Raw genomic sequence first — 70194 nt, 5'->3', positions numbered from 1 at the left:
ATACATCCAATTGACCTATATGGTAAAAATTCATCTTATGTCAAAAAAAATATTTGAGCTCATCTATAGAATCAGGAGACCAAGAGGAGCACATAGGAACTTGTTTCATCCAATTCTGAGGTCTCTAGGTCGGTCAAACGGGTTTTTAAGACATTGCATACTTTGCAACGAATCTGGAATTCGTTGGAAATTTCCAACGAACTGACAGATTCGTTGGAAATTTCCAACGAACTGACAGATTCGTTGGAAATGTTTCCAACGAACCGGCAGATTCGTTGGAAATGTTTCCAACGAATCTGCCAATTCGTTGGAAATTTCCAACGAATTCAAAATTCGTTGCAAACTCTACATTTCCCTAAAATCACGGTTGACCGACATAGAGACCTCCAAATTGGATGAAACCAGTTCCTATGTGCTCCTCTATTTATCCTGATTTTATATATGTTTTCAAATATTTTTTTTCCCTCATATATTTTTTTTCTTTATTTTTTCAATCCCCATTGTGTTAGGAAAATTAAATTCAGGTTTAAAAATTCACAGATCAAAATAAATTAGCTCCATAATTATTTTTAATTCATGGATATAATCGCGAGAACCTTACGAATGCAAACAAACTAATTTCGCCTCGTTCTAAGCACTCGAACATTATTTTGTAACTCTAACAAGTTCAACTATAATTCAATTTGATTTAAAACTCTAACACTTTCATGCTCAAATTCAAATTCATCGAATTGACCTAGATGTTAAAAATTCATCTTATGTCAAAAAAATATTTGAGCTCATCTATAGAATCAGGAGACCAAGAGGAGCACATAGGAACTTATTTCATCCGATTTCGAGGTCTCCAGGTCGGTCAAACGGGTTTTTATGACATTGCATACTTTGCAACGAATCTGGAATTCGTTGGAAATTTCCAACGAATTCCAGATTCGTTACAAACTCTACATTTCCCTAAAATCACGGTTGACCAACCTAGAAACCTCCAAATTGGATGAAACCAGTTCCTATGTGCTCCTCTATTTATCCTGATTTTATATATGTTCTCAAATATTTTTTTTTCCCTCATATATTTTTTTCTTTATTTTTTCAATCCCCATTGTGTTAGGAAAATTAAATTCAGGTTTAAAAATTCACAGATCAAAATAAATTAGCTCCACAATTATTTTTAATTCATGGATATAATCGCGAGAAACTTACGAACGCAAACAAACTGATTTCGCCTCATTCTGAGCACTCGAACATTATTTTGTAAATCTAACAAGTTCAGCTATACTTAAATTTGATTTAAAACTCTAACACTTTTATGCTCAAATTCAAATTCATCCAATTGACCTAGATGGTAAAAATTCATCTTAAGTCAAAAAAAATATTTGAGCTCATCTATAGAATCAAAAGACCAAGAGAAGCACATAGGAACTTGTTTCATCCGATTCCGAGGTCTCTAGGTCGGTCAAACGAGCTTTTAAGACATTGCATACTTTGCAATGAATCTGGAATTCGTTGGAAATTTCCAACGAATTCTAGATTCGTTGCAAACTCTATATTTCCCTAAAATCACGATTGACCGACCTAGATACCTCTGAATTGGATGAAACCAGTTCCTATGTGCTCCTCTATTTATCCTGATTTTATATATGTTTTCAAATTTTTTTTCCCTCATATATTTTTTTCTTTATTTTTTCAATCCCCATTGTGTTAGGAAAATTAAATTCAGGTTTAAAAATTCATAAATCAAAATAAATTAGCTCTAAAATTATTTTTAATTCATGGATATAATCGCGAGAACCTTACGAACGCAAACAAACTGATTTCGCCTCGTTCTGAGCACTCGAACATTATTTTGTAAATCTAACAAGTTCAACTATACTTCAATTTGATTTAAAACTCTAACACTTTCATGCTCAAATTCAAATTCATCCAATTGACCTAGATGTTAAAAATTCATCTTATGCCAAAAAAAATATTTGATCTCATCTATAGAATCAGGAGACCAAGAGGAGCACATAGGAACTTGTTTCATCCGATTCCGAGGTCTCTAGGTTCGTCAAACGAGTTTTTAAGACATTGCATACTTTGTAAATCTGGAATTCGTTGGAAATGATTCCAATGAATCTGCCAATTTGTTGGAAATTTCCAATGAATTCCAGATTCGTTGGAAATGTTTCCAACGAATTTGCCAATTTGTTGGAAATTTCCAAAAATTTCATAGATTCATTGTATTTTTGCCCGCAAATTATTTGCTGTAAAATTGTGACATATTATGTATTCGTTGGGAAATTCCAACAAATACTATTTTAGTTGCAATTTTTGCGACGAAAATACTATTCGTTGCAAAATTTGCAACGAACAAATTATTCGTTGCAAAATTTGAAATGAAAATAGTATTCGTTGCAAAATTTCCAACAAATTTTTTTGTTGCAAAATTTGCAACAATATTATCGACAAAATATCTTTTGTTGCTAATTTGCAATAAATTTATTTTGTTGCTAAATTTGTTTCTAATTTGGAACAGTTTATTATTTTGTTGCAAATTTTGTTGGAAAGTTTGGAACAAAATTTAAATTCGTTGCAAACATTCGTCCATAATAGACTGTTTTTTTGTAGTGAATGGCGGGTTTAAAATTTTTTTAAAAAAGATAAATATTAATTTAAAAGTAAATTTTTATGTAAAATTTAGTTTTCTAGCTTTTTGAGATGCAAAATTATTAATTAAATTTTTATATTCAAGTTTTGATAATAAATTTTTTTCAATTGATGAAATTGCTAGATTATTTAATCTTTCTTGAGACATTGTTGAACGTAAATAAGATTTTATTAATTTTAATTTTGAAAAACTTCTTTCTGCCGAAGCTACACTAACAGATATAGTTAATAATATTCTATAAGCTATCAATTTCTATAAGCTATCCATGCATTAGGAAAAGAATTTAATTTTTTTATAAGGTTCAATACCTCAAGTGCGGTTTTTAATTCTGGATTTATTATTTCTTTTAAAACTTTTAATTCTAAAAATAAATCTAAACTATCAATATCAGATAGCATGTCATGTGTTAAAAAAAATTCAAGATTTAAACATTTTATTTTTAAAAAATTATCATCAAGCAATTTTAAATTTTCTATGTCATATAAAAAATTAAAATTATCTTCATATATTTTAAATTGTTCAAATCTCTTTGAAGTGAAGAAATAGCATGGTCCATAATATAATTAAAATAATTAATTTTAAAAGATTCTTCAGGTGAAAGCTTCACCTCATTAATTTTATTCTCATCAAATCGTTTATTTCTTCTAATTACACGTTTTTCATGAAATTTTGGTTCTATATTCATTTCATTCTCAATCTCTTTAGCAGAAATCACAGCAGATATGAATCCATTTTCTCTATAATCTTTAAACAAAGAAACAAGACCTTTTAACTGATCTAATGCAATAGCAATATTCATATCTTTATACTGTAAAGATTTATTGACAGTATTAACTGCAAATAATATATCATACCAAATAACCATACCTAATAAAAATTCAAAATTTTCAAACTCATATGTTGCTAAAGAATTTACTTCACTTTTTGTTTTAGGATCATCACTAGTTTCTGCAAGTTTATATAAAGCTTCTCTTATTTGTGGAGTTTGATATTTTATTGCTTTAACACTTTCAAGATGACTTTCCCAACGTGTTTGTGATAATAGTTTAAGAGTTAAATTAAAAACATGGTCTTGTAAAATTTTCCATCTTTTTGTAGAAGAAGAAAATAATGAGTAAATACGTTGTATCACACCAAAAAATGTTATATCACTAGGACAAGAATTAGCCATATCACATAGTACTAAATTAAGACTATGACAACCACATGGTGTATAAAAAGCTCTAGAATTTATATCTAACAATCTCTTTTGTATGCCATGTTGTTTACCTTTCATATTAGCCCCATTATCATATCCTTGTCCTCTTATGTCATTTACATCTAGTTCAATTTTCTTTATTATATTAATAAGCGTATCAAAAAGACCTTTTTTTGATGTATCATCTACTTTTAAAAATTCTATAAAATATTCTTCTATTTTGATTGGACTTGTTGAAATATCTACACATCTTAATATAAGAGACATTTGTTCTTGATGACTTACATCAGGAGTACAATCAAGTATAATTGAAAAATATTTTGCTTCTTTTATTTTTTTAATTATAATATTGTTTACTTTTTTCCTAATATATTTATTAACTCATTTTGTATATTATACCCCAGATAATGATTATGAATTTTACCATTTTGTGTTCTTGCATTATAGGATCAAATTCTGCAATCATTTCAATTAAACCTAAAAAATCTCCATTGTTATCTTGATAAATTTTCTCATTTGTACCACGAAATGCCAAATTATTTTTTGCAAGATTTTTAACTATAGCAATAATTCTTATTAATACATTATTCCAATGTTCTTTTTCCTTATTTATTTTTTCTTGTAAATTTTGATCAATTGTTTTATTTTTAACCAATCTCATTTCAATATCAAACCAAATATTCATATTTATAATATGTTCACTGCTTGTTTTGTGACTTTTAAGTTTGACACTAAGATTTTTCCAATCTCGACATCCTTCATTTGCTAATTGAATTGTAATTGATTTTTGACTAAATAATTTACAATAAAAACAAAATACTTTATCTAATTCTTCTGAATATATTAACCATTTTATATCATGTTTTTCTCCCTTTGGCAATTTTCGAATGTAATGAATTATAGAAAAATATCTAGAATTTTCATCATTTGGAAAAGAAATATTGATTTCTCTAATTGGACCTTTTCAACTAATAAATCTATTAAATTGGTATTTATATTTTTCCATTGTGTTGGATCATATATATTTTGAATAATAGTTTCATCAATATTATTTAAAAAATTATCTTCATGGTCTATTAAGTCATCTTTTTCTTCTCCTGAATTATAATTATTTTCTTCGTTAATATTAATATTTGATGAATTCGATTTATGATCATTAGAAAGTTCTTGATAGATTTCTATTTGTACCTCCTCCGTGTTGGCCTAGGGACGGGTTGGCGGGGGCGCTGGAGGCGAGCCTTTTGCCACATTGATAGATTTCTGTTTGTCCTAAAGTATTATCCTCCGATGAAAATTCAATTAATTTTTCATTTAAATTTTCAATTGTATTATTTTCTTAATTTTGATTTTGATTATTAATAATAAATCTATCAAGTGCACCTTTTTTAGATTGGATAAATTCTTCTATTTTTTTTTATTACGTTTCATATATCCAGAATCATATTTTTTTACATACATATTTATATTAAAATAATAATAACAAAGAAAATATAAGTCTCTACTATTTTATCAAAATAAAATTACATAAAATTAAATTAATAATAAAACCTGATTTACGCAGTGTAGTTTTAATTTAATGATATTTCAAACTTCGACTATTACCTGCACAAATATAATAAGAAAATAAAAAATATTAAATTTAATTTGCATTAATCAATTTAAATAGTATATAATAAACTGTACTTAACAACTAACAAATATATAATAAATTAGATTATTGCAGTTAAAAAGTATTAAAAATCTATGAATCATATTTTATGATTTTTTAATTGCATAAATCAGGTTAGTAAATAGTAATGCTAGTAATTTGCTTGCATTGAAAAATAAAATATGGAGAAAAAAAATCATACAATTGGTCAATTGCTTTTTCTAACGATATTTGGATTCATTCTATCTATAATTTATTATTTATACAAAACAATAAAGAATATTTCGATAAAGAAGAAAAGATCGGAAAAAGTATTACTGATGATCGAGGAAGACGAAAAATGTCTTTTGAGATTGAGAGTTGAGAGAATCACTGATGCAGCGACGAGGGAGAAAAAATTCAAAGAATGAAATTTGAGAGAATTAGTAGTGAGAATATGAGAAGAATGTGATTATGTGAAGAAAAGAAAATGAAATTCGGATGTGGAAGGATGATAGCTTTAATAGAATTGTATATGAATATAATAATTATAATTAAGATATCATTAATTAAAGTTTCATTGGAATTAATTAAAGTTTCCATTGGAATTGATAACTAACCTTGACTTGTGGAAATCGAAGGGTTACATTTGAAAAGTAACGGTTTTATCATTTGACAAAATTAAATTTTAACTATTAAGTATATTTAAAAAAATTTTAATACTAATAGCCCCCAATTTTATTGGGGCCCTAGGCATAGGCCTTAAAGGCCTATGCCTTAAGCCGACACTATATAGTGTTGGGATGCTACATTACTTGCGAAGTTATATTGCCCGAGAAGCTAAAGTACTACAGAGCTACCATGTCTGAGGGTGTGCTTCGTTCGTGGAAAAAAATCAGAATGAAAATGTCAATGATAGAAGTGGAGAATAGGAATGAGAAATTTTCATTCTTTCTTTTACTAAGTAATGACTTATTTCCATATTTAAGGGATTGAATCCGTGAGATCAATCATTAATCTCTCAAACCAAGCACTCACTTTCAATCCTTTTTTTATTTTCCACTCTCATTCTCGTCAATCAAACACCTCCAAAAAAGTTATAGTGCTCGGGATGTTACAGTACTCAAGAAATTACCGTGTCCCTGAAATGCTACATTGCTTGAGAACTACAATGCCAAAAAGGTTACATTGTTGTAGCGTTCGAGAAGCTATAGTCCTTGGAATGCTACAATGCTCGAGGAGCTACAATGCCATTGAATGCTACAGTATTTGCGAAGCTATGGTACTCAAGAGTGCAACTCATTCTGTAAAATACCTAAAAAAAGGGCGAATAACTATAAGGAAAATTTTCAGAATTTTTAGAAATTTTCTGGGAATTTTTCAGAGCTCGTATGACGAGTTTACGGGGATAAATATTAGGTCCCGGGAAAGCCTGTTTAGGCTACCCCATTTAAGCGAGGAAATGTTGAATTTTCTTTTATTTCTTTTCTTTCTCCGCTTCCTTCCCGGCGTGTCGAGCCCTCACCCGAGCCTTCTCTCGCGCCGAGTCTTCTTCCCCACCGAACCCATGCCCTAACCGCCACTCGACGGTTCCTTTCTCCCCCGCGTTCATAACCCCTGGCCAAAGGAAATCTCTGAAGCCTCTGCCGATTTCTCTCCTTTGCCATCGCTACTCGCCGTGGAGACCCCAGTCGCCGACGCTACTGATCGCTGGGTGTCGCTCCTCCTCTTCCCCAAGCGCCTGTGACGCTCGAGCCACCGCCGGCCGAGCCCTTCTCTTGATCTCCATCGTTCTCCTCCTCTGCTTCACGTCCCTGCCAAGCTTCTCCTCGCGATAGATCCACCGCCGACGCTCCCGTACCCTAGCCTTTGTCCACCGCCTTCTCCTTTCCCGTTGGATCTCCGTTCTTTCCTTCGTCGGCAAGGACGCGTTGTGCCCTAGCACTGTCGCCGGCCACCAGATTCGATCCAGCGCCGACCTTCCCTCTGTGCCCTAGCGTCGGCTGCCGCCACTGTGACCTGCCGACGCCGTTGTCATCTCTCGACCCGAGCAGCGCTGCCGACCTTGTGCCCTAGCGCCGGTCGACTAGCCATCCAGTGGCGAGCTTTTCTTCCCTCGCGCTACTGCCTCCACACCTTCTCCCTCACGACCTCACTGTGGTCACACCTCCCGTGCCTTGCCTCCTCCACAGAGAAGGGGCAGATTCAAGGACAGAGGAATAAGATTAGGGTAAGGCAGGTAGGGTTCTGTTTTCCCAATTCTTGTGCTAGTGGGTTAATTGATCACATTGGTGTTTTCTTGGTTTCCAGCAGCGGCTCCATTCTTGTTCTGGCAGCCAACGTCTTTGATTTTGGATCAACAGTGATACATCCGAATTGCGGTAAGAAGTAGGAATTTGTTTCTTGTTGTAGCTCAAATTTGAATTAATGGTTGGGTTGGTCACTGTGGCACCAGTCACTGTTTTCTGACAGCTGCATATCCGGTAGTGGCCTAATAGTTGGGCACTGAGTTTTTGAGTTTGTTTCATGATTAGCCTAACCCTATATGATGGGGGAATGGTTAGTAATTATTCATGAAAGTATATGTGTATGATGGATCTAATTAAGTTTCATAATTGTGTTGGATTTAATTTACGTAGGTTGAGGTTTAGGGTTTAGGGTTTTCCCCTAAATTGTTCTTAAGGATTTTTATTTAGCTATTCATTTAAATTGTAGCTAAATAAAAATGTATATATATTGGTGACACAGGACTTTGACGCGAGACAAGTATCTTGACGTCGGATTTAGACTGGATACGATCCTCTTATTGGAAGCGGGTACCTTGACTTATCTTTTAGATATGTCATTGGATATGCATAGTAGTTTTTAACAAGCAGTAATGATTATGTTTCATATCTGTATTGGTTTGTCACTATCAAATACCTGTTACATGCTTATTTACCTGTTATGTATTTCATGTTATTACCACCTGATTATATATTGTGGCAACACCTGATTATATATGCTTATAGAGGTAGTGACATAACCATGATTTATTATATTCAAGACCTATATTTTGATACTTTATCTGACCTGTGTACATAGACCATTGATTTGGTCAATTTGTTCTATGGTACACATTTTGTAGAGATGGATAGGTTCAAGATATTTCCATGCTTAGTGTCATGCACCATCTCGCATGATTGCATATTGTACGATAGTTGGCTCCATTATTATTGAGCACATCGCCAGTTACATGGATCTGCACACATAACCACTCATGGGTGTGTTGTAGCAGGTTGCTCTATCAAGGGCTCCGTTGGTCCACTCATGGGTACTGTGACACAGCGTTGTAGCAGGACAAGGATCCCTCTCTGGACTTGCTCAGGGAGATGGGAGCTGTTGGAACCCCAAGGTTGTTTTGGTGTGATCAACAAGTTAAGTTAGGTCCTGTATGTTTCTAACCTTGTGTCTAAGTGTGCAGGAACTTAGGAGCACAGGTAGTCGAGCGGAAGACGCAGCTAGTGAGAAGGACGGCACGCGGTGCGTCCGAGGGACGAGGTGCTGCGGAAGAGTACACCGGCGGACGAGAAGGAAGCGTGTCGTGGTTCCGAGGGACGAAAGCTGGAGCGAAAGATTGCTCGGGGAGCAAGAGATGCAGCTAGAGAGAAGGTCGGCGCACGCAACGATTCCGAGGGACGAGAAGCCGGAGCGGAAGCCTACTCGAGAAGACAGGAAGTTGAGTTCGGGTGAGCCCTTTTCCGGATGTCCGAGATCACCCAAGCAAGCGGATCCGGAGTTGAAGACCCGGACCGAGGTGACCAGAGCCGGAGTAGAGAACCCGGATCGAAAAAGTCAACCAGAGTTGACTTTGGGTCTGGGGCGCCCGGAACGTACCGGGGCGCCCGAAGTTGACTTTTTCACAGGATCGAGCTTTGACTCGATCTGAACGTTGGAGATAAAGTTGTATCCCCCCAGGGCGCCTGGAACCCTTCCAGGCGCCCCGACCAAGGCTTTAAATATAGCCTTGGTCCAGAAACTTTTCAACGAACTCAATAATTGTAATTCCAACGCTTGTGTGCTTTAGTTTAGAGTTGAGCTTCTGTTTCTGTTCTTAAACGTTGTAAAAGGCTTCTCCGCCTGAAGGAGATACTAGTGCTTCATCTTACTTGGATTAACAACCTCCCCGGTTGTAACCAAGTAAATCTCTGTCTGCCTTTTACTTCCTTTATATTTTATTGTTTACTTTATTTATGCAAGTGTTAGTTTAAGAGTTCGAGAAGGGTTGGTTTTTTTTTTTGTATTTACAGGCTATCCAACCCCCCCTTCTAGCCGGCCCAACGGTCCAACAAGTGGTATCAGAGCCGAGGCGCCTCAGAAGGACTAACCGTCGTCTGAAGCAACAAAACGATGGCCAGAGCTAGCATCTACCCACCAGCATTCGAGGGGGAGTTTTCTTTATGAAAGAAACAAATGGAAGTATATCTAAACACTGATTTTGGTATTTGTTTAATAATGAAATCTGATTTTGAAGCACCAAAGACAACGAATGGAGAAGAACTCGATAAACGCCTCTGGAACGAGAAGCAACGTAACGAGTATATGACAAACGCTCGGGCAGAATTTCACATTCTGAGCGTAATACCACATGAAGATCTCGATAGAATCAGAGAATACAAAAGCGCAAAAGAACTTTGGAAAAAGTTCTTAAAGGTCTACAAAGAATCGGTTGAAGCCGACCCCTCAATAGGCATCGAGCCATTGTCAGAAGAATCCAAGACGGAAGAAATCACCAAGACAGAAGAAATTACCGAGACAGCCCCAACAACCGAATTCCATCTCGAGGACACAGAAAGCTCTTCTTCAATGAGCATTGATGAAGAGGGAGAATCTTCGGAAGAAAACAACACAACAGGGGGAGAATCAACGGGCAAGAAGGTAAGTCAGGTATGAACTCCAACTTCCGATCAATTGAGTGATTCAATCAAAAAATCATTGAAAGAGTTTTTCAAATTAGAAAATCTATTATCAACAGATTTTTGCAAATTAGAATTTATGACAAAATATTCTTGTGAATTACAAAATATTTTTTCGAAAGAATTTTGTAAATTAGAAACATTGTCGAAAATTTTTATCAAGTTAGAATTTATATTATCAAAATATTTTTGTGAATTAGAAATTCAAAATATAACAAAAATTATTAAGTTAAAATAAATAGTTTGTCGATTAAAGAATCTCGACAAACTAATAATAGAAAATGACATGTTAAAAGAATGAATATAATTTTCAGCATGTTTAATATTGTTTGCGTTAAATAAGAAAAGTTATGATTTAAGAAATTATGATAGACTAAAATAAAAATTTAGATATCATAATAATATTAAAGAAATGTCAATAACTTGACAACGAATTTTGTTTAAATTAAAAAAAATCCTAAGTCAAAAGTTTTTTCTGAAGTTAGAAATTTCTGGTTAAAATTTTATTCTTAGAAAAATCTTCAAAAATAATTTTTAACAAATTTCTCAAAATTTTTGTGAAAAATTATTTAACTTAGAAATTTTCTCTGATATTTTTTTTACTTAGAATTTTCAAAAAAAAAAATATTTTTTTATAAAATTGCCTAAGTCAGAATTTTTTTTGAAAATTCTTTTACTTATAATTTCACTTAGAAAATTTTCTTAGAAAGTTGTTTTTACTAGAGACTGTTTATGTGAAAATTATTGCAAATTTTTTAAGTCTCAAAAATTTTCTAAGTTTTACCCTTAGATTTTTCTTGCAAACCCCTTTTTTTTATGTGATAAAAGAGGGAAAGGAAAAGTATAAGTCTAGGGGGAGGTAGACCAAATATAATTTTTTCTATCCTTTTGCACTTAAATTGCAAATTAAGTTAGTTTTATATTTTTGTCTATTTTTTACCCTATCTTAACTTGGGTTGCTCACATCAAAAAGGGGGAGATTGCTGAAACCCCAAGGTTGTTTTGGTGTAATCAACAAGTTAAGTTAGGTCCTGTGTGTTTCTAACCTTGTGTCTAAGTGTGCAGGAGCTTAGGAGCACATGTAGTCGAGCGGAAGACGCAACTAGTAAGAAGAACGGCACGCGGTGCGTCCGAGGAACAAGGCGCTGCGGAAGAGTACACCGACAGACGAGAAAGAAGTGTGCGGTGGTTCCGAGGGACGAAAGCTGGAGAGGAAGATTGCTCGGGGAGCAAGAAACGCAGTTAGTGAGAAGGTCGGCACGGGGTACGACCGAGGGACCAAGACTGCGGATGAGTACGTTGGCAGACGAGAAGGAAGCACGTAGCGATTCCGAGGGACGAGAAGCCAGAGCGGAAGACTGCTCGAGAAGACCGGGAGTTGGGTTCGAGTGAGCCCTTTTTCGGATGTCCGAGATCACCCAAGCAAGCAGATCCGGAGTTGAAGACCTGGACTGAGGCGACCAGAGCCGGAGCAGAGGACCCGGACCGAAAAAGTCACCAGAGTTGACTTTTGGGTCCGGGGCGCCCAAAGCTGACCGAGGTGCCCGGACCCCTCCGGGGCGCCCGGACCCCTCTGCGGCGCCCGGACCCCTCCGCGGCGCCCGGAACGTACCGGGGCACCCGGAGTTGACTTTTTCATAGGATCGAGATTTGACTCGATCTGAACGTTGGGGATAAAGTTTTATCCCCCCATGGCGCCCAGAACCCTTCCAGGCAACCCGACCAAGGCTATAAATATAGCCTTGGTGCAGAAGCTTTTCAACAAACTCAAGAATTGTAATTCCAACGCTTGTGTGCTTTAGTTTAGAGTTGAGCTTCTGTTTCTATTCTTAAACGTTGTAAAAGGCTTCTCCGCCTGAAGGAGATATTAGTGCTTCATCTTTCTTGGATTAACAACCTTCCGCTTGTAACCAAGTAAATTTCTGTCTGCCTTTTACTTCCTTTATGTTTTATTGTTTACTTTATTTATGCAAGTGTTAGTTTAAGAGTTCGAGAAGGGTTGATTTTTGTTTTTTGTATTTACAGACTATCCAAACCCCCCTTCTAGCCGGCCCAACGGTCCAACAGGAGTATTGAGCTCCCCCACTTATGATTTGGGGTAAGGAGGATAGGTGTACTCCGACAACATCCCATCCACTCGGTCACTCATCAGGAGCAGTGATGGCAGAGTGCACGGTTGTCACAGTCCTACCCACTCGGTCTCATTATCGTGTGTGAGACGGCTGACTAGCAGTAGGGGTGACTAGGACATGTCATTGGCATCATACGCATTGATGCATTTATTGCTTGTGTTTGCTGCATTTGTTTGCTGCATATTGGATGGATGCATATGTTTGACATGCATACAGGATTTTGATACCTCTCAGTTTATTATCCATACACCAAGTCCTGGTTAGTACAGTTGTTCTCCTATTTATTTCAGTTGCATTTATTCTTCTTATATCAGGAGACTGTACGCATGATTAGTGCTACTTGTTATATTTATTACTATGCATGTCAATATTTACCCGCTGAGGAGTTGACTCACCCGTGGTTATTACTATTTCAGGTTGAGGTTGTCCGGACAGTTCCAATCGCTAGTCCCCCTACAGTTTGCGAGGATATTTGTTTGTTTTCTTTTTTTTATTGTACTATCTAGACTTGTACTAGTTTTGTTTCTATGGATATGGTATGCTTTTGTTTTAATTGTCGATGGATTTTATTGGATTTGTTTCATTACATGTCTGCCTAGATGGTAGAAGAGGTGAGTTGATTTTTATTGTGTCGTGATTTGAGTTTTATGGGTGTAGTTGAGTAGGATATCGTGATTTAAGTTTTATGAGTGTAGTTGAGTAGGATTTTTGAGATGGTTTTTTCTTATCATTTCTTTAGTTTAGTTTTACTATTAAACTGCGTGGATATTTGACATTATTATTTTATTGTTATTATTCCGACCGTGTTGGGCGAGGTACCTGGATTGATGTAGTAAGTTTCAGATTATCATCCGTACAGGGGAGATGTTGCCGAAATTTCTTCTGACAATGACTCCCCTTGGGTATAACAATTCAGGTTCTAGAATGAATCGCATAGATGCATCATGTTGCCATAGCCCTCCATGTCTCCCGTTCGGCCTAACCTTCTTGACTCTGCTCGGCCACAACGAATTTCTCATGTAAAGTCCTTGTTGAACCGATTCTTTTATGACCTCAACCTCTCAACTCCTGACAATCATAGTCATCGTACGCTACGACACAACCGCCCTTGGCAAGACAACCTGCACTGAAGGCAACATCTGGTTAGTGATTCGGCTGTGTCAATTTTATGGCTCCATCATTGTCCCCTCTGTCGCCCAACTGGCCTATTTGCGATTCCTAGCTCATGTGGCGACCTACGTGGACTTTATCTTCCCACGACCATTTAAGACCAGGCAATGGTAGGTGGAAGGTATGGTTTTCTTCTAGCGTGCGAATGCCACTCTTCTCTCTCAACTATTCTCTCTCTTTCTTTCTCGTGCATTCACAAGCCCCCATTTCTCCTGTTGATGTACTTTGACTCGCAGGACATCGAGAACAGATCGGTCAAAGAAAGATCATCGTCGTAGCCCTAGATGAAGTGAGAGGAGGATCCTGAGCGGATAAAAAAAGAATACCATCAAATACTTATTTTTATATTATTTTGCCTATTTTTATTCTCTCATGTCTATTTACTTAAATCAAATGATCCATCCTTCCTTGGAGATGGCACTACCAGTATTAACCAAACCTAAAGCAGTGAGAATTTTACATTCAAGAAAAATACATTGACCAATCAGAAGCATATATACATCCATAGTAAATCTGTACACATCTAGTCATATACAAGATGCATTAGACTGGTCCTTTGCTGCTGGGTTGTCCTTTAGCCTGCCTTCCTCTCCTATGATTTTAGAACTTACATGAAGTATCATCTAAAGTCGATTCTTGTCTCTCTTTCAGTGTCTTCGAGATTAGCATCCTCAGGAAGTTCATTACATGCACTGTGTGCATTAGTGCCGTCAAAGGACCCGCCATATGGAGTTGAAACAAATCATCACCGCAGTGAAAATAAAAAACTGAGACTAAAATGCATTTGGTATCAGTTGATCACCTGACTCATGTTTGGAGCAAAAACTGTGGCAATATTTCGCGCATTCATCTTGTTTGCTTGCTCTTCTCGAACAACATTAGCCATCAAATTGATGGTCCAATCCAACATAGCAGCAGCAGCCTCTGTTTCGGTTAGTGATCTTGCGAGCCGACCACAATCTTCTTCGGTTTGGCATTTCATCACCTGCTCAGAGGAGAGTGAGTCCAACAACCCAGTAGGGATCTCTCTAAACCAGGCCTGTAGATGCATCAATCTTTGAAATGAAAGCATTGAGCTCAAGAACTTGAGGCTAGCTTTATTCTGTTCGGAATAAGTACCTTTATTAAACCTGCTAGGCAATGCACATCACTCCTTCGGGAACTATTCCATTATTTAGTTGGTTCCTGACATATTTCTCTTGGCTATTCTCAGCATTAATTCTGAACATTCCTTTTTCCTGTTTGGTTTATTTTAATGGTGTTAAGTCCAAGAACATATGAAGAACTACAGAAACTCTGTAAAACATCTATATTGATAGGTGTTATAATATCCATAATCTAATCAAAAAGTATAGAATGTATATGTCACATCCATATTATAGTGACACATTCATTCTCTCACATTCATTTTAACATTAACACTTATTATTTGTGGGTTCCTTTGTCTATTCATCTTTATTTTTATTATAAATTAAATAAATACAATTTCAATTGTATTTACATAAATTAAATTATTTTTATTTAAAATAAATAATAATAATAATTTTAAATATATTATTTATGTAAAATTAAAATATATTTATTTAAAATTAAATTAAATAATAATATTAATATATTTATTTAAAATTAAAATATTATTATAAATTTGAAATGAAAGAGTACAATATATAAAAAATTACACTTGCATAAACTTAAAATATAATATTTTCAAAAATTGTTATTTTATTGTGACCAAATATGTTTAACTAAGTCTGCATGAAGTTGATGATGCACATGACTATCACGTACACTACAACAAAAATATCGTTTCGCAACGTGCAAATTTGCTTTCCGCAGCGCACATTGCATGCTGCATAATTAAAAGTCGTTAAAAGTCCTAAATTATTGACAGCGTGCTTTGCGCGCCGCGGATAATACTTTCCGCATGCTGCAGATAATGTTTTCCGAGGCGTGCTTTGCGCGCTACGGATAACAAGCACGCCGCAGATAATACTTTCCGCGCAAAGCATGCTGCGGAAAGTATTTTTATGCTCTAAGGATAATAATCTGCAGCTTATAAATGTACATTGTTGATAGTCTTAACTATATTAAAAAAATATTAATTTGATGAAAATAATAAACCAAAATTTTACAACAAATTTAGTGCAAATAAATCCACAAAATTAATAAAAGTCATAGTTTTTCATTATACCCAAAAAAAAATTTAAAGATCTTAAACAAGATACAAAATCTCTATCAAACTAGTTATTACATAACAACAATTAAACTTACAATCCACACAAATTAGTATATTATGTATCAATCACACAATACTATAAATTTCGATAACCATGCAACTGTGCTTCCTATTGCATCATCAAGAAACTGCATTTCATCATTTGGTTGAATTAGGTCCACCTTTTCCACCAAAACTTTATCAACCCAAATTTTCCAACATGATCCACCAAGAATAACGTGATGCACTTTTGTATTTGGATCTGTGGATACAATTCAACCTTATGCAACAACTAATTCATCAGCAGACCAATGAAGCAGCTTACATTTAGTATTAGCACAGATATCTCCACGACTCACATTTCTCAAATTTGAATGTAAATAAACAATACAAAGTTATTAATTCAATCATATATATTTTTGTAACAATTTTGTAATTCAGAAATACATAATTTTATGATAATCACCTGAAAAACATGACCAAAATCACTATTTTTTTTTGCACCAATATTGATATCACTATTGTTACCAAATTCATTCCCAATACCGCTACAAATGCCACCACTAGCAATCTAATTTTATAACCAAATCGTGTCAAACAATGTCATCATGATAATTCAAAAACATTTAAGTGTACATATCAAACTTATTTTATATATATTGTTTACTTACTAACCTGTTCTGGATGATTTTGTTGTCTCATACTTTGTAAAAACATAGACCTCATTTCTTGCATTTCTAGTTGATTTTGTTGCCTCATTTCTTGCATTTGTTGTTGAACATTTTGTACTATAGTTTGAAGTTGTTGAACCATTCCATTTTGCTGCACAGAAGCTCCAACTTTCGATGGTGTTACTCCAAAGCCCATTCCACGCACTCTACCCCAAGCTTCTTTGCCAAACACAATGCTAATTGCATCATCAGCAATATTAGTTATATTTTGAGATTCGGGTGGACATTCTAATATTTTTTTCTGCAACAAAAAAAAACTTTCAATATATTATCATTAATATAATAGATGACTATACTGAACATCAACATATAATGCATGTAAATGAAATCAACATATAATGCACGTAGTTCAATAAAATCACATGTACATACTTCAATAAAAGATCTAGTTGGTTGTTTTAGATAATTATTCTAAGAAATTGGTATAGGCCCAGTAGCACATCTATGTTTATGCAAATGTATGCCCATTGGTTTTCTCAATATTGCAATAAAAACCACAATTACCATGATTGAACAGAATGATTTGCTCATTCAAACTTTAGAGAACTATATCAACCTAAATGATCAACTAAAAGCAGAAATTTTGGTATTTGTAAATGAAATTTGGATGACTTCAAAATCAAAAGGAAATAACGACTAAAGTTGGCCAACAACATTCTTAACCACAAAGAAGTTATAACTTGAGAATTACTTTATGAAGATTTCCTGCATGGAGATTGGAAACACGTGCAAGTTTGGTTAGTGTTGTATGAAGCTCCTTTACATAGTTGGTTAATGAAAGAACCAAAGGAGCCAAAGATTGATAAGCTTCACGAAGTCTGAAAATATAAGTTTGGTACAGTTGGAGCTTCTGTTCAATATAATCCATCTGTTCTCCAAAGGAAACTCCTTGCTTCATTTGAAAGTACTTCTGCCGAAGCAAATGTTGTAGGTACTGATGGACTATCATCATCGTTTCCTCTGACTGATGGCAATCCATGTTCTAATGGTGGAAATCTTAAAAATATGATGCAGAAAACTAAATTTAGTCATCAGTCTTTGAAGTTACACCACATTTCTAAGGCTAAACCTGTTAAAGATCTGAATTCAAGTGCAACGAGAGTGCTTAAAAGTGAATATCAGTTTCACAGTGAAAAATATTTCAATGTTCAACCTGTTGACTTTCCTGGCCAAGCAGCAAATATGGAACCCTCGCTTGAAATCACTTTAGCAATACTTGCAAATAAGGTCATGATGCAAAGCAGAACAGGTAGAGTTGTGTATTGTATGGTTTCGTTAGCATTCTTGGCCATATCTAGGGGTGAGCAAAAGTTTGGTCAAATCGAATAAACTGACCGATTTTTTAAATTCGGTTCGGTTAATTCGATATTTCGATTAATTTGGTTAAATAATTCAGTTTTTTCGGTTTTCCCAGTTCGGGTTCGGGTTTAAAGTTAACTATTCGGTTAAACCAAAAAAACTAATTATTTAATACGTTTAAGTTTTAATCCAAACAAGTCACCACACTATCCACACCAGATTTATTCGGCTAGGGTTTTCTCATTCACTCGCTGCCGCTCTCGCATCTCCCCCCTTCCCCACCGTGTCACTCGATCTTTCTGACTCTCGCTGTTAATCATCTGCAACTCCACCTCTCCGCCTTGCTCAACCCTCTCTCGTCTCTCCTTCCATCTTGTCTTCCGTTGGTCCTCCCGTGGCCAAGCACCTGCAAGCCTACTGCGAGGCTGCTGTGACTCAGCATCTCCGTCTATCCTCCCTGTTCAACCCTCCCTCTCGTCACTCTCACCAATCACCACTCGAGTGCTCATTGCTTCAGGGAGTCTCCTTGTCCTCACGCTAGGACCGGACTGCCTGCATAAATTAGAGGTATTTGCAGGAAATTCATTAAGTCGCAGTTAGTTTGTGTTCTATTGATTGGATAGTTACTACATTTTAAGGGTTTAGGGTTTTCTGTGTATGGATTTTGGCTTCCTGTTTTTTCTTTTTGTTTTCAGAATACACAAATTATTAGTTTTAATTCTTCCTTTTTCTTTTTTAGTCTCAGTTACAGACTCACATCTTGGGTCTTGGCAACATTAGTTAGTAATCCTTGCATTGATCTTGTGCTGACATATGAATTTTTATTGAACTCAAGTAGTTAACAGTGTTTAGATATCTTGATAAGTTTTATCATGCTTAGTTATAGTTGAGTTTCATATTTATTTTTTAGTTTTAGTTAATTATATTTTAAACAGTGTTATTACACTTGCAATTTTGAACAGTGTCTGTGATCTGTTAAGACTGTGATCAGTATTTATCTGGTATTTATGCAAGGAGATTTATCAAATATGGATGTTAATAATAGTTGTTCAATACAAGAATCTGAAATTGGTCCTTCAGTGGGAACAAAAATTACGGTAGATTATAAAGGAAAGGTAACTAAGAGAAAAGCAATGAAACCAAGAAGTGAAGTATGGGATCATTTTATAAAGTTAACTAATGATGCATTAGATATGAAAGCCAAATGCAAATATTGTGATAAAGAATTTTTTTATGATCCATATAGAAATGGGACAACAAGCTTGAGATCTCATATTACCTCATGTAAAAAATACCCTCATGTTGTTGAAACAACTCAAGCACAGCTAAGTTTACAACAAAGTTTAAAAGAGGGTGAGGTGTGTTTAACTTCTTGGAAATTTGATCAAGTTGCATCTAGAAAAGCATTAGCTAGAATGATCATAATGGATGAACTCCCTTTCAAATTTGTAGAAAGAGAAGGATTTAAAACATTTCTGGTTATGATATGTCCAAAGTTTCAAAATCCTTTAAGATGGACGGTTGCACGTGATTGTGTTGAATTATATGTCATTGAAAGGGAAAAATTGAAAAAATTGTTACATGATTCAGCACAAAGGGTTTGTTTAACCACTGTTACATGGACATCGATTCAGAAAATCAATTATATGTGTCTAACAACCCATTTCATTGATAAAAATTGGAATTTACAGAAAAGAATTATCAATTTTTGTCCAATTACAAGTCATAAAGGTGAGGCTATTAGTTTAGCCATTGAAAATTGCTTGAGGGGTTGGGGAATTAACAAAAATTTTATTATTACAGTTGATAATGCAAGTTCAAATGATGTTGCTATCAATAGTTTCAAAAAAAAGATGACTAATTGGGATTCCACTATTTTAAAGGGAGAATATGTCCATATTAGATGCGTAGCTCATATAATCAATTTGATTGTTACTGATGGCTTAAAAGATATAAATCAATCTGTGATGAAGGTTAGGAATGCAATCAAATATGTTAAGCAATCCCCCTCTAGATTAAGCAAGTTCAAAGAATGTGTAAAGATTGAAAAAATTGAAAGCAAGAACTCATTATGTTTAGATGTACCAACCAGATGGAACTCAACTTTCTTGATGTTGAATACAGCTCAAAAATTTGAAAGAGCTTTTGATAGGTTTGATGAACAAGATCCATGTTTTAAATTAGATCTTCAATATACAGAATGACAAGTTATTTTAAATTCGAATGAAGAGATGATATTTGAATCAGATGGTAAACCTAAAAGAGAATTGAAGACTTTTGATGGGAAACCAACAAGTGCAGATTGGAATAATGTTAGACTTTTTACATCTTTACTGCAAGTTTTTTATGAACTAACATAAAAGTTTCAGGATCTTTGTATGTCACATCCAATACTTTTGCACACGAGATTAGTTATATCCATACCATCTTGAAGGAGTGGCAACAAAGTGATGATATTGATGTGTATTCAATGGGAATTAGAATGAAAAACAAATTTGACGAGTATTGGGGAGATCCCGAGAAAATGAATAAGTTGCTTTATATTGCGGTGGTGCTTGATCCAAGGCATAAATTAAATTTCGTAGAATTTATGTTGATTGAATTATATGGAGATGAGAAGGGTGCAAAAGTAGGAAAGATAATAAAAGACACTTTATTTGCTTTGTACAAGAATTATAAGGAAAAAATATAGCCTCAATGTGGTACTTTAATAGTTTCATCTATTCCAGAATCAGTTGACAATGATAATACTTCAACATATATGAGTGATTTGAAAATACAAGCAATCATAGCGAAGTATAAAAAGCAAAAGGCACAAGTTTTTGGTGATGACAATATGTTAGAATTAGACAAGTATCTTAATGAAATAGTTGAAGAATATTGTGACACTTTTGACATTTTAGGATGGTGGAAGAAAAATTGTCACAGACTTCCTACCCTTTCTCAAATTGCTCGTGATGTATTAGCTATTCCGATATCGACAGTTGCTTCAGAATCCGCTTTCAGTATTAGTGGTCGGGTACTTGATTGTTTTAGGAGTTCATTGACTCCTAATGTGGTAAAAAGTCTTATTTGTACTCAAGATTGGCTTCGGTTAAATTTGCAATCTCTCAACATTGAAGAAATTTTAGAGGATGTGGAAAAACTTGAAAATGATAAGTTTTCCTTTTTAAAAAAAATATAATTAAAATTTTATTTATAATTATAAACTTTATTTACTTAAATTTCATGTTTTTACCAGATTTCTCAAAAATCATAATGGACTCGTCTTTTTCGACAACACCGGTTACATAAGGATCAATGGTATGTTATATTGTATTTTATTTAAATTGACCTGAAGCTATATGATGATATAAGTGTTGTTGTTTCTAATTTGCTCACTTTCTAATTTACTCACTTTTTGTAGTATTGTTATTCCTCAATTTTTATGGTGTTTGCAGCTATATAGAATCACTTGCGGAAAGAAAAAGGCATGTCAAATTAAAAAAAAAAACACAATCAAATCTCTATCAAAAGCTCTGGTGCTCATTTGTGTCGTTCATTGCTGGCAACATTGCCATCCAAGCTAGCAATCTAGCTCAATAGGACTTGATCAATTAATGTTGACTACTTTATGGTAATTTTGACTATGTTTTCTGTCTTGGAACTAGTTACTCTGTTTAAAATATTCTAGCATCTCAAACTTTTCTAGTGAAATATGAATTCTTTCTATGTTGTTGATTGAACTCGTAAGTTTCTAGAAGGACAAAAGTGGAATCTGTTGATATAATCCACCATGAAGTACGTAGTCCAAAAATTGAGAAATATGAGTTAGTGATCAGAAACTCTACATAACTTGCTTACCTTCAATTTCTTGGATTGGCATCAGCTATAACATTTAATGGCCTTCATTTAACGTTTGAAAAGCTTTCGGTTCTTGAACTTGTGAGGCTTTGTTGGCTACATTTGTTACTATAAGCTTCTCCCCTTATCCATTTCAAACTCTAACTAGGAGTCCTGTGAAATAGTTTTCTTTGTCCATTTACTATTTGGTCTTTCCAAAATTTTACATATTTTCTTAATAGTAGCATGCAGTTTGATCTTAAAAATTTACAAATTTTCTTAATAGTAGTCCTATGAAATAGTTAAATTTATGCAGTTTGATGTGTATAATGCAGGTTTATTTGGAAAGGATTGCTAAGGACACATAGCTATGTTGGGGTTGACCTTGCTGCTTTCTGTTTTGATGTTGCTCTCTGTTGTATACGTGAAAGCTGCCATCCAAATTATGAATTTTTTATCTTGATGTAACCAAACAATTGTGTGAAGTTTTTTGTATGTCTCAAACAAGTAGACTTTGCTGCTTTTGTGGTGTTTTCTTATTGACAGTTTTCTTTAGAGTTCTCTTTTGTGACAACTCAATTATGTGATTGAGTGAAATGTATGTTTGGTTTCATCTGAATTGAATGAGGATATGTGTTGGTTTCATTCATGTGAGTATGTGACTTGTTTGCTTCACTTTTAATATAATTAATGAGTTGTTTAGATTTTAGAAATGGCATGTGAACCTTGCCTTCTTTCTATTTGCTTATCCCAGGTCATGTATGGTTTTTGAATATTGTATTTTATTTAAATCAACTAGCAGTTGTGACTCAGTTGCTCCCAGTTATAATGTTGGAGCTCCACCAAACTCTTGAGGCCCAGAAGCTGTCTTCAGATGAGCGTGAGAAGCAGAATGAACTGCACTACTGCAGGGCCTTCTTTGTGGATGCTTGCAGGTTATAATTCATAAGTTTTTATGCAGTATGTTGACCAGATAATGAAACTTTTTCTCAGCTTGTGTATGGTTTTTGAATATTGTGATATCTGTTAGTTGTTGTTGCTGAGATGGAGGAAATTTATCCTTGCATTCTTTGTATTTGCTTATCTTGGCTCAAGTATGATTTCTAAATTATGTGATTGCATATTGTGATATCTACTTGCTGGATGGAGGAAATTGATGGTAAAAAGATTGAAAACAAAAAAGGAAAAAGTTAGAATTTGGAATAGTATTTCAACTTGTTTTAATACTCAGTTCATGGGAAAATTCGGCTAAATCGGTTTATTCAGTTTTTTTACCAAATAAATCGATTTTTTCAGTTCGGTTTTCTCGGTTTTTTCTTATGAAAATCGATCGGTTTGATTCGCCTAAAAAATTTTGGTTTATTCGATTTTTGATTTATTCTGTTCGGTCGGTTCAGTTTTAACCGAATGTTCAGCCCTAGCCATATCTTAGATCCAAGTAATAGGCAAGGAGTTATAGAAAAAACAAGATTAGAGGAATACTTGCTTAACATGATAAAAGTCTTTCTACGGAGACATTGGTAAGAGTATAAATGGAGATTTTAAGTATAAATGTTTAAGAAAAACCATATCAGTGGAATAAAATTCTAAAGAAATCTAAAATGAGTGAACATGCTTACCATTTTCTCTCCAACGGCTTGAGTACTGGGCTCCCCATTTTTTTTCTTATGACCTTCAATCCAAACTTGCGATCTCATAATTTTTGTATCTATCGGACTTGTCTTTTCCTTAAATATAAAAATATATACAAAATCATTACAGCATAACTTAAAAGATGCATATATCATTAATTATTACTTAAATTATAATAAATTTAAAATAATTACCATAATGTGAGTCAAATGAGCATAACCCCTATGTGGTCTTGTTTTTCTCTCAATGCTCTAAGTCTTGCACTCTTTTCCTAAGATTAGTCAAAACCGCATAATCAAACTCTCCAACATATTAAAACTTAGTAGTCACTTACCCAACTATAGCATTAGAATAAATTCAGTGCATTTCCATGCATCCAACTCATGGTCTAAGTGAATAAATACTTACTTGAAAGGTAGATGATAATTGTTAGGACCGAAAAGTAGCTAGAGGGGGTGAATAGCTTCGCGTGTCCTCGTCGAGCTTCGTTGCTTGTTTCTTCAAAGTGATGCGCAGCGGAATACAAAGAAACAAACTACAACAATGCTAACAATAGGATTTTACTTGGTATCCACCTCACAAGAGGTGACTAGTCCAAGGATCCACGCACACACACACACCTCCACTAATAAACACTCCTTTTCGGTAACTACCGAAGGCGGAGAAGCCCTACAAGACTCTCAATACAAGTAGAAGAAAGGGTAGTAAAGAATAAGCAAAAGCTTACAAGAGATGAAGTAAAAACCCTAGCTTCTTCTTCTTCTTGTTGCAACTCGCCTCTTGACTTGGATGAACCTCCAAGAACTTTCAAGAACTGGCGGTGAGGAGCTTAGAGAGTGCTGGGGAGGAGCTGTGATGAATCTGGAATGAATCGGTGAAGTCCTGCCGAAGGAAATGAACGCCTGTGGCTTAAATCGACGCTAACGGTCGAATCCCGATCGATTGGAATGCTCCCAATCGATCGGGGAGGCTTTGGATCGATCCACGGATCGATCCAGAGCGCCTTTGTGCTCTGGAAAAACTTCTGGATCGATCCACGGATCGATCCAGTGCTTATCGCGCGAAGCAACAGCGTCCCAATCGATCCACTGATCGATTGGGACCTCTGGATCGATCCACCGATCGATCCAGAGTGGTTCTGTTCGCGGGGACTCACCGGATCGATCGGTGGATCGATCCAGATCTGCTGGATCGATCCACGGATCAATCCAAACCTGCTGGATCAATCCACGGATCAATCCAAACCTGCTGGATCAATCGGCTGATCAATACAGATCTTGGTTTTTGCCCAAAACCAAGCCCAAAGCCCTCTAAACCAACATCTAGTCAACCATGACTTGTTGGTACATAAGACCTAACATCCGGTCACCCTTGACCAGCTAGGACTCTCTCACCAAGTGTCTGGTTAATCCCTTTGATCCACTTGGACTTTTCTCTTCTTGCCAAGTATCCGGTCACTCCCTAAGACCTACTTGGACTTTTCTTCCTCGTGCCAAGTATCTGGTCAATCCCTTTGACCTACTTGGACTCTCGCCAGATGTCTGGTCAACCTTGACCCATCTTGATTTCTCTTGCCTGGCTTCACTCACCAGGACTTTCCCAATTGCCTAGCTTCACTCACTAGGTCTTTCACCTGGCTTCACTCACCAGGATTTTTCTCCTGCCTAGCTTCACTCACTAGGTCTTTCACCTGGCTTCACTCACCAGGATTTTCCTCCTGCCTAACATCCCAGTTAGGACTTCCCAGTCAAGTATCCGGTCATCCTTGACCTACTTGACTCTTCTTCAATCAACCTTGCATTGTCAAACATCGAAATCCAAACCAAGACTCAAGCTTGGTCAACCAGGTCAACCTTGACCTGAGGAATGTTGCACCAACAATCTCCCCCTTTTGATGTTTGACAATACCAACACTATCACTTACAATACCACATGTAAGTTAGGCTAATCCCATAGCCTAAACCTTCTTCATGCCACTAGGTAATGAATACATAAGTTAAGCCCTTCATTCTCCCCCTAAGAGGGCAAACTCCCTCTAGGTGATAAAAGCCTAACTTACTCCCTTTCATTCTCCCCCTATTGGCACACATCAAACCATGCCCCATTTTTGGGCACACATCAACAGATTCACTTGTTGAAAACTCTCCCCCTGAAGAGTTGCTCATCGTCGTTCACAACTTCACTCGTTGTGATCAGCACGATAATGAAGGTCCCGTACCCTTCATTAACCTTAACCCTACATTCTCCCCCAATGTAGGAAAATGCCCATCCTTGAGCATTATCCACTTGAAACCACTTGAACAATGAGGATATCCACTCCCCATTAAAGTTCAAACGCTCAACCTTGAGCATGTTCTTAACGGAAGGTTAACCACCTTCCAAGGTTCATGAAAAATAATTTTTATGTCTTTAAAGAGTCCCTCCCCATAAAGACATGGTGGTACCTTCTGTCATTGCACCAACAATGACTTGGAATCCCCAAAACTTTAGGAAACCCAATTTTAGAAGTTTTGAGGTTCAAATATTCAAAATTTGAAACAAACCTCAACTTAAACTTCAACTTAGCCTTCCTTAACCAATCCATCCTTGTTTTCCACACGAAAACACCCTTTTTATGTATACAAATGTATTTTCAGGGGTTTGGAATGGTTACCTAGACTAAAATAGGTTCAAAATGCTGAAAATAAGCTTTCCCAGCCAAAATCAGCATCTTCAATTGATTGGAGTTGGGTTCCAATCGATTGAACCCTGCTGAATCGATCCACTGATCGATTCAATCTCCCCCCCCCCCCCCCCCCCCCCCTGATCCAGCGAGCTTCTGCTCGCGAGAAATGCCTTCTCAATCGATCGGCTGATCGATTGAGGCACTCCAATCGATCCACTGTCGATTGGAGGCCTGAAATTGTTGAAATTCAATCTCAGCCAATTTCAGAAACCCCTAGAAAATTCTACAAAATTCCAAAAATCGTAAAAATTTGTGTAGACATTATTTAGGGTATAATTTATCATGGAAAAATAGTTTTCTATGAAAATACATCATATTTTCAAAGATTGACACAAACTTGAGAACTTGCAAAAACTTTAGTGTTTTCTTCAAGTTTGTGTCTAACTATTCAATGGTGATTACTATCAAAAGATAGCCTTCACCAAGGTTTTCCAAAATTATTTTGAAAACATTTTCAAAACCAATATCCCACCATGTTCCTTGGGCTTAATGCACATGACTTGTACATTAGCTTTCCCAATGATGAGAAAACACATAACTATGTGTTTTGATGAACTTAAAACTCAAGGAAATGCACTAACTCAGCATGTTGAGTTTTGTTCATCTTCCTAACAACTCACTTGTATCTATTGTGCATAAAACACATACAAGTCATCTTATAGGTCTTTGTGAGATGTTAATTTTGGTTTTGCTCTAACCTAGGGTTCATGCATATTTATCTAGTCATCTTGTGGATATTGACCATCCACCTAGGATGTCATTTGGTATGCCACTTGATGATAACTGCCATTTGTCCTTAACTTTAAGGAAATAACATAATGCATGATAATGTTATGGCATACATCAAAAAGAAATAATTTTCAGAAGAAAATTTCCTATAACTAAATGATGTATGTATATCATGACATGGTATTTTTGAGTTTTTCATAATAAGTCATGAATGCACAAATAAAACATGATGTCATGGCATATAATGGGCAACCAAACATGGCAAGATTTTGCATAATTAAAATATACCTAGATTATCTATCTAAATATCCTTAACTCTTAGCTAATCCTAAAGCATAAACCCTAGATTGCCCAATTTCCTTAGGAAAATGCCAAAACCCAACTTGACATTTCTTTAATCTCTTGAATTAATTATGCCAATTAAAAATTTAAAACATTCCTCAAATGTTGGCATATTTCATTTTCCCATAAGAGTAATCACTTTAAATTAAGGCTTAGATTTGCCTTAAATTCCTAAGACAATACCAAAGTCCCAATTTGGTATTTCTTAACACTTGATTTCTTGTGCCATTTAAAGTCATCTCAAATTTCTTCCTTTATAGCAGATTTTACTCTTTCCAAGAGTAACAATAAATCCATTTCATTTTCAAAGGTTAACAAAAACCTTGAAAATGCTCCTTGAGTGTCAATTTCTTCAAAGTTAGGTTAACTACCCTTCTTCTCAGAGTTGACACTCTCTAACCCATCTATGGGATAGAGAAAATGCTCCTAGGAACTCAAAACCTATTGGTGCTCCTTGGATGCTCTAGGTATTCACTAGGGATAACTTTCCTAGATACCTTCCTAGTGACCTTGTGTGGTTTCTTAGAAGTCTTGGTCACTTTTTCTAGGTCAACTCTAGGGATTGCTTCCCTTGTAACATTCTTTGTGACTTTCTTAGACTTCTTAGAAGTCTTAGTCACATTTGTTGCAAAAATACTCTTAGGGATAACTTCCCTTGTATTTTTGGCTTGACCACTTGACCTAGGGTTGGTTCCATAACTATATGGAACCCTATGGTAAGAGATTATATCCTTCTTAGCCTTTGGTTTGTATCCCAAACCCCTATGGCCATTAGATGACCTTTGTGCTCCTAGACCTAGGCTATGCTCATTTTGCCCTTTTAGGATATTTTCCATCCTTTTTAGGGTCTTTTCCATTTTATCAAGCCTTAACCTCAAGACTTGATTTTCTATCACTAAGTCCTTAGTTTTTGGTTTTCTATTAAATTTATGAGCATTTTTATTTCTAGGCTTGTAGCTAAGGTCCTTAGTGTGTTTGCCTAAATTTTTATCTACCTTCCTAATCCTAGGTGTGGTAGTTTTAGCATGGTAAGCTACATTATTTTCCTTAATTTTACCATGCTCTCTATTCTTATGGTAAATAGCATTAAAATGATATAAGTTAGAACTAGCATGCTTTTTACCATAATGTAAAGGGATAGACTCAATAAAAGTTACCTTCCTTTTTACCTTAGAGGCTCCCCCTTGACTTGAGCTTCCTCCTTGAGCCTTGACCATCTTCTTCCCCTTAGGGCATTGACTTCGGTAATGCCCCTTTTGATTGCAAGAGAAGCACAAAATGTGCTCCTTGCTCTTCTTTGTTCCGGGGATGGTCTCCTTTGGCTTCTCCTTGCCCTTAGGTGCCACTTGGCCCTTCTTCTTGGCCAATTTAGAGCACTTGCTTTTGTAGTGCCCATGTTCCCTACATTCAAAACATATAATATGATTCTTATTATTAATTGAACTATTTATACCTTCTTGTGTAGGGGTGGCACTTGCTCCTCCATTTGATATGAATGTAGAGGCTTCCTCTTGATCCGAAATCGATTTCCCTCCAATTGATTTATCTTGACTTGTGGAGGTGGAAGCTTCTTCATCCTCTTCTTCTCTTGACCCGGATGTGGAGGATTCTCCTTCTTCTTGATCCGGTGTCACCAAGAGTTGCTCCCCCTCAATCCTATAGGTGGAGGCTTCACCTTCTTCTTCATCCTCTTGTACATGAAACAAGGAATATGCTCCTTCCTTGCTCTTTTGATTACACTCCCTTGAGAATGAAGATTCTTGGATTTCCTCTTCTTCGGAAGTTGAGCATCTCTCAACTTCGGAGTCCTCCTCTTGATCTTGCTCCAATGAGTCACCCTCTTTGGATTCTTCTTGGTTAGGTACAGTGGAGGGGATCTCATGAGCCTTTTCCAATTTGCTCCATAGCTCTTTGGCATCTTCAACTTCTCCAATTTCCTCCAAGATGTTGCTCGGCAATAGATTGACCAAAAGCTTGGTCACTTTGTCATTGGCCTCACATCTTTGGATTTGTTCTTGGCTCCATTTGCTCCTTTTGAGAACTTTGCCCTTTGAATTCCTTGGAGCCTTAAAACCTTCCATTAGAGCAAACCATTGCTCTATCTCCATCATCAAGAAATTTTCAATTCTTGATCTCCAAGAATCGAAGCTTGTGGATGTGTATGGTGGAGCCACCCTTGTATCAAATCCAAGTCCATCTTGGAATTGCATCTTGAAGTTGAGCTTCTTGAATTCTCTGACTTTGATGAATTTGCTCCAACTTCTTCACCCTCTAGCTTTGCTTGTTATGTTTGCCCCTTCCGGCGGTGATTCCGGTGAAGAGCAACCTTGCTCTGATACCACTTGTTAGGACCGAAAAGTAGCTAGAGGGGGGGGATGAATAGCTTCGCGTGTGCTCGTCGAGCTTCGTTGCTTGTTTCTTCAAAGTGATGCGCAGTGGAATACAAAGAAACAAACTACAACAATACTAACAATAGGATTTTACTTGGTATCCACCTCACAAGAGGTGACTAGTCCAAGGATCCACGCACACACACACACACCTCCACTAATAAACACTCCTTTTCGGTAACTACCGAAGGCGGAGAAGCCCTACAAGACTCTCAATACAAGTAAAGAAAGGGTAGTAAAGAATAAGCAAAAGCTTACAAGAGATGCAGTAAAAACCCTAGCTTCTTCTTTTTCTCATTGCAACTCGCCTCTTGACTTGGATGAACCTCCAAGAACCTTCAAGAACTGGCGGTGAGGAGCTTAGAGAGTGCTGGGGAGGAGCTGTGATGAATTTGGAATGAATCAGTGAAGTCCTGCCAAAGGAAATGAACGCCTGCGGCTTAAATCGACGCTAACGGTCGAATCCCGATCTATTGGAATGCTCCCAATCGATCGGGGAGGCTTTGGATCGATCCACGGATCGATCCAGAGCGCCTCTGTGCTCTGGAAAAACTTCTGGATCGATCCACGGATCGATCCAGCGCTTATCGCGCGAAGCAGCAGCGTCCCAATCGATCCACTAATCGATTGGGACCTCTGGATCGATCCACCGATCGATCCAGAGTGGTTCTGTTCGCGGGGACTCACCAGATCGATCGGTGGATTGATCCAGATCTTCTGGATCGATCCACTGATCGATCCAGATCTGCTGGATCGATCCACGGATCAATCCAAACCTGCTGGATCAATCCACGGATCAATCCAAACTTGCTGGATCAATCGGCTGATCAATCCAGATCTTGGTTTTTGCCCAAAACCAAGCCCAAAGCCCTCTAAACCAACATCTAGTCAACCATGACTTGTTGGTACATAAGACCTAGCATCCGGTCACCCTTGACCAGCTAGGACTCTCTCACCAAGTGTCTGGTTAATCCCTTTGACCCACTTGGACTTTTCTCTTCTTGCCAAGTATCCGGTCACTCCCTAAGACCTACTTGGACTTTTCTTCCTCGTGCCAAGTATCCGATCAATCCCTTTGACCTACTTGGACTCTCGCCAGATGTCTGGTCAACCTTGACCCATCTGGATTTCTCTTGCCTGGCTTCACTCACCAGGACTTTCCCAATTGCCTAGCTTCACTCACTAGGTCTTTCACCTGGCTTCACTCACCAGGATTTTTCTCCTGCCTAGCTTCACTCACTAGGTCTTTCACCTGGCTTCACTCACCAGGATTTTCCTCCTGCCTAACATCCCAGTTCGGACTTCCCAGTCAAGTATCCGGTCATCCTTGACCTACTTGACTCTTCTTCAATCAACCTTGCATTGTCAAACATCGAAATCCAAACCAAGACTCAAGCTTGGTCAACCAGGTCAACCTTGACCTGAGGAATGTTGCACCAACAATAATGTCCTCTGTACAAACAAGTCCCACTGATTTTGGTCCATAAATTCAGGCTTCAACAAACTGAGATCTCGTGAAGCCACTCAACTTGTATTAGCTTCTCGTACAAGTATTTGCAATTTGGATTTTCTATGGTGCCACAATTTAGCTAACTTTTGAAAAATATTTTCTTTTCCTAATCCTCAACTTTATAAGTCATCTGTACATTTAATAACACAAAAATATGTCTACATTTTGTTATAAAAATGGAAATGAAAAATTAAGTAACTAAATATATTACATGAAGACAACTCCACGTCCTATCTTTCACTTCTTCATCAATATCACTCCATCCATCTAATGTATATGGCACAAATTCCTTTATCATGCAACCTAGGAAAGAAGCTTACTTCACTGAATTATCTCCAATCGGCTGTCCAAACTCATTACACTCTAGCTCTTTGCACTTGTCTTGGCCACTAACCATTTTCAACTTTGACGCACCTCGTCCTTTTTTCTTATCAATTTTCTCATCAGCAATTGGTTCTTTACCATGCAAATCTTCTAATGAATTGGTTGAATTGTTAGAGTCCATTCTCGATAACTTATTAGTTATATTTTCCTGTTAAATAGCAAAAAGAGATATTGAAATGTCTTTAGTAAAATAAACCAAGATTTAAAATAGAATACAATATCACTTGAATTTCAGCTACAGATCCTTTGCCATGTTTTTTAATCATTTTACTCATCTTTTGAAAGCTATTATGTAATGACCTGGTCAAACATATAATATGACATGATGCATTACTAAAAATAAACAATCAAACAAATATATTGAAACACTAAATAAAGAGTTATGCAATTATTGATAAGAACATGTATCAATCAAAATAAATAACTATAAAATATATAGTTCAAAATGTCCATCATGTCTCAATCACATCAATTCCCTCACACTCATTCCTTGAGTACGGTTCTTTCTCAGTAATGTTAATCTCAAGTTAGGACACATCAAGAGGTGTTGATGACGTATAAGCATCTTCTTCAAGCATGTTCAGGTTATGAATACCTCGAGGTGGCGCTTTTAGCAACACATACCAATTTGATTCATCATTATCCCTAGAATAGAATACTTGCTTTGCTTGTGATGCTAAAATGAAAGGATCACTTTCAAAAGTTTTTAGTCCTTGATGTAAGTTGACCAGTGTAAAACCATCTTCAATTTTGATACCAGTTCCAGGATTGGCCCAATCACATCTAAAAATAGGCACTTTAAAAGAATAGTAATCTAGCAAAATAATATCTTGAATAACCCCATAGTATGATAATCTTCCTACTATATATGGCTTGCCATTAGCATTAGATTGATAAATAGTATCGGCTTCAATTGAAACACCACTATCTTGTGTCGACCTTCCAACATTAATTGTGTGGAACCGATATCCATTTACAATATATCCTGTATAAGATGTATCGTGCTTTCTAGGACCATGTGCTAGCCATTGAATTCGACCTGAAGAGTTAACAGAAACCTGTTTTGATAACCATTCGGCAAATGTTTCCATATGTTTCTTTTGTAACACTGTTTCATTACTTGAGAAACGATGATTTGTTTGTTTAAGCTCATCAATGTGCATCCTATTTAAAATCATTGAAGGGAGATGTTAGAATACATAAGACATGTAATAGATCAAGACTAACAATATAAAATTAACTACACTCACTGTAAGTAAGGTTCAACTTATGCACTATTGAATAATATATATCGATGTGCAGCTTGCAACATGTGATCCTCTAAAATCTTTTCTTTCCCTTTAGAAATTGGGCGACCTTCTAATAATCCATCTTCCAAATCATCGTTCCTATTAGAACAAACACCAATACTATAAGCCTTTTTTATATAAGCACTACAAAATATCATTCATTCTTCTATCAGGTAACACTCAGCTATGCATCCTTCTGGTCTTGCCCGGTTCTTCACATACCCTTTTAGTGTTTTCATAAATCTAAATCACAAAGAAAAATTCAAATGAAAGAAGTGTTCTAATAAAATCTAAATCATTTTATAATATTAAAATTATCAAAAAGAATAATTATTATTTATTACCTTTCAAATGGATACATCCAACGGAATTGGACTGGTCCACACAAATGAGCTTCTCTTGCTAAATGAATTGTTAAGTGAACCGAGATGGTAAAAAAAAGCAGGTGGAAAATACCTTTCCAACATGCACAGAGTTTCAGCAATATTCTCCTCCAGTTGTTCTAAACGGTTCCGGTCTAATACTCTTTGACATAATTCATTGTAAAATGCACCCAATAGAAATATAGCATTACGTGGACCTTTCGGTAGAAGATTTCTCAATGCTGCTGATAGCAATTGTTGCATTAGAATATGGTAATCATGAGATTTTAGTCCAATAAGTTTACGCTCTTCTACAGAAACACAGTTACCAATATTTGAACTATATCCATCGGGTAACTTTGTTTTCTTCAACCTAGAGCAAAACACATCCATTTCTTTTCTAGACAATGTATACGGTGCAGCGGGCAAATGATATTTATTTTCTCCTTTTTCTTGAGGATGTAATTCTTGTCTAATTTTTAAGTGTACCAAATCTTTGCGAGCATTCACACCATCTTTGGATTTTGTCTTCAAGTTTAACAATGTGCCTATGATATTCTCGCAGACATTCTTTTCAACTTGCATCACATCTAAGTTATGACGTGGAAAGAGGCCCTAAAGGTAAACATCAACATGATTTATAGTGTTAGTTCAGAATATTATAACATAATTTAGGAACAAAAAATAACAAATTGTAAAAGCTAATGAATAGAGTAAAAATAAACTTACACTCCAATATGGCAAATTGAAAAAAAATTGACTTTTTCTTCCACCTTTGAACTGGTTTTTGTACCTCTTTTGAACTCTCCTTTTTCTTTCTCTTTTACCTCAAAGTGTTGACAGTCTCACCCTTTTTCTTTTTACCCCAGTCATTTTCAATATCTTTCAATGCATTGATAATTTCTAACTCATTCAAAAGTCTAGGTTTCCCTTTACTCTCCTTTTCCCCATTAAACCACTTTTTTCCTGACGAAATGGATGATTAGGAGAAAGAAATCTCTTGTGGCCTAAATATGCAAACTTTCTACTATACTTAAGCCACATAGAACATGTGTCTTCACCACATATTAGGCAACCAAATTTTCCTTTTGTGGCACATCCAGCTAGATTTCCGTAAGTTGGAAAATCATTGATTGTCCACATCAAAATAACCTTCAGGTTGAATATTGACTTGCTAAATGCATCATATGCCTCCACACCTGTGTCCCACAACTCCTTTAAATCCTCCACAAGGGGTTCCAAGTATACATCTATATCATTTCCCGGTTGCTTTGGACCTGGAATCAGTAATGTCAACATAAGATTTTCCTTTGCCATGCACATCAATGGAGGAAGGTTATAATTGACCAAAATAACTGGCCAACAACTATATCTGGAACTAAGGTCACCAAAAGGATTGAATCCATCTGTCGCAAGACCAAGGCGGAGATTTCTAGGATCTGATGCAAAATCTGGCCACTTATGATCTATTGTATGCCAAGCCACTGAATCAACTGGATGACGCATCATATGATCTTGACTTTTGTGGTTAGAGTGCCAAATCAACTCTTCAGCATTTTCTTTTGATTTAAACATCCCTTTCAATCTTGGTATCATTGGAAAATATCGTAGGACCTTCTCAGGAACTCCTTTACAAACTTTGGCGGTGACTTTGTCTATCTTCCATCTTGAGGAACAACGCTTCGGACATGAGTCCAAATCTTTAATCTCTTTTCTAAATAGACAACAATCATTTGGGCAAGCATGAATTTTCTCATATCCTAAATCAAATGGTTTTAATAATTTTCTCATTGTGTAAACAGTTTCTGGGAGTGTGTTGTTTTCTGGAAGCATATCACCTAAGATCTTAAGGAGCTCATTGAAACTATTGTCTGTGTGACCATTAGTAGACTTGTAATTATATAGTGTGACAACTGTCGACAACTTTGTATAAGATGTACAACTAGGAAAGAGAGGTATTTCTGCATCTTTTAATAAATCATCAAACTCATAATCTTTTACCTCAGACATAGTGTGTCCAACATTTTCTTCTGGCACAAAAACATCCTTATATAAGTGATATACCTCTCTACATTCATCCTCTTTTTGAACTCCTTTTGAACTACCTTCATCTTGAGATTGTGAGTTATAAGTTTCACCATGGAAGACCCAAATAGTGTAAGTAGGATCAAACCCCTTAATAATTAAGTGGTCGTACACTTGGTTAAATTTCATATACTTTTTATTTTTACAATGCTTGCAAGGACATAAGATTACTTCATGTGTTTTTGCATAGTTCTGTGATGACCCACCTTCTACTGGCTAGGCTGTAAGGCCGGACCGTCACATTATGTTGTGCTAAGCTATATCCATGACCATTACTAAGTCTAGGTGCGGAAAACTGTATCAATTTAAAACCTTGCTAAGCTAATACAAGTTCTTGGTACTACATGTGCTAAGGGATGCAATCTAAGGTATACATGGCATATCCTACATCCCCTATGGTCAAGAAGCTGAATTACAAGGTCTCTTGGTCGAAACCCAACTTCCCAATCGATCCAGACTGAACTCGATCGATTGCAAGCTGTTGGATCGATCCATGGATCGATTCAGATAGCTACTGTGCTCGGGGTAATAATCTGGATCGATCGGCTGATCGATCCAGACTGGCCAATCGATCCAGCGATCGATCCAGCGCTCTCTGTTCGCGGGAGAGATTTCCCGATCGATCGAATGATCGATCCCGGAACTCTCTGTTTGCGACAGAATACGTCTGGATCGATCGGCTGATCGATCCAGAAGCTTACTGTTCGCGGAACCAGGCTCCCAATCGATCCACTGATTGATTGAGGGCCCCCAATCGATCCACTGATCGATTGGGGTTTCTGATTTCGCAGCAAAACTCTGATTTCAGCACTGTTTCGTGCCAAACTCAACTACAAGAGTTCTATAACAGCTGGAAACATACTAATAACACATAACTAGGATTATGAGCATAAGTACTAACAATCTAAGCAAGTCTTTCATGATTCAAGGCATTAAAATAACTAGAAATGCAGAAAATAACATTATATAAAAACTAAAGTCTTAGTTTGCTAATTTCTCCAAGATCTTTATTCCAGGTTCCTTCCACACACATCTTCATCGCATTGACCTCCAACCTCCGCTAATCCATCTTCCCTTTACCTTTATCTGCAGTATAAGGAAAGAAGTATCTGTAAGCTTTACGCTTAGTAAGAAACCATTTACATCACAAAACATGCATACGATGCAATTTATGCTTTTAAAACATGCTATTTGAAATATATGCTGAACAGGTAAAAGCATAGCATGGCATACAAACAAACTAGTCATGACAACAAGTGCTAACATAAGCTATCATATTGTATCAATAGGGAACTAAACTGATACAAAAACTGAGCTGAGCTAATTCTAAACTAATGCTAAAGCTGTACTGAATTCACATAACTATTTGTGAAGTTTTTGAAAACTATTTTCATAAATAGGTTAAAATAATAATCATGCTGCTGTTTGGGCCTGGCAACTGTACTTGCTATGCGCGCATCCCTAACTAGACCCGGGTTTGCAAGTCCCGAATTTAGTAGGGTTTACTAGGTTATCTAAATCTAGGGATGACTGTGGGAGCCCAACCCAATGGATATCTGATCCAGTACAGTGCCATTGCTAAAAGTGAAATACTGAACATAAGCTAATAATGCTTGTCTTGCTCTTACTAGGTTGTCTAAACCTAGAACTAGGTTGTCTGAACCTAGAGGCGACTGTGGGAGCCCACCCATTGGACTGTAGTCTCATATAAGCTGTAGTAAAACTGCATATACTAAATAAATGCTTTTATCTCATTTAGCTAAACTATTAAAATTCCTAAGTCACATTTTAATTGTACTGAGCATACTATCGGGCACTTGGCGTGCGCTGTTGCACACCCTCTGTGTCACAAATCCATATACTACTAAACTAAAGCATGCAATCACACGAGAACTACTTATACTGCAGGTGAGGGGTTTCTTACCTCTTGTGCTAGATTTTTTACGATTCTAGTCGCTAGTTTTCCGGTGGAGACGATTCCCTCGACGATCCTCTTACGTCTACGTTCTCTTCTCACGGAGAGGAACGCCCTCGTGCCGGAATTGTCGCCGGAAGGAGCCCTTATGACCCTAGGGATGAAACCCTAGGTTTGCTTGTGGTTGGCGTCGAGAGATGAGGGAGGAGAAGGGAGGTTCGGCGGGATTAGGGTGAGGAGAAGAGGTAAGTCACGATAAAAATAAAACTCCTCACTTAATTCCCTATTTATATTAAGGAATTAATTCACCCAACTCTAACTTAAATAAAATTGTTTCCCTTTCCTTTTAGCACGGCCCTGCTGGGTTCTCCTCGGGTTCAATTCCCGCTTAAGCTATTTTATGTTTCTATCTATTTTTGCTACTTCCGTTACTCTAAAAATTCCATAAAAATATTCTAAAATTCCAGAAAAATCATAGAATATTTCTAAAATAATTTTGAGAATTTTTCGGGCGTTACAAGTTCCTAGCTTGTGCAATAAATTCTCTTACCCCTTCTTTATACTCGGGTACAAGCCTTGAAGGCAGATGCATCCATTCCTTATCCATCTCGTGAATAAACCTTTTTCATTTATATGAAATAATTATGAGATTTTATCAAAATATATGTATAAGAAAACATCACATAATAAATAAAAAACTTAAATATAAAAAATTGATTCCTACATCATAATATTTTACAACGATCAATTAATAATCATTGACCACAATCTAATATAAAACTAATTACATCTGATGTGAAAAATATAAAGAAGATGTTCATTATATAACTTAGATGACCACAATCTAATATAAAATTAATTAATTACATCTGATGTGAAAAATATAAAGAAGATATTCACTATATAACTTAGAATTGAGAAGTGGTCACCGTTATATATGTATCCTTTTGCCTATAAATATACCACAAGCCATACGGCTCCATTCGTACTTCCTATAAGCAGAAGCAGAAGCAAAAATCACTACAACAAAAACCTTCATAGACATCGGTTTTCCACCGGTGTCTATTTCATTTTCGACCGATGTCTATGAAGCCGATGTTAAAAGTCTGCCATTTTAGACATCGGGTTAAAACCGGTGTAGTATCACTTAACGACACCGGTCTTCGAATCGGTTATTAACCGGTGTAGTATCACTTAACGACACCGTTTCATCAACGGTGTAAAACTGATGTAATATTGTATGTTAATAACACCAGTTTTGGCAGCGGTAAATGACCGATGTAATATTAGTTAATAACACCGGTTTTGCAGCGGTGGAAAACCGATGTAATATGTATATTTTTTAACAGCACAAATTTGATTTCCGAAACAATGAAAAATCGACAATAACAAAAAAAAATACACAAATATTCAAAAATTATACAGATATTCTTCATTCAATAATATCCATAAAATACACAAATATTCATAAATTGTATAAATAATCTTCTTACAACAATATCCATAAAATACCCAAACATTCTTTTTACATCAAAAGCTAGCTAATAGATATCAAAATCAAGGTAGAACATTCTTTTAACACATCAAGGTAGAACCGCACTTCAAATGTAATCTAGCATGCATTCAGCCCACTCGAACTGCATTTCATCAATTTCAACTCTGGAGTACTTGAGATTTGTAAACTCTAAAAACATATAAATCCACCATATGTCAAATAACTAAAACAAATGTGTACATGTATCAAATAAAAAATATAAGATCACAAGTGCTTGTCATAAACATGCTTACCAGCGTGTTGAAACCTATTCTGTGAATGGTGGCTTTGAATGAACTTCACGAGCAAGGCCAAAATTTGCTATCTTCACAAAGTCCTTGGTTACCAATAAGTTCTCTGCAAAGGTCATAATCTAGTTTAATAGAATGCTAACTTCACCAGAATAATTATAGGTGCATAAATCACATTTAACAAAATAAATGCTAATCCTAGATAACAACGTTGTAGGAATAGATCTGTTAAGAGCACACAAATGAATCTTTAGAGGGATATTTGGTTAAAAGCGGAACTAAAGAGGTACACCTACCTCCCATGTCAATAAGTCACTTCCTCGAGTTGGATATGGCTTTTGCAAATCTAGCTCCATATAGAAGGTGTAGAGTTTGATATCTTGAAGCTGCAAATCCAATCAGAAGTAGGATTAGCGTGGTAAGCAAGACATTGAAAATCCCATTAATAGACACATATTGGCCATGAGAACCCTTGTTCTTGTCATTGAAATAAGGTGGGGTAGTTGTCATGCCTCCCAAACTTGAATTAAAAGGACATGGGAGAAGACCCCTAAATCCTTCATTTATCCATTGAACTTCCTTAATGTACGAAGACATAAAAAATGAAGAAGGATAACGATGCCATTCACTTCCGATGCAAAGCATAGTCTCTGTGCATAAAGGCAAGCATTCCATCAAATTTAAAACTATAATCCAATCAATATAAAACTATAATCCAATCAAATTTACAGGCTATCGCTTCTGCATAATTTCCCTATTGTAATACAAGAGAACTATCAATTTCCAACTAAGGGCAAAGACAACAAAGAAGATGATAGACAAATTATATGACTTTCTTCTATTAAATGAGGCAATATGCAGTAACTCTCAAACTAGCAATGAAAAAGGCAGATATAGTACCTACCTGTTGCTTGTATATAATAGCCAAGTTGTTGAAGGGCACAAATATCCCTGTTGTAACTGCTAAAATTGCCTTATAGAATGATGCAACAACACTCATCATATTACTGCATGAAGAGAAGTTTCATTAAGGAACAAAAATAAACTATCCGCGCAGTTGTCATCAAACATTTCTAAAGCTTACCAATCCATGTATATATATGTTGCCAAGGCTTGACAATGCTTGTGGATGGTTAGGTTGTAAAGCAAAGCATGACTTGGGAAAAATTATTAAAATGAAGTTATTCAACAAGGAAAAAAACAACTTGTTATTATCTCCCTGATTTCAAGATCATATGATTCCAGTTTCAGAACTAAAATTCTTTCAAATCCGTAACATTCTGAACGGTTGGGTTTTTTCTGCAGTTGGGCCCTGTACTTCAAAAGACGGTAGAATCTTTTCGTCTCCTCCCTCCTACAGAAAATTATGTTCCCCCATTTAAGGACCCTTGGAGGTTTTGGTGACGACTACAATGTTTTGGTATGAAACCTTCCAACGTGTCTACAGATGACCTTCATTGTATTTTTTGTATATACCTTGCTTGGTGTTTGGATTTGTTTATGCAAGGAATGAGCACTGCATCATCTACTGGGGATCTTTAACTATGCTTTATTTCTGAAGTAGCTACATCAGCACACTGGGTTACATTAGTTTGCTTTTTGTTCTAGCATCTAAAGCAAAAGAAAGTACATAAAGGATAGAGGATAAGGAATAACCATGACAAGAAACCAGGAAAATATATAATAACAGTAGTCCTTCAAAGACAATGAAAATAAAGTAACTAACTTAAATCTGAAGGTGATGCGTAAGTTCAAAAATCTTAATAAAATAAATTATAAGTCGACATAAAAGGATATAGCTTTATAAGTAATTTAGAAATTATAGACAGTTTTAGCAGCCAACAATAAAATAAATTAACAACAAAACTAACCTAAAGACCTTGTAAATAGATTGCAATTTTAGCAAAGAACACGAACTTGCTCTAGGTGCCGGTGCCATATAGAACGACCTCATAAATAGGTTGCAGCTTCAGCAAAGAACATGAACTTGCTACCGTAGTCATGTAGGATCAGCAAGTACTCACGTATCTTGACTCGAGGAGATTCTTCAAAGTTTCCTGGAGAATCTATCATTAGTGGCAATACAGTTTAATGACAGAATCTGCTCCAGCTGTGAATAGCCATGGCTGCCTCGAATGAAATTTACAATCTAAAACACCTGTTCAATTAATAAGTTAATGTTAGGTCTAAGATAGGCAGGAATTGCAATTTTTATTTGAGTTAGAAAGCCATAGTTTCTTAATCTAGACGTGGTAAATGAAAAACAAGGAAAATAACAAAGTTTATAACACAACTGACCTCTGTCATTAAACTGAGAGAATTTGGTATGCCTAAACTTTTCAAGGCACTTTAGGTTTCATCCTGATTCCAGCCTCAAAGGCTAGGTAACTAGGTATAATGTCATGATTTTTATATATTTCCAATTTGTCAGTGTGTATTAGAAAAAAGAAAGAAACAAAACTGAGATATAAAATAGGCACTAGGAATGACTAAAAATAAGTGCAACTAAAATTCATAATTAGGATATCACTAGGAACGACAGTAGTGAAATAGTCTCCTTTCCGATGCCAATCAATTTTTTCACAACCTGCAAAGCAAAAGAATGAATAATAGAAAGGTAGTGGCAAATACTCTACCAATTAAAATAAAGTAATCCAAAGGATTAAGTCTATGTCCAGAAACAATTAAGGTAATTTGATGTGTCTATATTGAAATTAATTACTATACAGATACATATGTACTCTGAACGGGGGATACACAGTGAATATAGCTCACCTTGCAATGCTTTAATCGGATGCAATCATATTTATCATCTCGAACCCATCTCACTGCTGGAGTGGTATTTCCTAAAGCACAGAATCGAGTGCCAACTGATCTGAACAGAAACTAAAATAATATTATGAGTAAAAACACTTACCCTCATCCTCCTCTAGTTTTGATTCCTCCACATGAAGCAACTCCTTGACCCTTGCTTGATTCTCTGCACTTCCCAATCCAATATCTAAAATAAGCACATCGCATCCTCTGAAACAATGTGTAAATGTATGTCAGAAAGAAGCAGGGTGGAATTAGGCATCGAAAACTGAATTAAAAAAAAAACCCTAGAGGGTGGAAATTAAATTACAAAAACCTGGAGGAAATGAACATACAAAAGAAATGCTAACCATAGGTACGGCTCCCTTCTTTTAACATAACCATATTAAATTTATATTCTAACCTAAACCATCCAATATCTAAATTCCCATTAGATCTTCAAGGTTACAATCTTCCATAATCACCTAACATGAAACCTAAATGTCACTGAAACCATTTCAGATTCAGGTTAATCTTTATTTACAACATTCAATTACCCAATATAACAACTCTTATCCTTATTAACTAGTAACACAGCATACCCTTAACCTCCAACACCAGAACAAACAAATTCTTATTGACTCTGCCGTGGATCCAGCTCAAAACACACAGGATTCATTAGGTAACATCTACTGCAACTAATGATCGCACAAGGGTAAGGAACAAGAACTAAACCGTACCTCAATCCCCTACAAACAGAACATTACATAGTGCATCTTCACTAGCCGGATCAAGAAGAAAGAATAACAAGAAGTCATCAAAACAACCTGTTAACAACAACAACAAATCGACCTCATTACCTCTGCACCCTTCAATCACCGGAGACGATCACTGATACGAAGAAGAGATCGATCCAACAGAGCTGTGGTGGCCGGGACCAAAATACCAGTCTTTGCTTCCCAGAAAGAACCACCTGAATCAACACTAGAAAGGATCAAGGTTCGAATTAACAACCAAAACCAAACCCTTACCTCCAAGATCGAAGTTAGGGCAACGACTTGTTCTTGCCGACGAATAGGGACAAAGATCGGGAAGGAACAATGGTTGTTACCTCCTCCAAACAATCGATGCTGGCCTGATCCAACGCCGATGCCCTTGGTTCCCTCCCGACAACCGGCGAAATCCACCGATCGAGATCCATCGCCGTTGTTCACCGAGATCAGAGAAGGGAGGAAGGGATCGGGGAGAAAGAAGGTTCGGCTGTAACTAACCTCTCTTCCTCTCAACGCTCCAAGGTCCACTCTTCGCCGGCGCCACCGAGAGAAGAAGAAATCTCCGGTCTCGGTCGCGTGAAGTCCGAAGTCGCGAGAAGTAGAGGAAGAACAGAGGAGAAAGTCGAGGGAAAAGAAAAGGCTTCGGCGCTTTATAGAGAGGTTAACCCCAAACCCCATCCTCAACCTTTAGCAATCAGACGATTAAGAAGAATGAAAAGAGGAAACGAGAGGTTTTGAAGATGACCGTGTACCCAACGAGCGAAGAGGCCGAGAAGGAGAAAACGAAGCACGGAGAGCCTTTATGCCTGCAATTTTAGGGTTTTAACAGGCAGACATACTTCGTTATTCTTGTACTGCACTCGATCTCTCTTCTTCAGAAGAAGGCGACCCCTTTACACAAGATCAGAGATCTCGGTGTTGTTCTCTCTTCCTTCGGATTCCCTCATGTTGCCGACCAACCGTGCCATGGTGGTCGTGGGCGTCCTCTAGCTGTTCGGATCTTGTCGGCCCCTACCTTAGCCGGGAAGAGCGAAGAGAGGAAGGAGGAGGAGGAAGAGAGGATCGAACGAGGAGGCAGAATGGAACTACGATTTTGCTTAGGATCGAAGCAGGTGGTTTTGATCCTAATCGGGAGAGGAAGGGGCGTCGATCCAGGAAGGGGAAGAGATCCAAGAAGGGGAAGAGGGAGATGAGGCTGAGAGAGATGGTCGGAGGTTTAGGTTTAGGCTGAGAGAAGGGGCGCGATATTGGTTTAGGTTTGGAGGGAACTTTGTGAAGTGTTATAAATTTTGGCTGGTGGAAAAATTAAATTATTTTTTTTTGGTTCATTAACATCGGGTTTTAAAAACCGCTGTTAAAACCGATGTCTATTAACAAAAAAAAAGGCGCTCATAGACATCGGCTAAAAAACCGATGTCTATGAGCGAAAATCTGCGCTTATAGACACCGGTTTTTGAAAAAACCGGTGTAAAATACTCAAAGACATCGATTTTTGCTTAAAACTGTTGTTGTTCCACCGATGTCTATGAGGCTTTTTCTTGTAGTGAATAGAGCTTGGCGCAGTGACTTGCAAAAATCATTTCTAAAATGAGCATTTAAGTGCTCATACTTTGTAAGTGTACAACAATCAAAGCCGAACACAGTTCACAAAAGTGAAAGAGTCGAGCAGTGTCGCCCAAATGAGTTTAGGGACTTAGAGATTAGGGTTACCTTTGGCTTTGAGCTTTTGGCTTGATGTAGAGTGTGGTGTGGTTAGCAAAGGGCTTGCTTACTCTTGCTGTGGTCCTATGATACGGAGAGATGGAAGGAAGTCTTCTAGCAGACGACGGCGAGTGTGGAGAGGCAGAGTGGAGTCATACGGTCGGCGATGGACAGTGCAGAGAGGCGGAGAGGATTCCTACGGCTGATGGCGATGAGTGCCGAGAGGTAGAGAGGAGTCCGACGATGGCGACAATAGTGAAGAGAGGTAGAGAGCTATTGTGGAGAGGCAAGGAACTGTTGCGGCAATGGCTTCGGGCGGCAAAGGCTTCGGGCGACGAAGGCTTCAGGCGATGGTTTAACCTATGCGTTAATTTAGCCATGTTTTTTTTATTTAGCAGGATCTTGCTTTTTTTTTAATTAACTTTAATTTTTCTTACTTGAGTTTTTTTAACCAAGTTACGTTTTCGTTTCATCATGTATTTTTTTAATTTAATTTTGTTTAACATAACTTTATTTTATTATTACTTTTTCTTTATTATTTCCATACTAATCACAAGTTACGTTCTATTTTAATCATTTTTTTATTTAATTTTTTTTAACATAATTTTATTTTATTATTACTTTTTCTTTATTATTTCCAAACTAATCATAGCATATATGTTGCATGCTATTGATAATAAATAAAAGTATTTGCAGCATGCCTATGTTAGGACCTTTGTACCCGCTAGAGGGGGTGAATAGCGTTTCGTCGCGCTTGAGTTGGTTTGCTTCTTCTTGATGATGTGCAGCGGAAAATACAAGAACCAAACACCAACAACGCTAACTCTAGGAATTTACTTGGTATTCACCTCAAGCAGAAGTGACTAGTCCAAGGATCCATACACTCACGCACCCTCCACTATGAAACCACTCCTTTGCGGCAACTACCGAAGGCGGAGAAGCCTTACAAGCTCACAATACAACAAGAATATAAAGAGAAGCAAACACAAGAGAAATCTTACAAGATTTGTACAATAAACCCTAACCCTAGCTTCTTCTTCTTGTTGCAACTCGCCTATTGACTTGGACGTGCCTCCAAGAACCTTCAAGACTGGTGGAGAGAGCTGTGGAGAAGTCGCAGAAGAATCGCAGGAAAGAACGCAAAGTTCTGCAGAGAAAATGCTCCACCCAGGCTTTAAATAGTGCTCCCAATCGATCCAATTCATCCTCAATCAATTGCCACGTCAGCACCGCTTCATCGTAGCCGCCCATCGCTCGTTTCCTTCGCAATGGTCGAATCCCAATCGATCGACTGATCGATTGGGAACATCTGAATCGATCGGTGGATCGATTCAGAAGCGTTCTGTGTTCTCGCGATCGCGCGAGAACTCCCCTGCCCAATCGATCGACCAATCGATTGGGCAGCTCCCAATCGATCACTCGATCGATTGGGAAAGCTCCTGTGCTCGCGATTTTATATCCCAATCGATCAACCGATCGATTGGGCCTTCCCACAATCACAGCACACACCAATTGATCGACTGATCGATTGGACCCTGGTTCAATCAATTGCCCGATCAATTGACCAGCCTGGACTTGACTCAAACTCAAGTCCAAAGCCTCCAACCCAACTCCTGGTCAACCGTGACTTGTTGAGTCTCCGTGCCTAGTATTTGGCCACACCCGACCAACCTCGAATTAACCTTCTAGCCTCCTCCATCAGCCTTGCGTCCCTCTGATATCTCCCATCCTTCACACCTTGCCTTCAGGATCTTCCTTCGGCCTCATCCTAGTTGTCGAATTATACCACCACACTCGACTAACCTCGAACTAGCTTTCTAGCCTCCTCTATCAGTCTTGCGTCCCTCGGATATCTCTCCATCCTTCACGTTTTTCCTTCAAGAGCTTCCTTCGGTCTCATCCTAGTTATCGAGTTCTCCTTCCCAAGTCACACTAGGACTTACCACCCTTTGCCAAGATCACACTTGGACTTTCCAATTGCCTAACCTCCAGTTAGGACTTCCACCACTGCCTAAACTCCAGTTAGAACTTCCATACGCCTAACCTCCAGTTAGGACTTTACATACGCCTAACCTCCAGTTAGGACTTCCATACGCCTAGCATCTAGTTAGGACTTTCCCAATAAAGTCTCCTGTCAACCTTGACCTACTTGACTTGCATTCTCATCAACCTGGTCAACCCTTTGACCATCTCCATAACCGGACGATTGCCCTAGCAATCTCCATATATTGTCAAACATCAAAACTCAAACCTCGACTCAAGCTTGACTCAACTCAAGCTTAGTCAAACTGGTCAACCTTAACCAAGGAAAATTGCCCCAACAGCCTATTCTTGTACGCTGTTATTGTTATTAAATATTTATAGTATTAACGACATGCTTTTAATGTGCGTCGTTAATATTTAGACATAAATTTTTTTTCTTATTCAAGTTTATACTATTAACGGCGTGCATCAACATGCACGCCATTAATAATACTATTAATAGTGTGCTTTTAATGTGTGATGTTAATAGCAAGCTGCGAAAAGCTATTTCTGTTGTAGTGGTAGTTCGGAATTTGTCCGGAAATAATCATGAAATCCTCGATTTGAACCCTGGATGGGTTGTCCGGGTTCATCACCTTCATCGTTATACCAATTTGTCACTTGGCCCCCCTCATCTTCAATAATCATGTTATACAAAATAATACATGCTAACATAATATGTTTTAACTTTTTTCTGTACCAATAATGAGTTGGACCTCTGACAATTGCTTATCGAGCTTGGAGCACCCCAAATGCTCATTCAACATTTTTTCTTGCAACCACTTGTCTTTCCTTAAACAATCTTCTCTTGGGATCTTCCGAGCAAAGAAAAGCCTTCAAGAAAGTAGCTCATTCTGGATATATTCTATTTGTTAGATAATACCCCTTTGTATATTGAGTCTCGTTGACTATGAAATTAATCTCCGGGGCATTTTCTTACAAGACGTTATTGAATATCAGAAATTCGTATAACACATTAATATCATTACGTGAACCTGCGACACCAAAGAATGCAACCATATCCACAAGTCTTGAGACGCGACCGCTTCAAACACTATTATTGGTGATCCATGACCTCTTGTAAACTGGTCTTTCCAATCAATTGGATAATTTTTCCATTCCCAATGCATGCAATCAAGGTTGCCCAACATTCCAAGGAATCTGTGCCTCTCATTATGCATTTGAAGAAGACATTGAACATTACCAGCATTCGGCCTTCTCAAGTATCGATCACTAAATAGTTCAACCACATAACCGTAGAACTTGAACAGACACTTGATGGCGGTTGATTCATCCATGCATAGGTACTCATCAAGATGGTTGACTGAGACTCCATAAGACAATTGACGAATCGCAACCATGCATTTTTGTAGTGGTGAAAAGCTTTTCTTCTCGCATCATCATCCCTCTGTTGAAAATACAAAGAACAACTCTCAAGTGCATTAACTATGTGACAAAATAAATCTCTTCTCATGCGAAATCATCTTCGAAATAATTGATCCGGATACACTGAGTTTGTGGAGAAATAATCATTAAAGAACCTCGTATGTCCGACTTCACGATTTCTTTAATTAGATGAACCTTCTTCTTCGCCGCATCTTGTTATTACTTTTATATGCTTCAACTATTTGTCGACTTTGTTGAAGTATCAATGACATTAGCTCATTCCCCGAATCATAACCTTCGTCACCAACTTCATCTTGGACTTCGTTTTCACTTGTCGATTCAAAGCTAGTGCTACTTGAATATTGAGACATTTTGGAGGAAACTAATTCAAGTCTATGTTTAGAATAAGAATTGTAGAGCACAAGGTGTCTATTTATTTTTTGCTTGCTACTTTCTATTAATAGAATGATTCTCATTAATTGATTAAATAAAAATATATTTCAACGGATACTTGTTTGGGTGGACCACCCAATTTACTTATTTCTTCTTTCTGAGTAAAAATATTTGATTCATTGAAAATTACAATAATCAATTGAAAAGTACAATAATTGAAAGTTACATTAATTGAATAGTACAATAATAAAAAATTACATTAATTGGAAAGTATAATAATTGAACATTATAATAAATGAAAATTATATATTTCATCTCCTCTAATCTCTTGACATAGATGTTCGTGGATGATTAATTGCTCCTCTATCATTTGCGAAGTGTCCTTCAAAAGGATTGCGTGTTCTTTTAATTAAGCTGTAACGCCCGCCCTCCCTGCTAACCCTAAGGGACGGGGCTACGATACTCTATGTACAAATAACAGCGGAAGACTTAAAATAATTTTCTTAGTTTAATAAAAACTTTTCTTTTGTTTTCCTTTTTATCAAATCCGAACTACACTATCAGTGCCTCAATAACATGATAACAAATTTAGTAGAAACATAACATCAAGTCACACATATGGTACTACAATTCATTATACCAAAGCGTAGTTCTTTAAAAGTTTTAAAGCAGGTTCTTATTTGGTTGCCTAGCCACCGCCACACACATCTCCTTGCCTCTCCTGCTGCTCCTCTAGCTCATCCAACTTTTTCCTTTATCTGTGGTACAAGGACAGTAAGTTGTGAGCACTCATGGCTCAGTAAGTTCCTTTCCTACTCACTAAAACCGAAAATCATAATATAATCAAAGAATGTCTCAACATGGCATCACTTCAACTAGTCATGACATAATGTAACATACTCTTTTAAGCATATCATGCAACATGAAGAAATCATAACTAGTCATGGCATATCATAGCGTAAAGCATAGCATGAAGCATAACATAATCGTATCTAATCATGGCATATCATCATAAGGAGTCATGGCATATCATACACATGAACATATCATGGAACATAACGTAATCATATCTAACCATGGCATATAAATCATCATAAGGTATATGCATATGATTTTGAAAAACATGCATCCGAAAAACATGTGTATGTCTCATGATCTTTAAAACCATTTCTTCTTACATATATATATATATTTGAACATAATCTCAACTTAAAGGGGATCCCGGCTATGTACCACTTACATATTGCGCGCAACCTATGTAGGTCCAAGGTAGCAAGTCTTGAACCCTACAAGGCAAACATACTAGGCCCGAGTCTTACTCCATCGACCTAGGGGCACTTAGGAGCCCATCCCTAACGAGGCCCGAGTCTTATTCCATCGACCCCGGGGCGCTTATGGAGCCCACCCTTGGTACAAGCCATATAAAGTAAAGTACATGTCATACTTATACATATCATACATCATAAAAGCATGCATCACTTAGGCACGCATCATATCATAAAAGTATGCATCACTTAGGCATACATCATGTCATAAAAGTATGCATCACTTAGGCATACATCATATCATAAAGGTATGCATCACTTAGGCATACATCATGTCATAAAAGTATGCATCACTTAGGCATACATCATATCATAAAGGTATGCATCACTTAGGCATACATCATGTCATAAAGGTATGCATCACTTAGGCATACATCATACCATAAAAGTATGCATCACTTAGGCATACATCATATCATAACAATATGCATCACTTAGGCATACATCCTATCATAACAATATGCATCACTTAGGCATGGATCATAAAAACATGCATATTTTAAGCATAAAGCATATCATCAAGCATGCATAATTTAACCACATAGCATATCATGAAAGCATGCATATTTTAAGCACTAAACATAGCATCAAAGCATGCATAATTTAACCACATAGCATATCATGAAAGCATGCATATTTTAAGCACTAAACATAGCATCAAAGCATGCATAATTTAACCATATATCATAACATAAGCATGCATATTTTCAGCTCATATCATATCGCCAAAGCATGTAAGATTTACCCACATATCATAACATAAAACATGCATATTTTGAACTCATAACATATCGTAGAAATTCTCATCTGGTATAGCTCACAAGCATACATGTCTAAGCATAAAAGTATATCATGTGCTCATCCAATCATAAGGAACAATGTAACATGATTAATTTGGGTACTAAGCTTCCTAATCCTTTGGGTTCTTATCATGGCCGAAACCCTCTTAGGTGCCCATTTAGGTTTTTAAACACATCCAAGCATGTAGAACCTAATTCATTCACATATCATTTTCATAGGAAGTCTCATAACCAAGATTTACTTGGACTCTAAGTTCTCCAAGTCCTTAAACCTCATTTGGCCGAATCTTAACAAGTGTGAAACAAGGTTCTAAAGGACATAAAGCATGGAAACTTTAACCATATTTATAGCATTCATTTCAAGAAATATGGTAAGCACCATTGAGTTAGTTCCTAAATTCTTTAAGCCCTTAAATTTATGTCTTGGCCGAAACTTACAAGTACTCATTTAGGTTTTCAAGCAAGCATACAAGCATGTGAACTTACTCTAACATCATGTATAAATTCATAAATGGCATCATACAAGTGGTCATGGCCGAAACTTCCCTTAGCATCAATTTAGGTCACTAACAACATATAGCATGTGAATTTTTAGCTTTCTACATTTCATATTTCATGGAGAGTGACATGAGCATGTTCAATGTAAGTTCTAGGGTTTCTAGGGCATGTATCCCTTCATGGACGAGACCTTAAGGTATCCATTTGAATCATAGTTAAATATATAAGCATGTGAACACAACAACATGTTATCTCAATTTCTTAAGAAGCATCTTTAACACATGAGGTCTAAATTTTTAGGGTTTCTAGGTCTTTAAACCCTACATGGCCGAACCTCATCAAACATAAAATTTTTTCAAATGGCATAAAAGCATAGAAAGTCATAACACATTTCATAACATGTATAAAAGTCAAGCACTATAAGCATATATTTAAATTGTGTCTTAGGTTTCCTAGGTTTTTCCTTTCTTTATCTCATAGCATATGTTTGGCCGAAACCTTCCAAGTCTTTAAACTAGGTTTTAGGTGGCCTAAAGTATGGAAAACCTAAACAAGTTTTATGGCAAAAATATCAAAGAACTATACATATAAATTTTGTTCACAACAAGCTAGGACCCTTGTGGTCATAATTATCATATATCATGCAACCAATTTTCCTATACTCTAATTAAGCATGGGAGCATTAAACAACTTTCATATCTTATTGTCATGGAGGTTTTGAGCATGTTAAAAATCTGTTTAAGATATTCTAAGCCATCCACCTTACCATGGCCGAAATATTAAGAGTGGTGTTCATGAGTTTCTATCAACATACAAGCATGCAACTTCTTTAAGAAACTCTATATTCTATCATATAAACATGGTGAGTTTAAATTCAAAGTATTCCTAACCCTAAACCCTTCCTTGGCCGAAACTTGTGAGTGGGATACTTTTGGTTCCAAGTAACCTTCAAGTATGAAAACAATAATGAATCCTTAACCATTTATTTAGAGGGTTTTGTGCAAGTTAGGTAAACAAATAAATTCCCTAGCCCTTATAAAACCTTTTTGGCCGAAACTCTAGGGTTAGATACATCTCTAATCCAACATCACATATATATAAAAATATGAGAGAAAACCTTCTTACAAAGCATAGAAAAATTATCATGAATCAAGGCTTATTTTAAACATTCCTAGGATCACAAGTCCTTCCTTTGGCCGAATTTTTCACAACTTTGTTCTAGGTTTTGAAATCCTCATAAAATCCAAAAACACATCAAAACTACTTGTACCACAGGTGAGGGGATACTTACATCCTTTTCTCTTGTGGTTCTAAAGTGTGGTGATGGAAGAAAGGGTCTCTTCTTCTTGTTCTCCTCCTTTGATTTCCTTTGGTAGCCCTCCTTTGTATCCTAGGAGGAACTTTGTTTTGGGGGCCGAAAATGGAGGAGAGGGGGCTGAGGTTCTCGGTGATGGAGAGGGGAGAATGAGAGAAATGAGAGAAAAATCAAATCTTCTCTTCACATGCTCCCTTTTATGTTAAGGGGGAAGAGGTAGCAAAATTGGTTTTTGCTTTCCTTCTCCCTTAGCCTTTTTTTTCATTTTATTTTTATTTTATTTATTTATTTGTTCTCATCATTCATGATGAAACAAGGGGAATGAATCCCCTTAATGGTCCTCTTTAAGTCACGGCAAAAAAGAGAGGAAGAGGGAGAGAAAAGAAGGAAGGCAAGTTGTCTTTCTCTTGTTCTTTTCTTGTTTTCTTTTGGCTAGCTTTTACTCTCATCCTTATCATGAGTTTCCCTCCTTTGCTATCAATATATTATTCCTATCCCAACTGGTTATTACCCATTAATCCTATCATTTACATCATGAGAAGTTCAAGGTTCAATCCTTGACAACTCCCTATTTTTATTTCTTTTTATTTCTTTTTGGTTCAACATTCTACTAATATTTTTCTAAGGCAAATTCATCATTCTCTTATTTTATCTTAAAAGCTTAGTGGGTGTTACATAAACTTTGGCTAAGGCAACTTTTGCTTTCATCTCGATTGCGCTTGTTTTCATCTCCTCAACTTTGAGTTGTTTTTTTTTTCATTTTAACTTCAGTCATTTTTATGCTTGTATACTCAACAAACTGCAAACATATTATCCAAATTTGTTGTCATACATTCAATGTCTGATTTTATGTTGTCTTTTCCCTTTCTTTTTGTTGCCTTCTGACTCATTGGACGAGTTTCTTCTTCACTTAGGTCTACATGTAGACTCGCATCTTGGTTAGATGAGGTGTTGTTTGCCCCCGACTTTGAGGTCCTTGCCTTATTCGTGCCAACAAGGTGATCAACTAATTGTAGAGTAAACATTGGACAATCTTTTTCATTCTCCATACATGCTCAAGATTAAATGCAACGCCATTATTTTTCTCGTGATATTTTTCATACGCAAAGCCGCAATATGTCCTTATCATTGTGGTCGCTACAATACGCACTATAAACACTATTGTAATTTGTATTGAAGTGATATACCTTTTTTTTGTATGGTATTGTGATAGTGCGATCGTATGACACTAGCAAGTAGCAATTCTATTGGATGTACCTGGAGGATGATTCTCATTGTAGTAGCTTGCAAAACATCCTCAAAAAGCATCTACCTTCTGATCATTGCCGATGATTGGATCATCACTAATAGTAACAAACAATCTCGTTAAAACCTCGTCTTCAACCTTACTCTATATTAACTGCTTTGTTCTACTCGCAGCGTTAGAATCCACCTTCTCCAATTTTACGAGTTCAATTGGGGATTCACGGTTAGACAAATGAGTCTCTAGAACAAAAGTCGGAGTAAACGGTTCATTTTCCGCTAGAGATGTAAAAGACATATCGGTTGCATGTGGAATAGATGGATAATTTTGTGAATATGAATTATATGGATAATTTAGTGAATATGAACCATATGGATTTGGTGAGTAGAGATTATGTGGATAATTTGTTGGATATAAAAAATATGAGTAATTTGGTAGAATTTGTGAATTTTGAGAAGAAGGATTCTTTTTCTGATAATTTTTGGTTAATCATAAAATTTCTAAAACAATTCTCAACTATTTTCATCTATTTTAGAGTAAAATAAGAAGATTTTTAGATGGATTTAGTATTGAAAGATTGAAACAAGATGGTGCGTATTTATAAGATGAAATTTCACTTTTTTTTTTAAAAAAAAAACTATCTCATAAAAAAGCCGTTACAAAATTAAAACTATCTATTGATTAAAAATTAAGATTTTTTTAAAACTATTCGTTAAAAAATAGTTGAATAATTAAAACTATTCGTTCATTAGAAACTATCCATCTGAAAGTTTTTTTTAAAAAAAAATGTTTTTAATATAATATATATATATAACAAAAAATTTTAAAAACTATCCGTTGATTATAATTTCTTTTAATTTTTAAAATTTTAAATTATTAAATAAAAATAATAATAAGTTTTACCCATGTGGCACGCGGTGGGCCACATACAAATTAAAAAATATTAAAAAAAACACATTAAATGCGTTCAATGTTTATATGAGTCTCATACATGTTATAATCTTTCTTGCATTAATTTTTAACTTCCAAGGTTATAACATCTTATTAATTCTCCAACCCATGATAAGAATATATCTTTTTTATCATTTTTCTTTTAACATTAACATTCATTATTTATAAATATTAGTATATTTAATCATCTTAAAATTAATACATATTAAATAAATAAATTATAAATAATATAAAATAAAAACCCAAACTGTTGAAAAAATATATACAAAAATTAAATTATTACAATTTAAAAAATTATTATTATTATTTAAAAAATACTCTCATGTATTATTATTTATCTTTTTTAAATTTTTTAATAAATAAAACAACATAAACTAATGGGGTGGGCCAAGCCCACTTAACTTGTTCAATCTCTTGAACACGAAGGAGTGTATAACTCTTTTAATATTGAAAGGATGTTATAATCAATATTTTGAAAATCGGACCGGTCACTTAACCAGTGAGATAATCGGGTCAAGATTTTTAAGATTTGACCGGTCTAATCGATGATTCAACTGTTATATATATATATATATATATCATGCTTCAATAATTAAAAATCATGCTTCAATGCTGATTAAACCTATGATTTTGACCGGTTTTGACTAATCTTTTTAATTTTTTTCAACTTTAATGATTGATCAGACCAGATCAAGAGTCGGTTCGCAGTTCAATCGGTCGGACCGGCCGATCCGGTCCGATTTTCTCAACATTGGTTATAACACCCCTTTCATGAGAGTGCTCTAAGAAGTGCATTGTGCGTCTGTGCCCCTAGAAGATAGGGGTGAGCAGTCAACCCGTCAAACCGACCAACCCGCTTATATCGACCTGAACCGAATCCAAAAAAAATAATCCGCCGGATATAGGGCCGGATGTAGGGTCCTGATATTACATTATCTGATCTAGTAGGGCCGGATAATTTTTTATCCCAATAAACGAACCAACCTGATCCGCGATCACATCTACTTGTAGCAACTACTGTTGATAAGTAGCAATAAGTTATAGCAGCTACTGCCGATAAACTGCTACATGTTATAGTAGCTATTTCCGATTACCTGCTACAATGTATAATGAGTAATGTCTATTATCATTTTAAAATATTTTTTTTATATTTATATTTATATTTTATATTTCATTGGATATAGAGTCGGATATCCAAATAACTGACAATCCGTCGGATATCTGATACATAAGAACCGCTGAATATAGGGCCGGATGTAGGTCATGATATTACATTATCTGATCTAGTAGGACCGGATAATTTTTTACTTCAATAATCGAACCAACTTGATCCATGATCACTCCTATTAGAAGATGTCTTTGCATGAGCAAAAGTATGGTTGGAACACTGTTGCCTCTTGAATCAAATGAGCATTGCATTGATTCAGTGGAAATGCCAAACACAAGTTGCACTGCAATGGAATTTATTCCAGAGAGAATTAGAGAAACAAATAATCAATGAGATGCAGAGAACTTGAACAGAAATCGAAACCTCAGGCTCGAACTCGATGGGCAGGCCAAGAAATCCACGGAAGCGGTAGAAATCCACGGAAGCGGTCGAAGGTGACGTGGGCGACGTGGCGTACGCCGGTTGGCATCGAGCAGTGCTTTTCCTCTTGTAACCGAGCACCCACTGGCGGAGCACAGTCGGGAAGAACGCCAATGGCGGTAGCTGTTGCTTCTTGTCCTCCGCCACCTTGGTCACCACTATGCCTCTCCCTCCCCTTTTTTTATCTCTATCGCGCCGGCAGTCAGCCATGGCTTATAGTATTACGAGAAGACGAAGGTGGGCCAAGTAACAGCTGAGATTTATATGATTAACAACGATCGCTAATAAAACATAAAGATTAGATTTTGAGAACGAATCTACAATAAAGATTAGATTTTGAGAACAAATTGCTACAATAAAGACTCAATTATTGAAACCAGGGCTGGACAAAAAAAAAAGTATACTTTTTAGAACATGGCAACTTCTACATTCCACTACTCTTGCTGTCTTACCAGCTTCCAGAAAGGGGGTAGGAGGGTGGAGAAAACGAGCTACTTAATTGGTGGTCGCTGGAGTTGGATTGGAGAAAGGTTTTGAAGTGGTGGAACGTACGAGGGAATCCTTACTTCTTCTTGACTCAAATATATTTCGACTTCATTTTGGCATTGGGGGAACTGAAGAGAAGCAAAACTGGTTCAGTTTGACTTTGGAATTTCCATGAGGTGCTACGTGTACGTTGACTTCTCTGGATTTATCATAGAGAAGTCTTGAGTGCAAGAAACCAGAATCATGAGTCTTTCTCTGCCTCTTCTGATGAATTTGAGTTGCATGATCGCATGAACTGGCGTGAGGCTACGCATGAAGATGACGACGGCATTATATCTATGATGCAACTCTGTTCTAATTCTCAACCACATGCAAAAGTACTGAAAGTTTCTTCGAGGCGAAGGTTAATGATTAAGGTCGATCGATGCCAACTCAACTCTAGCTTAAGACTTGAGAAATGACTTGTCTTTGCTCTGGTCCATCCTCCATTGAAGAGGTTTGATGAAACAGGAGCCTTGGTCCACAATCTAAACAATATGAAATTGGCTTGAAAGATGAGCTAACATTTCATGACACCAGTGGCATGCATCATTTCCCTAGCTCAGTAGTTCAGTTCATGGGAGCATAATGTTGGGCCCCCAAGTCTTGTTTAAACATAGATGAGAGATTAGGGACACTTTGAAGCTCTTTTGTTTCACAAAAGAGATGCCTTGCAAGGAACATTCTTTGTTGTGCTTCAGTTGGTAAAACCACTACAGAATTTTACCTTATTTTGCTTATGTTGTTCTAGATTCAACTCTACAACACACTTGTATCATTCGAGTTCTTAAAGCAACCTTCGACATGTTGATTGATCGACAAACTTGTGATGAATGACTATGGATTTTGGTATGAATAAGAGGATGGATATATTGCTTTTTTTTCCAAATTCATTCTAATATTTGGCCATGAATCTTGAAACATTATTTATTTTACTGACTTCAAAATATTATCAAAATTATATTGTAGGTGTTATTAAATTATAAATTCTATTGTAAATTCTACCAAGTTACATCCTGGATACTATAAAATTTAGGCTAAAATTGAAAGGACATCCTTTTTATTAGAATTGTTAAAGGGATGTTTTTTTTTTCATTTATTATCAAAAGGACAGTTCATTCCACTTACTTCTGTATATTTTACTTTTCGAAATTGTTCTTGTTTTGATGTTGTTGTAGTGACTACAAATTCATAATTGTTACATAATTATAGCGACTATGATCCTATAGTTAGAGCGGTCTGATAGGCCAGTCCATGGAGGAGCTAATAGGGTGGGGCGAGGTAGGGTAGGGCGGGGCGGGTCGGCTCGACATCCTAGTGAGTTAAGAAATTTCTAATTTAGCCCAACCCAAGGTAGATTATGAGTTAGACGGACAAATCCACCACAAATTAAATAAATATAGAAAATTTCTTAATTTGATCATTTCATAAATAAATATTTTAGAAAAGAATCTTCAATAAAATTTCTAATTTTCGATTGCACATTTATACATATTAACCAAAGTAATTGACATTAAAAAAATTATAATATTCACTACAAAATCTATACGGCAATTTACCAAAGGGCGCACCTAGAGTTTTAAATTTCCAAAAGGCGTACGCTACTTTGGTATTTACCAAAGAACGCACTTTTTAAAATGCATTTCCTATTTTACCCTCCTGACAATTTGACTTTTTCTACCATTTTCTTTTCTTCACTATATTTCTCTCTCTCTTCTCTCTCTTCTCTTTTTTTTATGGGCAGAACATATGAATAACATTAGTCAATTTTTTAACAACATTTTAATACATTTGAAGAAGCAAAAATAAATAATGAATAGCATATTTGAACTCATTGCAATTTCAAAAATCCACTAGAACTAAAATGAGTGTAATCAGAGCTCTCTAGGTCGATTAGTGGGTTTCGGTAAAAATCCACTGATGAATCTAGAGAGCTCCGATTGAACTCATTTCAGTTTCTATGGATTTTTGATGTTGCAAGAAGTTCAAATATGGTGTTCATTATTTTTTTTGGCTTTTCATAGATGTTAACATGCACAATAAAAGAATCGACAAAAATACCCATGTTGGGCCTGATATGGAATCATATCAGACCCAACGTGAGCCTGATATCATTCCATATCAAGTCCAACATGGGTCTGATATCATTCCATATCAGGGCCACGTTGGGCCTGATATGAGTTAATATCAGGCCCAACGTGAGGTTTTTTTACTGATTATTTGATTTTACATGTTAACATCTATGAAAAGTCGAAATAAATAATGAACACCATATTTGAACTCCTTGCAATATCAGAAATCCATAGGAATTAAAATGAGTTCAATCGAAGCTCTCTAGGTCCATCAGTGGGTTTTGACCGAAACCCATTGATGGACCTAGGGAGCTCCGATTGCACCCATTTCAATTCCTATGGATTTCTGATGTTGCAAGGAGTTCAAATACGGTGTTCATTATTTATTTCGACTTTTCATAGATGTTAACATGTAAAAATAAAGAATCAGCAAAAAACTCCACGTTGGGTCTGATATGGACTCATATCAGGTCCAATTTTCATCAACACCACTAACCTAGTCATTAGGCATTGGCCTCTTTGCCAGCATCTCACGGGTTGACACTACAAAAATGCTTCATGTACTAAATACTTACTCCTAATGTGTGGCTTATAAAATTCTTTGGTGTTTATTTGACCTTCAGTTCAAGACACCTGTTTCCTTGTTTCTATAACCAAGCCTTGATGTGAAAAATGTTTATTTTACACAATGATTATTGTCTATGGCTCTGACATTTCATCATATTGCTGTCATCTACTTGTTTAATGAAGATATCAGGATTCTTGATATTTTATTTTTATATTTTTTTCCTCCGACTCCTGTAAATATATATATATATGCAAATTCATATTTTAAGACATTATTTGCCTCAGGGACCAAGGATGGTGTGGGATGTTTTTCTTCTTGCTAAAGAAAATGCATCGGCAATCATATATATTGATGAGGTTGATGTTATTGCTACTGCACGCTTTGATGCACAAACTGGAGTTGACAGGGAAGTTCAGCGTATCCTCATGGAATTATTGAATCAGGTAAAGAAATTTAGAGGAATATGTGATGGAAGAATATTGGTTTTATATCAAGCCCACGTTGGGCCTGATATGAGTCCATATCAGGCGCAACATGAGATTTTTTTGCTGATTTTTTATTTTGCATATTAACATCTATGAAAAGTCGAAATAAATAATGGACATGATATTTGAACTCCTTGAAACATTAGAAATCCATATGAACTGAAATGGGTTTAATCGGAGCTCTCTAGGTCCATTAGTGGGTTTTGACCGAAACCCACTAATGGACCTAGAGAGCTCTGATTGCACCCATTTCAGTTCCTATGGATTTCTGATATTGCAAGGAGTTCAAATATAGTGTTCATTATTGATTTCGACTTTCTATAGATGTTAACATGTAAAAATAAAGAATCAGCAAAAAACTCCACGTTGGGCCTGATATGGACTCATATCAGGCCCAACGTGAGTCTGATATGATTCCATTTCAGGTCCAATTTTCATCAACACCACTAACCTAGTCATTAGGCATTGGCCTCTTTGCTAGCATCTCACGGGTTGACACTGCAAAAATGTTTCATGTACTGAATACTTACTCCTAATGTGTGGCTTATGAAATTCTTTGGTGTTTATTTGACCTTCAGTTCAAGACACTTGTTCTATTGCCAAGTCTTGATGTGAAAAATGTTTGTTTTACATAATGATTATTGTCTATGGCTCTGACATTTCATCATATTGCTGTCATCTACTTGTTTAATGAAAATATCAGGATTCTTGATATTTTATTTTTATATTTTTTCCTCCAACTCCTGCAAATATATATATATGCAAATTCATATTTTAAGAAATTATTTGCCTCAGGGACCAAGGATGGCACGGGATATTTTTCGTCTTGCTAAAGAAAATGCACCGGCAATCATATTTATTGATGAGGTTGATGCTATTGCTACTGCAAGCTTTGATGCACACACTGGAGCTGACAGGGAAGTTTAGCATATCCTTATGGAATTATTGAATCAGGTAAAGAAATTTAGAGGAATATGTGATGGAAGAATATTGGTTTTGTATTAGGCCCAACGTGGAGTTTTTTGCTGATTCTTTATTGTTGCATATTAACATCTACGAAAAGTCGAAATAAATAATGAACATCATATTTGAACTCCATGCAACATCAGAAATCTATAGGAACTGAAATGGGTGCAATCGAAGCTCCCTAGGTCCATCAGTGGGTTTCGGTCAAAATTCACTGATGGACCTAGAAAACTCCGATAGAACCCATTTCAATTCCTATAGATTTCTGATGTTGCAAAGAGTTCAAATATGATGTCCATTATTTATTTTGATTTTTCATAGATGTTAACTGCTAGAGTGTATACTAAAAGCTTAGCTTTTGTATAAACATTTATTTAGAAATAAAGAATCACAATGATCAAATACCTACATTTATTTGTTAAGTGTAGTTGTTCAATTAATTTATATTGTAGATAACATAGTGTGTGGTGTCACACACAGAAGATCATGTTATTAGTTCTTTATAAATTATAAATAGTTGCTCACGACTAAGATGGAAAGGAACAAACCATTGGAATAGTCGTAGTGTAATTAGGTATTAGTTTATCTTGACTAATAAATTACACTAGTACACTCTAAGTGTATTGATAAGGACCATTTTAGGTAAGTTCTTTTTATACTGACTTGATAAATGAACTAGACCTTAGTTATTATGGAAGTGTGTGCTCTTAATCCTAATATAATAATAAACACATATATTTAGTATTTATTTATTTGACTTATCAATGGGTGAAATTTAGCTCGATAAATCAATAAGCCCGATAAGTTGGGAAATGATATTATTTATAGTGTGTGTTGTTGATTATAGAAGGAAACTGTGTCCTAGTAATCTAGATTGAGAATGACCCCAAGAGGAGCTCATAAGGATTGTCATATTAAACCCTGCAGGTGGACTTAGTCCGACATGACGATGAGGTTGAGTGGTACTACTCTTGGACTAAGATATTAATTAAGTGATCAGTTGTCAGTAACTCATTTAATTAGTGGTCATTTGACATCTTAAATACAGGGAGACTAACACACTCATAATAAGAAGGAGCCCAAAATGTAATTTGGGATTGGTGCGGTAGTTCAATAATAATTCTTTAGTGGTATGAATTATTATTGATGAAGTTAAGTTGTGTGTTCGGGGCGAACACGGGAAGCTTAATTTCATCGGGGGACCAAAACCAATTCCTCCTCTCGGTCCCTATCATAGCCTCTTGTATATAGAGAATTATACCCACCTATACCCACCTTCTTACCCATCCTAATGGTGCCGGCCAAGCTAGCTTGAAACCCAAGCTAAGGCCGGCCAAGATCATAGGATTGAGCCAAGTTGGTGGTCGGCTAATGCTTGGAGTCCAAGCATGATGTGGCCGGCCACATCACATTAAAAGAGATTTTATTTATAAATTTTTTCTTATGTGGATTTCATTGTTTTAAAAGAGAGTTTAAAATTTAAATCTTTCCTTTTATAGATTTCTACAAAAGATTAAGAAAAGATTTGAAATATTTCCTTGTTTGTAGATTGAAAGGTAGATTTTATTTTTGAGAAAACTTTCCTTTTTAACCATGTTCATGATTTAAAAGAGAGTTTAAAAATTAAATATTCTCTTTTATAAGTTTCTATAAAATATTAAGAAAAAATTTGATATCTTTCCTTATTTGTAGATTGAAAGGAGATTTTAATTTTTAGAGATAACTTTCCTTTTTGAAAATCATCCACATGTTTAAAAGAAAGATTTTAATTTATAAAATTTTCTTTTACAAACCACCATGAAGGGAAAAATTATTAGAGAAATTTTTTTTATAAATTTCTGGAAATAAATTAGGAAGTTTTAATTCTTGTGTGAATTAAATTTTCCTTAATTGGGATTAGAATAGTGGTCGGCCATGATATGTGAGAAAAGATTTTTAATTTTAATTAATTAAATTTTCTTTTTCAAGGCAAAAGAATTAAGGAAGTTTTTATTAAAATTTCCTTATTTGCCAAGACCAAGGATTATAAAAGAGGGGGTAGAGGTACTTTCATGGCTAACGACTCTATTCTTTTTCTTCCTCTCATTTCCTCCTTGGTGTGGCCGGCCCTAGAGGTTCTCCTTCTCTTCTTCTCTTCTTCTTTAGTGGTCGGTTTCATCTTTCTCTTGGATCTTTCCATGGTGGCCGGTTCTAGCTAGAAGAAGAAGGAGAGAAAGGAGGCTTTGTTTCTTGCATCCCTTGGAGCTTGGTGGTGGTGGCCGAACCTCACAACTCTTGGAGTTGTTGTGGTGGTCGAAACTTGCTTGGAGAAGAAGGGCTTGGGTGGTTCTCATCTCGGAAGATCGTTGCCCACACAACGTCCGAGATTTGAAGAGGAATACGGTAGAAGATCAAGAGGTTATTTTTGCTTACAAAGAAATGTATAACTAGTAATTGTTTTCCGCATCATACTAGTTTTCTTTGTATAGTTATTTTTGGAAATACCAAACACAAGAGGCATATGATTCTAGAGTTTTCGGATTTGTTTCGAAGTTGTATTTCTTTTCTTTTATTTTTTGAATTTGTGATTTGATTATTCTTTTTGGTTAAACCTAGAGTTATTTAAGGAAATTAAATATTAGATTTCCTTAAAAGGCTTTGTCTAGGTGGTGGTGGTTGCTCCCATATCCAAGAAGGCCATGTGTCTCGCCATGCAGTCCTGGAAGCCAATTTTGGAAATTAATATTTAATGGAATTAATAACATAGATGGATTTGAATCAATAGTGTTAAGTTCCGCTTGCGATTCAAATCTAAACCATAAGAACAGATAAGTTAAATTTGGAATCAATGGTGTTAAGTTCTGTCTGTGATTTCTAATTTAACTTCTAAAGAACACAATAAGTTATTTAAGGAAAGGTTTGACACTTGTATAAAATTTTTGTACAGTGGAACCGGTATGATTTTCCTAGGACTAACCAACAATTGGTATCAGAGCTAGGGTTTGTCTCTGTGTGTTTGGTTTTCAAATAGATTATGCACATGTCATACATAATTTAGGTAGGATAATAGTAGGATGTGCTAACTTTGTGGTTGTAGGCTCTAATTATTATGACATATAGATATTGTGTGTGATTGGACCCTTGGACATGTCAAGGGCATTTTATTGTGTGTGCATGATTGTATGTATCAAATACAGCAGGAGCTGTGTTATTTTTAGAATTTTATTTTTGTTCGATCTAGAATACATGTACATTCCTTTATGGAATATAGGATCGATGTATGTAAAATTCTATATTTGTTGCAGATCGTATCCTTGCGAGGCGTGGTGCTATCGGAGGACCAGAGGCGCAGTGGAATAAGAAGCAAGATAGATGCGACAACTCGACCCGATGGCGGTGGCTAAAGCTGGCAGCAGCTAGGGTTAGAGCACATGGATGACAGTGATGAAAATGTCATAATAGTTGGAAAATTAATTTCCATATTTATTGCTTTTATTTACTGTGATGTGTGTGTGCATGTGATGTATGCTAACATAGGTTAAAATTCCTTACCATAAATAACTAAGTGGGAGAGGGATTAGTATATGAATCTCATGGTCTCCATTACTGGTTTGTAAGTGATGCAACAAGCTTGCCCGTTGGCACTGAGTGTCTTCCTCCATATCGGATGAGTTTGTTTGCGGATCACTAGATCAAACTTCCATTTTGGATGGTTATAGGAAATTAATTAAGAGCGTGTGATCTTCCCAATCGGAAGGGGCATAATCTTATTTAATGGACTAAGTATCAAGTAATGGTATACACTTAGACTCATTTAATAGTATCCTCCCCATCGGAGACACTGCTATTATTTGTGTGACCGAAGGAAAAACCAACTATTAATTTGTCATAAAGATATGATGATAAGATAATAAAATTAAAACTCCTCTTACAAATGTTTGGTTTTGTATACGTCCATACTATCGTGGCATACAAAATTCATGGTGTTTGAGGTAATTTTATTTGTCATAAAAATTTATTGACAAGATAATTAATGGGTAAAATCCTCCTTTTACAAATGTTCAATTTTGTATACGTCCACACTATCGTGGCATGCAAAATTCACGGTGTTTGAGTTGTTGGTGAATTTAAATGATATTGTTTTGAGAAATCAATATTATTTTAAATTCAAAGTTTTGACCAAATAATTGATCAAAGACAGATCAACTATTAATTTTATTCGTCATAAAGTAAAGTTGACGAGATAATAAAATTAATGGATAAAATCTCCTCTTTGATTTTGTATACGTCCACACTATCGTGGCATACAAAATTCATGGGGATTTTAAGGAGTTGGTCTTGACCATTTTTGTGATTCTTAGGATTTAAAATGTTTGTCAATTCCCTAGTTGTTATACTATAGAAAAGACTTAGTAATCCCAATTATAATGATTGGAAATAGGACTTGGACATTAAGGTAGACTGTCCTCTTAGAACTAAGAACAATATAGGTGTATTTTATTCATTAGTTGATACACGTTTAGTGGTATTATCTACCGGTACCTGGTGTGTAGATACGGGAATCACTGATCATGTCTACAATTTATTGCAGGGGTTCCAGGAAACCCGACAACTATATGAAAGGAAAATCACCATCTACATGAGCACTGCTGCAAAAGTAGCAGCTGTTGCAGTGGGAGATGTTTATCCTATGATAGAATAAAATATAGATTTTCAGAAATTGTCTTTACGTACTAAGTTTAGAAAGAACCTGATTTCAGTTTCTAAACTATTAAAAAATAGATATTGTGTCTATTTTGATAACAAAGTTGTTATCGAGAAAATAGGAAAGATATCTATTCTGGTACATTGGTTGACAATTTATAAAACCAATAACTCCCATGATGCAATAAATGGAAATTAACAACACATCTTCTAACTTTAATAAGAGAAAGCAACCTTCGGAAATAAACCAATCACATCTTTGGCAGTATAAGGCTAGGTTATATTAACTTAAGTAGGATTCAAAGGATAATAACCAATGGACTCTTGGGTTCATTGGTAGTGGAAATCTTTCCAACCTGCGAGTCTTACTTGGAAGGAAAAATAACCAAGAAGCTTTTAAGTATAAGGGGTATGGAGCCAAAGATATGTTGAAATTGGTTCATTCTGATTTGTGTGATCCTATGACTATCCAGACAAGAGGTAATTTCGAATATTTCGTCTATTTTATAGACAATTATTCGAGATACAGATACATTTACTTGATGCGTCACAAATCTAAGTGCTTTGGTTAGTTCAAAGAGTACGAGGCTTATGTGGAGAAACGTCAAAGTAATAGTATCAAGGCACTACGGTTAGATCGTAGTGACAAGTACCTCTTAGGAGAGTTTAGGAGTCGCTTATCAGAAGTTGGGATTCAATCCCAAATGACTGCACCTGATACACCCCAACAAAATGGTGTAGAAGAAAGAAGGTATATGACTCTTATGGAAATAAGTAGATCAATGATGAGTTATTACCAAATTCGTTTTAAGGATATACTCTGGATACGGAAGTGAACATATTACCTTCTAAGTCAGAACTCTCTACTCCTATAGAGTTGCAGAATAGGCGAAAGCCTAATCTAAAGCATATTCGGATTTGGGATAGGCCAACACATGTGCTGAAGGGAGACACTGAAAAGTTGGACAAGAGTTCACTTGTTTGTGGGTAATCCTAGAGAAACGAAAGGAGGTTTGCAATCCTTAAAAATCAGAAGGTCATTTTAAGCACCAATGCCCGATTTTTAGAAATGGACTATATAATAAACCATAAACCCATAAGTAAATTTGTTCTTAATAAAATAATAAAGGACATGTCTAATCTAGTATCAATTGTACAAGATGAAATATCACAAGAAACTGCAACACGTATCACAACAACAGACAGTGCCTCGTCGTAGTGGGAGGGTTGTGAGGCAACCTAAGAGATTCATGTTTTTGGGAGAGTCTTCGGACTTGATCCCGGGTAAACATGAACCTGATCCCTAGACATATGACGAAGCACTCCAAGATAAAGATGCAGCATCTTTGCAAAATGCAATGAATACAGAATTAGAATATATGTATAAAGTCTGGGAGCTTGTAGAATCATCAAATGGTGTAAAATCCATTAAGTGAAAACAGGTCTACAATAGGAAAAGAGGATAGATAGGAAGGTGGAAACTTTCAAAGTAAGGCTTGTTGAAAAAGGAAACTTTTTTACCGGTAGCCATGCTTAAGTCTATCCGGATTCTTTTATCTATTATGAGATTTGGCAAGTGGATGTCAAGACAGCTTTCCTTAATGGAAGTCTTGAAAAAAAGCATCCATATAAAGCAACCAGTAGGGGTTTATTGCAAAGGGCAAAGAGCATCTTGTGAGCAAGCTCAATCAGTCTATGGACTAAAGCAAAGCTTCAAGGTCTTGGACATCTGGTCTAATGAAGTAATCCAGGCCTATGGAATTATTTAGTGACCGGATAAGTCTTTTGTATACAAGAAGTGTGATGGAAACGTGGTAGTATTTCTTGTACTATACGTAGATGACATTTTTGATAGTTGGAAATAATATCAAAATGTTGTCGAAAGTAAGAGTATGGTTGTCCAAACAAATTTGATATAAAGGACTTGGGAGAATGCATATATTCTTGGGATCAAAGTAATAAGGGATCGCAAGAAAAGAATATTTTACTTATCCCAAACTTCATATATCGATACAATCCTTGCTCGTTTTAACATGCAGAACTCCAAGAAAGGTTTCTTACCTTTTAGGCATGGAGTAGCTTTATCTAAAGAGATGTCTCCGAAGACATCAAAGGAGATAGAGGACATGAAGGCATTTCCTTATGCTTCGGCTGTGGGAAGCCTAATGTATGCAATGCTGTGAACGAGACCGGATATCTGCTTTGCCGTGAGCATGGTTAGCAGATATCAAAGTAACCCTGGACAAGGACATTAGACTGCGGTAAAGTATATATAGAAGTATCTTAGAGGCACTAGAGATTATATGCTAGCTTACAAGGCAGATAATTTGCTCCTTGTGGGTTGCACGGATTTTGACTTCTAATCAGATAGGGACAATAGTAAATCAACCTCGGGGTTTTGTGTTTACTTTAGGAAGTGAAGTCATAACTATGGAAGAGTGATAAGCAAAAGTGCTTTTTCGGACTCCACCATAAAAGCTGAGTAAGTGGCAGCCTCTAAGGCAGTCATAGAAGCTGTATGACTCAGATACTTCATGATGGACTTAGACATGTTTTCTGGTTTTCCCAAAAATTATTACAATTTATTGTAATAATAGTGGTGCAGTAGCAAACTCGAAGAAACCATAAGTTCATAAGGCAAGTAAACACAATAGAGCGCAAGTACCACCCAATACGAGATATCGTATAACGAGGAGAAGTTGTTGCCGCCTAGATTGCATCAGATGATAACCTGAGAGATCCTTTCACTAAGGCCCTTCCGGCGAAAGCTTTTGATCGGCATGTAGAGGGGATGGGAATCAGATGTATGGTAGCAAATATGGAAGCTTAGTCTTTTAGTATAAGTGGGAGATTGTTAGAATGTATACTAAAAGCCTAGCTTTTGTATAAACATTTATTTAGAAATAAAGAATTACAATGATCAAATACCTACATTTATTTGTTAAGTGTAGTTGTTCAATTAATTTATATTGTAGATAACATGGTGTGTGGTGTCACACACAGAAGATCATGGTATTAGTTCTTTATAAATTATAAACAGTTGCTCATGACTAAGATGGAAAGGAACAAACCATTGGAATAGTCGTAGTGTAATTAGGTATTAGTTTATCTTGACTAATAAATTACACTAATACACTCTAAGTGTATTGATAAGGACCATTTTAGGTAAGTTCTTTTTATGCTGACTTGATAAAAGAACTAGACCTTAGTTATTATGGAAGTGTGTGCTCTTAATCCTAATATAATAACAAATATATATATTTAGTATTTATTTCTTTGACTTATCAATGGGTGAGATTTAGCTTGATAAATCAATAAGCTCGATAAGTTGGGAAATGATATTACTTATAGTGTGTGTTGTTGATTATAGAAGGAACCTGTGTCCTAGTAATTTAGGTTGAGAATGACCCCAAGAGGAGCTCATAAGGATTGTCATGTTAAACCCTGCAGGTGGACTTAGTCCGACATGACAATGAGGTTGAGTGGTACTACTCTTGGACTAAGATATTAATTAAGTGATCAGTTGTCAGTAACTCATTTAATTAGTGGTCATTTGACATCTTAAATACAGGGAGACTAACACACTCATAATAAGAAGGAGCCCAAACTGTAATTTGGGATTGGTACGGTAGTTCAATAATAATTCTTTAGTGGTATGAATTATTATTGATGAAGTTAAGTTGTGTGTTCGGGGCGAACACGGGAAGCTTAATTTCATCGGGGGACCAAAACCAATTCCTCCTCTCGGTCCCTATCATAGCCTCTTGTATATAGAGAATTATACCCACCTATACCCACCTTCTTACCCATCCTAATGGGGTCGACCAAGCTAGCTTGAAATCCAAGCTAGGGTCGGCCAAGATCATAGGATTGAGCCAAGTTGGTGGCCGGCCAATGCTTAGAGTCCAAGAATGATGTGGCCGGCCACATCACATTAAAAGGGATTTTATTTATAAATTTTTCTTATGTGGATTTCATTGTTTTAAAAGAGAGTTTAAAATTTAAATCTTTCCTTTTATAGCTTTCTACAAAAGAGTAAGAAAAGATTTAAAATCTTTCCTTGTTTGTAGATTGAAAGGTAGATTTTATTTTTGAGAAAACTTTCCTTTTTTTAACCATGTTCATGATTTAAAAGAGATTTTAAAAAATAAATATTCTCTTTTATAAGTTTCTACAAAAGATTAAGAAAAGATTTGATATCTTTCCTTATTTGTAGATTGAAAGGAAATTTTAATTTTTAGAGATAACTTTTCTTTTTGGAAATCATCCACATGTTTAAAAGAAAGATTTTAATATATAAAATTTCCTTTTATAAACCACCATGAAGGGAAAAATTATTATAGAAATTTTTTTATAAATTTTCGGAAACAAATTAGGAAGTTTTAATTCTTGTGTGAATTAAATTTTCCTTAATTGAGATTAGAATAGTGGTCGGTCATGATATGTGAGAAAAGATTTTTAATTTTAATTAATTAAATTTTATTTTTCATGACAAAAGAATTAAGGAAGTTTTTATTAAAATTTTTTTATTTGTCAAGACTAAGGATTATAAAAGAGGGGGTAGAGGTGTTGGTTGCTACTCGGAAAGCCTAGAGGTTCCACTGTACAAAAATTTTGTACAAATGTCTGAACCTTTTCCTAGCTACCATGTGTTCTTTTAAATTAAATTTTGGATCGCCTGCGGAACTTAACACGTTTGATCCAAAACTTAATCTATTTGTTCTTTTAGGTTTTGACTTGGATCTCCTGCGGAACTTAACACGTTTGACCCAAGTCACCTTAAGTTATTAATTCCATTAAATATTAATTTCCATAATTGGTTCCCAGTACTGACGTGGCGAGGCACATGGCCTTCTTGGATATGGGAACAACCACCACTGACTAGACAAAACCTTTTATAGAAAGCTAATATTTAATTTCATAAAATAACTTTAGGTTAACCGAAAAGAACAATCAAATCACAAGGAAAAGAAAAACAAAAGAACACTATATCGAAAACAAATTCAAAACTCTAGAATCGTATGCCTCTTGTATTTAGTATTATTTCCAAAAATAACTAGTATGATGCGGAAAGAAAAATTACTAGTTATACCTTTAAGAAAAACCTCTTGATCTTCTACCGTATTCCTCTTCTAACCTCGGACGTTGTGTGGGCAACGATCTTCC

The 70194-nt window shown here is 36.0% G+C and overlaps 1 long non-coding RNA gene and 1 pseudogene across 1 annotated transcript; both read right to left on the bottom strand.

The window, feature by feature from the left end:
* Positions 1-14115: 14115 nt before the first annotated feature.
* On the bottom strand, positions 14116-55940 carry LOC121979465 (annotated as a pseudogene).
* On the bottom strand, positions 38816-39471 carry LOC121980297. The gene is made up of 3 exons (XR_006111484.1): positions 39238-39471; positions 38945-39047; positions 38816-38838 (listed from the first exon to the last, which is right to left on the bottom strand). It is a non-coding gene; the product is annotated as an uncharacterized LOC121980297 (long non-coding RNA).
* Positions 55941-70194: the final 14254 nt, after the last annotated feature.

The sequence above is a fragment of the Zingiber officinale genome, chromosome 5A, assembly GCF_018446385.1.
Source record: "Zingiber officinale cultivar Zhangliang chromosome 5A, Zo_v1.1, whole genome shotgun sequence".
In the NCBI taxonomy this organism is placed as follows: domain Eukaryota; kingdom Viridiplantae; phylum Streptophyta; class Magnoliopsida; order Zingiberales; family Zingiberaceae; genus Zingiber; species Zingiber officinale.
Note: the sequence above shows the minus strand (reverse complement) of the source record. Positions and strands in the feature narration are given on the sequence as shown.